Consider the following 55,445-nt stretch of genomic DNA (forward strand, 5'->3'; position numbering starts at 1 on the left):
ATGTGTTACAGTGTAACTGTTATTTATACACCTCGTACAAGTATAATTGAAGTATTTATTTCTTTAATTTGGTCCTCGTTAACGTTTACTTTGAGTTAAGTGAACACTACAGTTTCTTTTGTTAAAATAAAATTTTATTGTCATACAATAACGTGCAAATAACGTACTGTTGTTTTCCAAAGAACAGATATAGTTAAAGTTTTTAACTTTTATAAAAGTTATTTACTTCATAATAACAAAATTAAAACTAAATAAAATATAATTATTCAGTCCTTATGAAAAAGATGAAATACTTACAGTCACGAAATCGTGGAGCGATCGGGTTGATTGGAGGGTTGTGGAGCTTTACTTTTCGCTACTACACAACCTTTAACCATACCGACAATTATTGTAGATCTCATTTTTAGAAGGTCTGGTTCTATTTTTTCTCCGAGCAAAATACGAAAATTTTATATAATCGTAGAAATATGTTTATTTAAACGAAAAGTTTACAACTGAACACACGTCAGTTTGGTGTCAACTACAGATTTTTTTTAAATATATAGGTGTAATAGTATAATATACTTAATAAATTATTTTAAAATGGGATGTGATCCAGAGATCATAAAGCGTCAACCAACTATTTGATACATTTTGAGGACATATAACTATCACATTCTCTGTAGAATAATGGTAAACGAGCATCCAGTTTTAAACAATAAATTCCTTCATCCTTGGCGATTGCTTCGGAAATCATGGTCTTCCCACAGCCATGAGGTCCATGAAACAATATTCATAAACATAGGTATAATAAAATTGAAAATTGAACTAATAAATATTCAATCAAAAATATACCTTTTGGCGAGTTTGCTATTATGTTTTTTCATGTGCTGGAATTATCAAATTTTTTCTTATATCATCTTGTTATGGGCTACGAGATATCTATAAGATATCTACGAGATTACAAGGCTAAGTTAGTATGACCATGCCTCGTGTCAAGGGTAATGCGGATGCTACTATGACCATGACACGTGTCGGGATAGTAAGCGCACCAATAATTATAGTGCACTAATGATGCATTTGAGATGTTATTGCACATTCTCACATTTCTCAAAAAAAACCAAAGCTATCAACAACTGAGCACTTTCACGTCACTCAGCCACTTATTTATTTGTTACATGTATATTGTTTATATGCAATAAAAACATATTACGTTATTAAGTTTAACTTTCATTCAAATTAACCATTTGGATTCAAATCTGATACTGGCACGCAACAATCTATAACATGGCTAAGTCCTCCAATTTTCTCATAGGAAACAGAAATTTCCATTGAATCGACCAAGTTGCTGGCAATCATCAATTCACGCAGTGGCGGAACTATACTATCTTATATCATCTATAACATGGCTAAGTCCTCCAATTTTCTCATAGGAAACAGAAATTTCCATCGAATCGACCAAAATGCTGGCAATCATCAACTCACGCAGTGGCGGAACTACATACGATTGATGACGTGGTTTTTCGCGGGCCTCATCGCTAAAGGGTCTTTCCAGCAAAATTCTGTACTGTTTAAAAAAAATTTCAGTTCAAGTAAATAAAATCATTGAATATTGAAATAATTTAGAGAGTACTCATAACTGAACGTGTATACGGATTATCCGATGACAACACGATGCTATTTGATATTCAGACTACTATTAGTAATTAATGTGAATAATAATAGATATTATTAGATATTATACGAGTGTCTAATATTATTATGTTTAGATAGTATGTCTTATCGCAGGCATACGACGACGATACGCCTTAACTCGAATATTAGAGCACATAATAATATCTAGTATACTAAAGAGTATATTTTGTAGAATACTGGGGGTTTCCCTATGCTATGTTTTAATATTAAAAAAAACAACCATAAATAATTTTTTCCATTTCATTCCAACGATTTAATGAGACAGTCGTATTACTAGGTGTTTACTCCGTTTACGGTAAGTAGTTATAAATTTATTTTGTACTGATACACAATATTAAATTGTGATTCGTATATAATCATTGTTGGTCATTGGTGTACGTAAACACTAGAATTAAACAATTTGATATTAAAACTAATGGCTTTGAACATTTTCCATTACGTCTCAACGAAGTATAATATATAAATATTTATGACGTCTTAAACAAAATATTATTTGATTATAATTTAGGCAGCTACGTATTTTAAATAAAATTAAATAACTTTATAATTTTTAAAATTTTTTTCTAAAAAATACATTAATTTTATTAAATATATTTTGTAGTCCTAAATCAACAATTTTATGATTATACCATGTACGCAAATCATCACGTTACATTATATTGTTGTGGACAAGATTGCTACTTCTTATAATATTATACATTTTAATATTTTACTCATATTTTCAGTGGCTTCTTTTTGAACATTTTTCCTTGAATCAAATTTATTATTTTTATACTATACCTACCCTTAAACAATGTTTTTCTCTGCATTCTAACAGTGAATTTACAGGTTGTTACTTTAGTGATTAAATAATGGGTATTTTATATTTTCATTGGTATATACAATTAATCATAGAAGACTTGTATTACCCTTATACCAGTTATACCTCATAGTTATATCCTCATATAAAATTGTCCGCCCATTAATATTTTTGTGAATCAAGTGATTCAAATATACCTAACTCTTTCGAGGCACCACTGCATATTTTTATTATGTTATTTGTTATATTACTCATAAACTCATATAACCACAAAATAGCCTTATGCATTATTGTTTTTATCTGCTGAGGCAATATTGATTTATAAAATATAATATAATTTAATAAATATAGAAATAAAAATAAATTGTTTTAAGTATTATATTATTATAATTTTAGTGTTGTACAATTTGAAATTAAAAATTTTATCTAATAATGAACGATCCAAAGAAAAGGTTTGAAAGTGGAGCGAGTAAACGAAAATGTAAAGCAGAGGAAGAGAGAAAAACTAAATTGTTACCGTCTATTTCAAAGTTTTTTACCAAAAAGCTCGAAATTGAAAATCCTAGTCCTTGTCTTTCGAATTCATTTTCTGTACAAGATATTCCATTAACTCCCTCACCGTCTTCTCCCGTCAGTATTATCTTACATGAATTACCATCCAGTCCATTGTCTTCTTCAGTCACCACTATTGCAAATGAAACATCATCTTGTTACTCACCTTTATTGACCAACGAAATTTTAGAGGAAATACCATCCAGCTCCTTATCTTTTTCTCCAAATGGCAATATTTCAAATTTAGATTTTTTCACTAAGCTTTCAACATTACCAAATCCTACTGATATTGGCCATTTTAACCATTTAACGTTATCGGACGAGTTGAAAAAGTTCATAGTTGAATACGGACAATGCCAACCCAAAGGACCATTTTATAGGTATTCAGATTCTTCAAATAATCGTGTGTCTAATTTAACGTTCAATGAAAAATATTATTATACTGGGTTATCAGTGTCAGGTGGAAAGACGATTAGACAATGGTTATGTTATTCAATTATTCGTCAAGTAGCATATTGCCAGCCATGTACTTTGTTCGGGAATCGATTAAAAAACAAACAAGCACCATGGATTGATGGTTTTTATGATTGGGATCACATAACAATTCCTATTAACCAGTTCTACATTTCATCTTGTGTCGTGTAATGCTTATAATATGTATTCTAAAAATGTAAGTATTGACAGTCAATTAAAAAAACAAAACGATTCTGAAGCTGAATATTGGACCGCAGTTTTATCACGTATAATAGATGTAACTATTACACTAGGTGGCCAAAATTTGTCTTTCAGAAGTCACAGAGAAGTTGCAGACTTAAATAATCCTGGAAATGTTATGGCTATAATAAAACTTCTAGCTAAATATGACCCAATATTGGCTACACTTCTAGAAAAACCAAAGGGAAGAATAAAGTATCTTAGCCCTCAAATTCAAAATCAAATAATTACATTAGTTGAAAGCGGAATAAAAAAAATATAATATCTGATATTTCTTCTGCTCCATTTTTTCCTTAATTCTAGATTCAACACAAGATGTTAGCAAGGTTGACCAAGTTTCAACGATATATCGGTACGTACATATAGAAAAAGATGAACTCGGGATTCCTAAAGGTATTGAAATAAAAGAAGATTTCATTGGATTTTCTGAAGTAGGAGGTACGGGTGAAGCAATGGAAGAGCAGACTATTGAAATATTTAAAGAGAATGGTCTTGATATTGATAAACTCAGAGGAATTGGATTAGACGGTGTAGCAAGTATGAGTGGCAAACATAATGGTTTCCAGGCTCGACTTCGGAAACGACAAAAGAAAGCCAAATATGATCACTGTGCGTCGCATAATTAAAACTTGGTGGTAAACGATTCTGTTAAAAATATTCCGGAAATTAGACAGTTTTTTGAGATGTTAGAATCTTTGTATTTTTTTTTTGGAAACAGTATTCTTCGATGGGCTAAGTTGAAAAAAGAAAGCAGTGATATGTCTAGGTCGCTTAAAAGGCTGTGCCCTATACGATGGTCGTCTAGAGTTGATTGTTTAATATCACTTAATCATATGTACCCAGACGTTATGAAAGTTTTAAACAATATTACGTTGACTGGGCGTAACAAGGATGAACAAAACGATGCCTTCACACTCAAAAAATATTTCGAAAGCTATGAAACAATTATTGTAATCCTTTTGATGTGTAAAATATTGTCAAACATTAATTTAGCATCCAAAATACTTCAATCACCCGGAGCTGATATAGGAAAGGCTGTTGATTTGATACAAAACACAATAGAAAATATTGGGAAAATCCGTGATAACTTTAAAATTTTGATAGAGGAAGCAAATTGTACAAACTCGAGTTTTCTTGTAAACGATTGAGGAAAGTAAAAATAATAATACACATACACAAGGACGCGGTCGTATAATATATATTATTTACAGGATATAGTGTTATACTTATACATTATAACTTTTTAATCCATCAAAATATGTTTATATATATTATATACTATTATAGTATTATACATATTCGTATACCCATTCAAAAAAATATTGACTGGGAGCTAGAGACCAATTGTCCGTTTACCATTTTTGTCTGCCATAATACATTGCACAAGAAAAAGGTAGGGTTATACGGTAAGCTGGTTGGTTGAATTAATATAATTTACATATCATTGATGTAATATTATTTGAAAAATATTAAAAATGCATTTGCACAATTTTTTTGTCATAATAACTTCTAATGAAAATAATAAAATAGGTACTTAAGAAATATTATAATAATCAATAAATTTTATTTAATAAATTTTTGATTATACTAAGAATATGTATAGATTGTAGATTACATCAAATAAATAATAATACAAAAAAAAAACATAAAAAAAATACATTTTAAACAAATTAACCTAACAATATATTAGGTCATTTTTGGCTGGCAGTTAATTGATTTTTTGGTTCTATTTCTTAAAACAGATCTGTATTAATATTACTTGAAAGCTTGGTACATAATATTATAAATAATATTGCTTACACTTTCATTTTTTCGGTTCAATTATTTTTTCGGAGATTGTATGTTTTGGTTATCTTTTTATAAAAATAACAGTAATAAGATTATTTCATTGCTAAATTCTTAGGATCATTTTTAGACACAAATCGGATTTAGGGTTGGAACACATTAAGAATTGAAAAGAATCAAATTAATGAAGTGTAGGATTATAATCATATATAAAAAGGTTAAGATTAGAAATGTATGCAATTGTTAAAAATATATTTTTTTACCTGTACAATTTTCCTCCTTTTTTTTTGGGAAACACGATCTAGGGAAAAAATTGTTATTAAATAATTATTAGAAAAAAATATATGAAAAACTTCTTTTTCACTTTCATCTTCCTTCTCAGGTCTTTGTACAAGCAAAATATTATTGGCACTCTCAAGGTCCTCTACATTTTCCGAGCTATTGAAATACATAAGAGTATAAATAATAATATCAAAAAAGTGTATATAATATAGAAATCATTTTTTAAAATTATTACCCAGAAGGTGAATCATGCCTGGTGTCTTTCATAAAATTCTCATTAGATTTATTTATCCAGGGAAAAAAATTTAAATCAAATAACTATAAAAAAAGTATATGAAAAACTTCTTACTTCTTCACTTTCATCTTTCTTCTCAGGTCTTTGTACAAGCATAATATTATTGGCACTCTCAAGGTCCTCTACATTTTCCGAGCTACTGAAATACATTAGAGTATAAATAATAATATCAAAAAAGTGTATATAATATAGAAATCATTTTTTCAAATTATTACCCAGAAGGTGAATCATCCCTGGTGTCTTGCATACAATTCTCATAAAATTTATTTATCTAGGGAAAACATTTAAATCAAATAAATAGAAATTATAAAAAAATGTATATGAAAAACTTCATACATTTTCTTCTTCTTCATCATCGTCACTAGAATATATTATACCATAAGCCGCTCTTTCAGCCTTTCTTCTTCTTATTTTTGATATTTCATCATCATCACTATCAACAATTGTTGGATACTTCCAAGAGGTGTCAGATCTTGGGCTTAGATTCGAAGAAAAATCATTGTCACTGTCTGAATCTCCGTCTTCGCAAGGTTTCGAACTTCCTTCACGCATGGGAAATTTCTGTCTCTTAATCTACAAACCAATAAATTTATGAAAGTTATATTTGTTTAGTAAGTTTGTATATTTTGACCATAGTAATACCATTGTCCTTTTTGGTGTCTTTTTCTTTTTTATTTCCCCGTCAGATGGGTTTCTGACTCCGGTGGCAAGAATATTTTCAATTATATTTATCGTATATTTGCACGGATTAAATGTATTATCATAGTTGAAAACATCAACCCAATCATTATATTGAATTTTATAATTTGGGTAAGCAAATTTCAAGCCACAAGGTCTTTTTTTGAACCCAGTAACTGGATTTGGGAACAGGACCTAGTAAAGAACATTTGAATATTTAATTCAAAATATATTGTATATAAATAATTAAAACAAAATACATTTACTCTGTTTATTGTGTGTTTTGAGCGTAACCACGCATCTATAGTTTTCTTTACTTCTTTTTGGACTCAGTTGGTACCAAATATAACATCAGAAATGCAGTTAACTAGTTTTGATCTTTGGCGATCTAATTCGTTTAAATATTTTGTTATATCAGTAGAATCAATTGTAGTAATTTCTTTTTTTAGATGTCTTGATGCATATTCATGTACTATGGTAGCAACTATTTTTTTGAAATGCATAGAATTTTTCTTGGACGAGATTTGTTCCTCTTGTGTTAAAATTCTACCTGGATTAGCTGCCGCCATGATCCTGACAAAATTAAAAATGATTTCGATGATATTATGACCTAGTACCATTTCCATAACTTAATCAACATTATTTATTAATTGTATATTTATTAATTTTTCATTATAGTAAACTAGTAGGCTTTCGTGTTAACGTGTTTCTCTAGTTGGTTAGACCTAGAGTTGACCATCTACAATTAATACCACTATAAAATAATATCGGTTATCGGAGACTTGATGCTGAACAGAAAATAAAAATGCGTTTTTTTAGAAACGAAATTGCAGTATGAAATATATTGAATTACAATATGTTGTAAAATAATATGTCGTATGCCGTATTATAGAACGTATTTGAGTTATTATAAACTAAAATATATGAGAAAATGATTGGGATCCCGACTAGCATTCTAATATTTTTATTATTTAGTATAGGTACTTACAGAAGTCGCCGTGTCTTGAATGCTGCAAAGCAAATGAAATGGCGTTTGTTTAGACATTGGAGGTTAATACGAATACGAAATGGCAGTGTGAAATATATTGAATTACTAAATATCGTATAATAATATATAGTACGTTGTGTATGCCGTATTATAAAAAGTTAAATCGATAAAAACTACCTCAAACAGTGTTACCACAAATAGGGAATATAAGGATTTATATTATCTGCAATTCCAGATCCCTCGAATAAGCACAAATGTGTGACGTTACATTGTCTATTGATAACACCGACGGTTCAAAACATAGACATAATAGAATGGACTGCGCTTTCCTATGTTCACAACACGGGAATCAGTCAGCCTACATTGAGCGAGAGAGATAGACACAGATTTGTGAGCATTCATGGAATACAAATTAAATTTCATGGAATAAACAGTAAAGCGGAAATATTTAAAGTAGACTTAATTCAGAATCATAGGCATTAGGCATAGACCTATTTACAAAGTTTGTTAATAGGTCTATGGCATTAGGCATTATTAGGGCAGATGACTCGTAGCATATTTGCATCAGTCATCAGGGGCGTAATTAAGGGGAAGATTAGGGGGATAGGATCCCCCAACATTTTTTTTGACTGATAACATTTGATGAAAGTAATGGTTAACTATACCATTCAAATTCAAACTATACTCTCATTCCAAAGCAAACAATTTTGTTTACCTTGATTAATAAATTGTAGTTTAAAATATATACCTATAATTAATTAGATGTATTATGCTGAGTTGTTGCAGATCACAGATTTGTCAGATTTAATTAAATTAATTATACTTGTATTTCTGGTTCTTAAAATAAGACATGCGGGTTTTTATCGTGAACATATTCGCGCCAATGCACAATAGATTCCTGAATAGTGATTAGTGAACCATACTTTTTTCTATAAATAATTTTCTTTGATTATATAATATTAGCCGTATGCGAGTTCGTATTTAATCGTTTATACTTAATTGTCACCGTCAGTTTGTCTTTGTCACTAGAAGCCAGTTAGTTAATACCAAACAGTAAATCTTAATAATTGTTATAGGTACACATTATTAATATGAAATATTTTTATTATTGTTCCTTTTTATTATTCAAACGTGAAGTTATACTATGGACAAAAAAGGGAAAACACTCGCTTTTTATTTTGTCAAAAAAAAAAAAAACAATTCATGTAATAAAATTATAATTAATGATTATACCAAGGTAAGAATGACTAAATGATACTCAATAATTTTTTTTCTAATTTCTTGAATGTGATTATTACTTATTAGATTAATAATTAAATCCAATAATTGATTAGGAACTTGAGATTCTTATTTATATTTATTTTTTTAAATTTGAAATAAACATACGTATGTGATTATATTATTATACAAACAACATAATAGGTATTACCAGAGGTATTACAATTCAAACTTAAATAATCCAAATTACAAACTTAATAGAACAAAATACTTAACATATTATTCAGAATAAGGTATAAACAAAATCATTAACAATATAGTACAGGTATTTGACCCAAAGTCCATAAAACAAAATGCTTACAATATTATTGGAAATAAACAATAAAAAAAACTTATATTATTATATTATTCACAAAACAATAAAAACTTATGTAGACACTTAAAAATAATAATTTCTTACTGACCTTTGAAGTGAATAGTTTTAGTTAGATGAGATCGAATTCTTTCAGTAGGTTGACTAAGAGTTTTATTGTGATGATGCAAGCGTAATGTAAAATATGTCTTAAAAATTAATGTAACTATAAACTATTTGTAATAGGTGATTGTCTAAGGGAGACTGATCAAGTATATGTAACGAAAGACTTGAAAATAAGGTAGATATCTGAATTTTCGATGAAGCTTTTATTGTTAAATAAGAAATTATATCTTTCTTACATTTAATTTCATTTTGGTGGTTTTTAAAAATTGTTTCTGATAATTTACATAGCTTTACAACATCTGTTGAAGGTTTAATTAGGCCACCTTGATTTTTTATATTCAACAAAAAATTATTTGATGAATCACTCAAAGGTGCTTTTACACATTCATTACAATTTATTTTAGTTTTTAGTTTTTTCACAACAGGCTATACATATATTCCACTATATCCGTGACACACATATCAATTTTGTCAACATCAAAATTATTTAAAACATTTTTAAGGCCGTTCTTTATGTCATCAAAATTATTATCTACATCATCACTTTCACCATCTTCATAACAAAGTATGCCTATAAATGAATTAGGTTTTTGTTTTATCTTGGTTGAACCGATTGATAGTATTGGTGTTAGATCTATATTCATACAATTAGCACCTTCAGAGCAAGTCATGATTTCTGTATGTATTATTAATCGTTTGTAAGCAGCTTCGAATTGAGCAGCAGTAGGATTGTTAGAAAATCCACCCCTAGCCCTCCCTGCGGAGAAAAACATCTCCAAGTGATCTTGTGAGAGCTTATAAGTAAGCAAGTACTCCAAGTGACCATCTTCAAACATATCTGCCTGATTTAAGATATGAGATATACTTCTTAAACATAGTATAAGTCCAACAAATCCTGTTTTTCGTGAAGACTGAACCAAAGGTATTAATTTATTTTGTTTAACATCTTTACACTTCAAATTTTGCAAATATGATATTGACGATTGTATAAAAGTTTGAATATTTGTATTATCGGAAAGTTTTAATGGCTTTTTATATTCTGCTTTACTTAGGTAATTTCGGGTGTTTAAAAAATCAAAAATGTTGTTGATATTGATACAGAAAGAGATAGTTGCAGCACAGTTGTTAAAATCTATAAGTTTTAAATTATTTTTACAGTAGGTCATTGCATCAACCACACTTTGGCTAAATGTCTGTGCAGCTAACCTCACCTTCATCTTTTCTTTAAAATAATTGATGTGTCTGTTTCTAATTTTTGTAGCAAAATGGAGCCCAAGACCATCTTGTATTGCTACAAGTTTTTCAAAATATTGCCATTTTATTGGGTTTTCATTTTCATCGTATAACTGTTTCCAGTCCCCAAGAGCATTTCTGCATAACTTCAGCATGTGAGCTGCATCTAAGAATATATGCACATTATCATTGTTGACTGGATGTTTGAAAAATGTAGAATCTGAATCAGCTGAAAGGTTTGCACCTAAACAGCGAGCCATTGAGAAGTTTGCAGCAGTTCCATCAAATGTGAGTGTTCTAATAGAAGCACCAGTATCATTAAGTTTGGTCAAACACATATTAACTAAATTTGCCTTTTCTAGGGCAGACATTCCATTGATTAGAAAATAGGCAACAGGAACTTTCCAACGTGAATTTATAGCCACTACTATAAATACTAGCTCTTCTTTTGCCTTTGGTAAGCCATCAAAGTCTTCTGTATCTAAACCTAAATTAACATACCCTTGAATTCTATCATTATTGAAATGTAAATCTTCTTTAATAAACATTTCATCCATTAATAATGCACATATTAATTTTTTTCCTTTGGTTTTCATCAATTCATCAACCTTAATTTTTATGGCGTTTATAGACTCTGCTGTAAAACCCGGTTTGCCATCAATTGAAGAATACCAACCTCTTAATGTACTCGGATGAGGCAAAATTTTGAAAGTTTTACGTAAATACTCGTAGGCTGCTGGTGAATAAAAATTTAATGTCAGGGCAAAGGAACGGATTTCTGGAGGAATAGTTCTTGAAGTTTTCAGTTTTAATTGTCTCATTAATATTTGAAACTCTACACTAGGGACAGTTTCCTAAAAATAAATAAACAAAACCAGACTCAAGTATGTAATTATATTGTATATTTAACACAAAATAATATAGTATAATATATGATATAATAATATGTATTATACTGATAAAAAAGTCTAATATTATAGACATTTTTATTATTTATAATATATAATAGATATTTATTTTTTATATTATTATTGTTTTGTTTGTTGGATAATGTGAGACACGAGTATTCTTAAATTGTAACATTATACATACATATAGTCTAATACAATTGAAAATATCGTAAAAAAAGCCACATTTTTCCTTTAATAATGAAATAATTTAAAGTCTAGTTTTTTCAATTTTTAAATACACTTAAAGACCATAATATTTTGAAATGTTTTGTACCACTTGTCTTAAGGATTGTGCTATAGCAATACAAACTTCAAAGTTAACAGTATCTTATGGCGATAAAATCTTCTATTTGTATCTAAATAAAAATTCAAACTTATTTTACAATTTATTGAATAAGTTTGAATTTTGATTTAGATACATACAGAAGATTTTATCGCCATAAGATAATCCATAAGTGGTACAAAATATCTAAAATTTAGATTAGAAAATAGGTTGAGCATATTTGGTGAATTCCCCTATATAATTAATGATAAGAACCCACCTTAAGCATTGTAAAGCAATTATCCGATATTTTATTTTTATCCTTCAAATGCTCAATTAACTCTTCAATATTTTTTATTTTATTTCTTAAATATAAGTTATCATTTCTCAATATTTTATTTTTCCTTTTTAATATTTTAACTTTGTCTTGGCTGGCTATCCAATATTTTTTTCGGCTACTTGGTGTTGTTATTTCCGATTCAGATTTAAAGTCCCCAAAAACACATTTTCTTTTTCTAAAAAAAAAAAAAAAATTATTTATTTGATCATATAGAATTCTACATTTCATACTATTATAATATTATTTACCTCGGTCTTTTAACAGGTGTCAATAGTAAGTCTTGACTAACCATATTATTTACATCTAAATCAACAACTTCAATTTCATTTTCAGAAGCTATCAAAGAAGTACCAGCTGTTAAAGAAGTACCAGCTACAAATAATAAACAAAATAATTTTTAAAATTACTATAGGTAATATTATTTGTTGACATTATGAAGTACATAATTTATGATTTACTGTTTACATAATATGAAATCATCTAATGAACGGAAACTAATTTTAATTTTATAAACTTACATGCATTTTCATAATCTTCATTTAAATTAATGCCAAAAGTAACACAGGTTGGAAAAATACTTGGTACTGATGATTTTTTTAAAATTTGTTTGGTCCCAGCAATGTTTAAAGTATAATCTGTTTGTGCAAAATGATTACCACATATAACAGTATTTACAGATTTATACTTAAACTTAGGATCAAAGTCTTGTATAATGTTAATCCACTTCTTAAGATCTAAAGTTTCCTTGGGAAATCTATGAAAAATATGTATAATAAATAAAATTATTTTTCTAATTTTTGTCTTTAGTAATGATACAGCATACAGTGCCGACACTAGATACTTTGGACCATAAAGCAACTATTATTTGGGAAGACCCTCTACAAAATCCATTTGTAAACAGACATTGTTAAACATTTGAGACCTCATTAATCTCATAATAGTTATAAATTTAAATGCAACTGAAAATATCTTGGGTACCTGTGAAATCTTGGACCTCCTTTTACAACTCTGGTTTTACACCCAACCACACAACAAGTATTAACCATAGTTATTTGTTTAATGTTTTTTATGAATAACAATTTTTGGAAACCCAGGAACTATAAATTTACTGTCTAGTTAAGTAGTCTGTATTAACTTTTAAGTAGAAACTAGAAAGCTAATAGTTAAGTAATATTTTAAAAAGTATTTTGATAAGAATGCTATCATTCTGTTATCATGGTGGAAAAATGGTTTTATCACAATGTTGGCTGAAGTTATCTCTCTCTAACCGCAGTCCATTCTATTATGTCTATGGTTCAAAACAAACTGTTATCACGGTTCATTCCATAAGAAATACATGGGTCGAAAAACTTGTTTGAAAAAAATTGGTTTTAAACTTCTACCTTAAACAACTACTGTGTCCTCTACTAACCTGTCTGGGAAAACAGCTCAGCTACGCACATGAGGAAAATTCAAATTTTCCAAAATAAAAATCACTATAAGTTTGTAAAAAAAACTTTTTTTTCAGGTGCTGTGGTTTTTATGAAAAATAATTTTTGAGAGCACTTGGTCTTATTACAAATAGTATTGGTATTGATTACACGTCTATTGACTCGGTGTATATGCAACTGAAAAATGATTGCCGGCAGCAAGGTAATGTTTCATTATTCTACTTAGGTACCTAAAATATAGTTATTTTTATTTTTTTTTTTTACTTAAGGTACATTAAACAGTGAGATTCCAAGTGGGAAACAAATGGTGATGATAGCATGCAGATTAAGGGGTTACAACCTTATAATGGTTAAAAAGTAAAAATGTGATGTATTCCATAGAGTGTCGCTAAAAGTCACACCAGAATTGCTAAACTATGCATTAGATACACAAAATAATTCTGATGTTAAATTTTAACAATAAACTAAAATAACACTGTAAAAATATTATTTAACTAGTTAAGTCTTTGATTCTATTTATATCTGTGATTGAAAATACACAGTTATATGATTATAAATAATATATTTATTTATAATATGTTATATACTTTGCTCATTTACACTTTATGTTGTTGATATTGAGAGGCTCTATTTTCGTGTCGTTTTATCATTTTTTTAATGTATATAAAAAAATTTTTGATAACTTTATAAGATATTTTTGCATGCTAAGAAACTATTCTACACGACACATAGATACCTAGTAGTATGTAAAAAAAAAAAAAATGTTTTGTCAAGATGCAATTAAAAAATTGATAATTGTTTCTAATAGAAAATGAAAAAAATATATTTACAGAATAACCACAAGGCAGTACCTTAAATCATGTTTAAATTACTTTTCATTAAAGAATGCCCGGTTTAATTTAATTTTTAGTAGCTAGTCTTGTTACAATAACTTGTAAAATATTTGCTTCTGCCTCAGCAGCAGCAGAAGCAGCTTTAGCTTTATGCTTTTCAGCCCTGGCTATTGCTGCTTCTGCCGCTGCTGAAGCAGCTTTTGCTTTTGCAGCTGCTGCAGTTGCCGCATCTTGTGTAGTGGCTGCTGCTGCTGGCTTAAACCAGCCGTTAGCATTCTTGTGGCCCCTTCTTGAGCAATATGGACATTCTAGAAAAACAAAAGAATTGAAATTAAAACTTATCCATGATAAAATGTTAATTGGTTTTTTAATACAATTGTAGATGGCCTACATTTCTGCAAAGGGGCATTTAAAATAAGATGTTATAATATACGAAGAGTAATTTAACTAGATAATAAAATAACATCTGACTAACTGTTTAAATTATAATAAGCATGAAATATAAAATCAATAATTTTAGGTGAAAGTAAAACAAAGTGAACGTATAGAGTTTAAGTACAAATGAAAATGTTGAATATATTATTTTGCTATAAACAGTGATAGGTATTATTACTTTATAAGGTAATTATAAAGACGTTATAAAAAAAGTTTATGGTTATGAGTTCTAACCAATAAAGTACTTAAGAAGTGAAATAAATAAGTAACTAAGTTTAAAGAAATGTATATACATACTACATAGTCATTATTAATGTGGTGTATTACTTTAATTAGTTTAATATGTGTAAGGTTTGATACACCTGGATATAACATTTATGTAGAAAGAACTCAACTATAAAAACTAATTAGTAGGTAATAACTATACTTACTGTTTCTGTTGTACTGGCCATTGCGGCCTCCACGACCTCCACGACCACGGCCCTTTCTTCCGCCTCCGCCACCGTTTCCATAGTTATATAATTTATAGTGGACATCTAAACATAAATACAAATAGTTAAATTATAGGTATAAAGTGTATAAGTATTAAATGAGACAAAGTTATTTTAACCTTTTGGCAGACGCTAGTCATACTTTATACAACAAAATGCTTTTCATACATATTTAATTAATGAAAGATAAATAAATAAATTCGATTTTTATGTACCAAAATACTCAAAAAATTATTCTGTTTTGGAATATGAAATTAAAAATCTATGTTGTCATTCAAAAAAGTAAAAAACTTAAAAAATTCTAAGGATAAAAAATATTAAAAAATATAATTTTTTTTAAAAAAATTATGTTTTTTTAACAATTTGAAACTATGTAAAAAAATATTTTCAAAAACATGAATACTTTTGGAAATAATGAGTGTTTTACGCTTAATCAATCATCCTGTATATTTAAAGACATATTGTTTAAATTAAAAAAAAGTCGGCAAGTGGGTACCGCTGTGCTGTACATTAGGGGGTGGGGTTCACCTCGGACTAGGGTAGGTTAAATTTGAATGCAATGATAGGTAAAATCATTGTATACGAAAAACGATTCTGAACGGAGATGATTTGTCCGTCTAGGATAAATTATATTTAAATATTGCCATACTTTCTAATTTGAAACAAATATTTTATTTTTCAATTAGGACGCATTTGTAAAAGGCATGGTTAATCAATTTTTCTAAAAACATTGCATGTAGTTATCATAATTCATAATACCTTATATTATCATGGATATGTTTGAGGATAAATCGTTATCGTTACGCGATTTCATAAAAAATTAAAACTCAAACGTTCAAAACATTTTTCCTATAATGACGCTTCAAATTTTCTCTATAGCTTTTTGAAGCAAAACTTATGGAAAACTTAGTGTTGGATTTTTTCCGACACTTCAAAAAATAAATTCGCATAAAAACCGATAAATTTCAGTGGTCTATAAATAACTCAAAAAAAGTCAACATTTTTTGAAAATTTAACTGTATATAGATAACACTAACATAAATAATATTTGGTGAAAATTTCAAGTATTTACAGTGATTAGTTTTTATGGTTAAGTATATAGTTTCTTTTAAAAAGAAGAATGTGAACGTGAGCCTAAATGTGGCTATTCAAAAATAATAATTGATTATTATGTAATACAATTATTAAATGTATTTAAAATTGAACTTGGGAATAAAGATAAGTAAAATATAAAATATATAAAATATTAGAGGTAGTCATCAATATTGTACTTACATTTATGTTGTGTTTAAACTTAAAGGTCTGACGACTGACGACCGTACTGCTGGATCGCAAAATACAGAATGACACGGCCACCGGGTGGCGGCTATCGGCTCTATTTCAATATTTTCAACGGCTATGCGGCAAAATACATTTTTAGCGCTTTGCCTCAGACGAGTATGACGTATCCTAGCGGCGAACGTTCGCACTCAATTTTGACAAATTCCCGAGTTCATGACCCGTATAAATGTGGTTTAATTTAATTTGCTAGCTGTTTTTAAATTATTTTACCGATTTCCGGCCGTCGCTTATTACTTGTAAATTAATAATTATATCATGGCCTTATAATAGGTTATATACAGTGTTTGGATTAAATAAGTATTTTTTTATCTAGATAAAGATAAAGATGATGCAACTCAAAAGTATCTAAATAGAGATGAAAGATGACAAAACTCATATTCATCTAGATAAAGGGATAAAAAAAAGATAATTTTTTTTAATAATTTTAAAATAGGTGTACCATAATCTGACTTAACAATATAGTTTTTAGATTCTGAACGGAGTGATGAATGTATTGATTTTACAATGATGTGTGTTTTTTTTTTGTGTCTGTCGACAACATTTGGAGCAGTAAAAATGCTTCGATTTTTGACTTCAGCCCCTCTTTGAAAAGGAAATTAAATGTAGTTGGTACTTTGGGGGGTCAAAAGTTAAAAATTTTCAATATTTTTTAAATGAATCGGGAAAAACCCTAAAAAGATGAGGGAAAAACGGGATTTTTTACGTAAAACCAGTTTTCGTCAAAATCGAATTTTTTATTTTGATATAACTCAAAAACTAATCGATTTAAATACTTGAAATTTTCACACTTTAACTTTAGGCATTTTGTATAATAAATAGAACGCGTTTGGATTTATTAGTATATCCATAGGCGTGTTTACGGCGGCAGCCTAGGGTGCCTGGGCTGCCCCTACAATTTTAGACAGTCGCAGGTCAACCGAGTTTTAAGCCAGATATGGGTTACAACTTTTATTTAAAAAAAAAAAATTCTTTTACCTATGCATTATTATAATAAATTACTGTTTACTTATTAAGATATGTTCGTCAAAATAAAACCTATCTTTATTTTGTTAATAACATGTATTGTCGAAGTGATTTCCTGACTTCAAAAAACCTAATAGATACTTTAAAGACTTAAGACAGAGGATGGCACAGTTCGCAACTGTTATTGTAAATTATTGTTGTTTTAATTTGTAGCTAGGTGGTGTAATTCTGGGCTATATAGATGAATAATATATCTAGAGTTAAATTTAAACTTTAAAGGTACTGAAAATACTGTAGAGTATTAATTGAAAATAGATATTAGTACAGACATTTTTTTAGATTACATAAATATTTGATTGAGATGGGGATTTAAAAAAATACGGCCTTTGGTGTACAGGGAGGATTTTTTTGGTTCATTATGGTAGCGCCATCCATTACTCATGCCTATGAGTATATTCCGAGTTCTTAGGTGTAATTATTGGCTTATAATTTTAATAAAAGTCCTAAATAGGTAATAAGGTAATTAATATATTATTATACATTTATAAAATAATGCATAGAGTCTAGTTTGAAGACTAGTTGAAATGATAATTTTTTTTAATTTTTTAATTTTTAGTTAGTTAATTTTCTAATTAACTTAATAACCAATAATTCATATGTTATAAATTAAAATATTAATAACTCATATCTATTTAAAAATTATAAACTATAAATTAATAAATATCTTTCATATCTTTGTATTATAAAATGAAATGTGTATATGGGGGTGTGGATACGTGGAGTACAACAAGGTATAGGTAGGTATCAGAATTGAATCTACTCAATAATATAGTTAAGTATACAAAATTGCGTATATACCATAGACATAGAGTAAGAATAAACATAACCATTATTTTTGTTTTTAGATATTTTAAATGCAATAAGTATAAGACACAGTCACATTTTTATCCATGAGTGGTAAAATGATAATTAGATGTAACTATTGTGATTTGTGATAGTAAAATCACGTAATATAAAATCCAAACAACTATAATAGATAATATCCGCAATGAATTAAATCAATGGGTCGCAGCGAAAATACAATTTTGAAAAATGGTAATAGGAAAAAATGTCCAAGGAAAAAAGAACAAGGAAAAAAAGATAACGGAAAAAAGAAAATTTTTTTTAAAATTGGGATATATAAAAAAGAATAAATATAGTAATTGATTATGAAGTTTAAAAATGATTATTTATTTACATTTACACTAAAAATATATCAAATTATTATTATTAATCATTTATCAATTAATGATAATATCATTATAATTTTACAGGAGTCAGAATAAATAAATATTAGAGTAAATAGTATACAAATATATTGTACATAAATATATCAATATAATATTTAAAAATATACTGTTATGGGCTACGAGATATCTATAAGATATCTACGAGACTACAAGGCTAAGTTAGTATGACCATGCCTCGTGTCAAGGGTAATGCGGATGCTACTATGACCATGACACGTGTCGGGATAGTAAGCGCACCAATAATTACAGTACACTAATGATGCATTTGAGATGTTATTGCACATTCTCAAATTCGTGTCCGAATTTGCAACAACAACAACAAGGACACCTGGTTTTACCCAGAAGGCGAAAACACGACGTAAACAAGAGACGCACCACAATATATAAGGGAGCCCGAAGACCAGCAACGGCAGATGTACCAAAGCTATCAACAACAGAGCACTTTCACGTCACTCAGCCACTTATTTAATTTGTTACATGTATTTTGTTTGTATGCAATAAAACATATTACGTTATTAAGTTTAACTTTCATTCAAATTAACCATTTGGATTCAAATCTGATACTGGCACGCAACAATTTGGCGCAGTCGGTAGGATTCCCTTTTCAAGGAGGCAAACTGTCAAACGCTACCATCAACAAGGAAGATTGTGCACTCTTCCTCGTTGATAACTCCAGAAGAGAAGACCATTCAATTCAACGTTGCAGAAAGTATCAGACAGGATGACAACATCAACGAACGTCGCATTATTGTGAGTGAATAGTTAATTAAATTATTACACGGATATATGTTACAAAAATATAAAACCTAAGAAATATCATTTAAGTAACTGAATATATTTAAGTAGGTCGTAAAAAAACTATTTAGGAATTTTTTTTTTTGATTATTAAAGGGCAATTGATTTATTTGAATTATTATTGAGAAATATTGAGTTATTATATTATTATTGAGGGCATATTGAGTTATTTGAGTTATTATTGAATTATTTATATTATTTTGAGGGCATATTGTTGAATTATTGAGATTATTATTGAGAATTATTATTGAGGGCATATTGTTGAATTTTTGAGATTATTATTGAGAATTATTTTTGAGGGCATATTGTTGAATTATTGGGATTATTATTGAGAATTATTAAAGGGCATATATTATTGAGATTTATTATTGAGTTATATTATTATAGTTGATTGTAAAACGTATCAAATGAGTGTGAAAGCAATTTATGGAGAACACAGGTACATCTCCTTTGGAAGTAGCTAATCCATCGAATAAGACGTCTTTAGAAACTCCAGATTTGAGTTTAGAAGTATTAAATAAAACCCAACAGTTGATTGATTTGGGAAGCCCTAGTAGAAGCCCTAGCCCTAGTAAAAGCCCTAGCCCTATTGAAAGCCCTAAAGAACGCCCTAGTTTATTTAGAAACTCAAGTGAACGCCAGAGCGCGAAAATAAAACACAGCTTAGAGAGAAGTTTAAGTTTAGACAATAAAAAGGTTACACGTAGCAAGGTTACGGACGATTTTGAACATACTGAGTTAACGTTCGGGAGAAAACCGCGTGTAAAGAAAATGGTTACCATAAAATTAGAGGAAGCATTTAAGCTTATACCTATGTGTACGGGAGAAGACGATATCTATCCGTTCATAAATGCATGTGATATGGCAGTAAATTTGGTTGAAGAAAAATGCGCACCGACTTTAGTTAAATATATAACAACTAGGTTATCCGGTAGAGCATTAGAAATGATAAAATATAAAAATGTTGCTAAATGGGTATACATTAAGAGTTATTTATCGGATGCTTTTGAAGATACGACAACTGCTTCAAGTTTGCAGATACAATTAAATTCCATTAAGATGCGTCATGGTGAAGACGTCAATGATTATTGTCATAGAGTAGAAAAATTGTATTATAAATTATGTAATGCGTGTACACTTAATATTTTTATAAAAGGATTAATAAGTCCTATAAGAACAATTGTAAAGGCACGAAATCCTAAAACATTAGAGGTAGCTAAGCAATTGGCAAAAGCAGAAGAAGTAGAATATAATTCAGAAAGAGAAAATAACGGATACAGGAACGATTTTAATAAAGGCAATTATAATGCTTCACGACAAAATAATAATAATTTCCAACGTGTGAATAATACAAGAAATAATAATACGAATAGTCGTAATAGGAATTTCCAACCAAATAACTTTAGTAAACCGAGTTATCAAGGACGGACAAATAATTACACTCAGCAAAATAATTTTAATAGACCACCTATTAAATGCTATAACTGTAATGGTAATCACTATGCAGCTCAATGTAGAAATAAACCTGCAAGTAATAATAATCGTCCATCTAATCGGAATAGTTTTACTCAACCACCAACAAATTATAACGCACGCGCAACCACATGTGCATATTGTAACGAAGTGGCCATGATATAAGTGCATGTTATAAAAAACGTAATAATGAAAGTAGGAACCACAATTCGGGAAACGTGAACGTGTCGGGCGAGGACCGTGGTACTCGTTCGATAAACCAATAATCGGGGAGGAAATGCACAATGTTACCACATCGTCGCTGCTTTAGAAAACAATCACATAACATGTATATCACCTGCGAGCAAAACAAACGAGTTAAATTTATTAATAGATACAGGTAGTCAGGTAAATATACTTAAAATAAATTGTTTACAAGGACAACTAAATATAGATGAAACACAAAAAATTAATTTAAGAGGCATTCATAAGGAGTTAATACAAACAATAGACAAGATAAAAATACCAGTTATAATAAATAACAAGAATATAGACATAGAATTTTATGTAGTGGGAATGTTATTTCCTATACCCAGGACGGTATATTAGGACATGAATTTTTACTAAAAAACAAGTAATGGTGGACGTAGCCAAAAATAGGTTAATTATTCAAGATGATGAAGCAACTTTGCACGAAGAACATTGCGGTTCTGTTGTTTTTAAATTGCAACCACGTACGGAAACCGTCGTAGAAATAGCAATAGCTGATCCAGTCGTGGAAAGTAAAAGTATATACATACACAAACAACAAATTACAAATGACGTATATTGCAGTAGTACGGTGTCTACTGTGAATAAAGGGAAAGCAATAGTTAGTATGTTGAATATATCTGAGGAGATAAAAGACATAGATGTAACCGATATAAATAAGATAAATTATGATAGTGAATATGAGATATATACGGTAGAAACAAAAAATAATTATAATAACGCGTTTGAGACAAATAATAAGAACCGATCATATGGATGAGAATGAGAAAAAATCTATTTATAAAATATGCGAGAAGTATAATAACATATTTCATATGGAAGGGGACATGCTAACCTTCACCAACGCGGGAACTCATATAATAAGATTAAAAAACGACCAACCGCCTATATACCGAAGACCTTATAGACTTCCTCATGCACAACAAGATGAGATAAATACGCAAATTAAGAAACTTGAGGATAACGATATTATTGAAAGTTCAAGGAGTCCTTGGAACTCTCCTCTTTTACTGGTGCGAAAGAAAATTGACAATTCAGGTAAACAAAAGTTTAGAATAGTGGTAGACTTTAGAGCATTAAATGAAGTCACCATAAATGAATTCCATCCTCTGCCTAATATTACAGAAATATTGGACCAGTTAGGACAATGTCAATTATTTTCTGTTCTCGATCTTTCTAGTGGGTTTTATCAAATCAAATTAGAAAAAGAATCACGAGAATTAACAGCCTTTTCAACCAATCAAGGTCATTGGCATTTTAAACGCATGATTCAAGGCATGAAAACTAGTCTTGGAACTTTTCAAAGAGTTATGAACTCAGCTTTAGCTGGTTTAATAGGAATAAAATGTTTAGTTTATTTAGACGACATAATTGTTTACGGGAAAAATTTGTATGATCATAATGAGAAGTTAGTAGAAGTATTTGAGCGATTACAAATTAACAATTTGAAGTTACAACCAGATAAATGTGAATTTTTAAAACATGAATGTGTATATTTGGGACACGTAATATCAGAAAATGGAATTAAACCTGATGAAAAGAAAGTGAAATCTGTGTTAGAATTTCCAAAACCAACTAATGTAAAAGATATAAAATCATTTTTAGGTTTAAGTGGGTATTATAGGAAATTTATAAATTCATATAGTGCAATTGCGAAACCTTTAACAAATCTTTTAAAGAAAGACATTCAATTTTTATGGAGTGATGAATGTCAAAAATCATTCGATAAATTGAAATCAGCTTTATGTTCTGAACCAATACTTAAATATCCAGACTTCACTAAGACTTTCATATTAACTACGGACGCGAGTAATAAAGCACTAGGGGCAATATTATCTCAGGGAGAAATAGGTCAAGACTTACCAATCTCTTATGCGTCACGCACGTTGAATAAAAGTGAAAATAATTATTCCACAACCGAGTTAGAATGTCTAGCTATAATTTTTGGGGTAAAACAGTTTAGACCATATTTATATGGAAGGAAATTTATAATACTTAGTGATCATCGCCCTTTGACGTGGCTTTTCAACTTAAAAAATCCATTATCAAAGTTAGCACGTTGTCGAATACAACTTGAAGAATATGATTATGAGATACGATATAAACCTGGGGTGCAAAATTCTAACGTAGATGCGTTAAGTCGTATGTATTCGATACAAGAAATTAAAAACGAGTCGTACGAGGAATTTCTTGGGAAAATGGAAACACAGTTAATTACTAATAGCAATGTAAAAGAAGCTATAGGTACACTTTTGGAGTCGCCAGTAGAGTATCATATAGTGACAGAAATAGCGAAGCAATATAATTTAACATCAGGAATAAATTACGAAATAAAACGTAAGTTTGGAATTACTTCATTTTTACCAGTTAGTAAAGTGATAGGCGATACGCCGTATGTAGTACAGAATGACCGGTATATAATATTTCTAGTAACGAAAAATAAAGATCGTCAGAGGTCAACGTACGAGAATATGTATATAGCATTAGTGAACTTGAAACAGTTTTGTGAGGAAAATAATTTAGACAAAATAGCAATGAATAAACTAGGTATGAATGATGATTTACAGTGGGAAAAAGTAACGTCAATGTTAAGATACATATTTCGTAACACTAAGATCGAAATTATGGTATGTGCGAACGTAGAATATACGGAAGAAGAGAAAGTAACTATATTAAAGCAGTTTCACGATTCTAAACTAGGAGGTCATTTAGGTGTTAATAAAACTATTAAACGTATACAGAAGCAATTTAGATGGAAGGGTATGAAAGATGATGTTAAAAAGTACGTAAAAAATTGTACATCGTGTCAAGTAAATAAAATTTCAAATCGGCATGTAAAGCAACCAATGGCTATTACATCAACAAGTTCAAAACCATTTGAAAAAATATTTTTAGATATTGTAGGTCCATTACCAACGACCTTGTCTAGTAATAATTATATTTTAACAATGCAAGATGACTTATCTAAATACACGCTAGGAGTGCCAATACCTAATCATCAGGCAAACACGGTCGCGGAAGCTTTTGTTATACATTTCGTGTGTGTACATGGAATACCGGGAACGATATTGACAGATCAGGGAACGGATTTCCTTAGCAAAACATTTACGGAAGTTTGCAAACTGTTAAAAATAAATAAAGTTAATACTAGTCCTTTTAGACCACAGACAAATGGAGGTCTCGAAAGATCACATAGAACTTTGGCCGAGTACTTAAGACATTATGTGGATAAGAATTTAAATAATTGGGATCATTTGTTGCCATATGCATTTTTTGTATATAATTCAACGGTACATACATCAACTAATTTTCAACCATACGCGTTAGTGTATGGGCGTACGTTAGAAATACCAATTAAATTAAAATCCGAGCCAGAGCCACAATATAATTATGATGATTATTTATATGATTTGAAACAGAGTATGCAAGTGTCGCATAAATTAGCGAGAGAGAAGTAATAGAACACAAAGTAAAAAGTAAGGACCGATATGACAAAAATGAGAATCCTGTAAATATACACGTGAAAGATTTAGTACTTTTAAAAGATAACGCACATAAAAACAAACTTAATTTACTATGGTTAGGACCATATGAAGTAATTGAAGTAATAGGAGATGAAAATATAGTTATACAACGTGGCCGACGAGGCATTACCGTACATAAAAATAATGTAAAACGGTATTATAATGATAAAGCAAATGATTAATTAAAATATATAGTATAAATGAATAGATTAAGGGAGTTTGTAAAAAAAAAAAATAATAATTAATGATATGTAATAAACTAACAAACCATATAACTAATGTTATTAAGTAGTACTATAATGAAGATATAATTTTACTTTTAGATTGGTGATGATGGTTGGACTTAACAGTGCTAATGAAATAAATTCATCGGAATATTATACATATGTACCCTATGAACAATCCAAGGTTTTTTATTATGAAAATTTAGGCCCCACTAAGGTGATAGGAGCAGAGTATAAACTGGTTACGTATTTTTCACTTAAGGAATATAATACAAAGTACGACTTATTAGGTTTGAAAATGAAAAATATAACAAATATATGCACTGACAAACGTCATATAGATTTGTGTGGGAAATATCAAATAGTAATAACTGATTTATATGATGAAATAACTAATCAAAAAGAACGATTGTATATGTCATTAGGAGGTAGAGTTAATCAAACCGATGTATATCAAGAAAATAAACGGTACAAAAGGGGATTAATAAACTTTGTGGGTAACGCAATGTATACATTATTTGGTGTATGTGATGATAAATGTGCAAAGAAAACTAGAGAAGCAATCAAACAAACAGAAGAAACAGGAGCTAATATTTTACATATAGTGAAATCGCAAACAACGGTAGTAAAAACAGCAGTTAAAAAGATTGCTAGTTCACTAAATCAAACAGAGGCACTATATAAAGAATATCAACTAAAGAACAAAAATTACATGAGAGAATGATGCAATTACAGAATGTAACTGATGACGTATTAGATTTATTAATGGCTGACGAAGTCCATAATCTATACACTATAAAACTAATCAGTATGCGTATGAAACCTCAACGTTGGAACAGATAATAACAGCTGCAAGAGAGGGGTTAATACATCCAAGTCTTATGACACCACAAGAACTTGCATCAACATTGAAAACAGCAGAACGAACAATTAAAAAACAATATGCCATACCTATGGGAACAGAAGCGTCAGAATTAAGTGAATTTTTAAAAATAACAAAAATAAGCGTATACTATGAAAATGAACAATTGGTATTTATTACAAGAATACCATTGGTTGTCGACATAGAACTTTCATTATATAATATAATACCTTTACCAATAAAATTTATTGAAGATGGAGTTGACTCATGGTATATGTCCACAAATACATATACTTACGTTGCAATAACTAAGGATAGAAAACAATTTACTACCTACACGGAAAAAGAGATAGAAGATTGCATTGAAACAGCAATATACAGAATATGCAAGGCTACACAGCCAATGTTAGATAACAATGATAATACACCATGTGAAATGCAAATATTTAAAGCACCGGATGCATTTCAAACGGGATGTACTATCAACAAATTTTCATTACTTAGAAACATTTACCACAGAATTCTTAATAAAAACACATGGATACATGCTGGAGATAATACTTTGACAATAAGTTGCACAGATTTACCCGAATCTTTTGTTCAAGAAGTTAAGGTTTCAGGTGCAATAACTATATTAGACATAAATTGTCAAGTATTCACACGTGACGCAGTGTTGACTCCTATAGAGGATATTTCGAGTACAAATTATAAAGATTTTGTACCTAATACTAAAATACAAAATATATTTAATAAAATACCTGAACATATACATAAATATAAATTGAGCGATGTATGGAATAATACATCAAAAATACAATTAACAGATCTGCACAGTGTGTCAAAATCACTTGATGAGATTCAGCAAATGATAGACGAAGAAGTTATTAGAGAACAAAGTCAAAAACACCAGTTCATACATTCAAATCTTTTGTATGTTACAATAATTTTGGCTATACTATCTATTATATTAATAATAGCCATATACATACTATTAAAATGTAGATACGTTATCAATCGCCAAGTAATTGATATACCAAGAAGATTGGCTAACTATAGATCACAAATACGAAATGTAAGAAGGGGAAATTTTGCTTCAGAAATATATGATGAAGTACCATTTAGCGCACCATCATCACCACGTTAATTTTAAAATATTAATATTAATAATTCATTATTATTCGTAAAAAAAAAAATAATAATAATAAATAATAACAAATAATATAAAAATAAGTATAATATAATAATCAATAAATATAATATATTTAATCATATCATCATAAAAAAAAAAAAAAAACGATATGAAAACTTAATAAAGCATTTTAAAATATTAATATTAATTTTATACCTATGTGTAGATTCAGTTATTCAGTTATTTAATTTAGTATATGGGTAGAACGTAACGTTCGTGTGTAATATTAATTAATTATTCACAAATTTATTTTATTATTTTAATTGTATTATTCAAGGTGAAGGAGATTCAAATATTTAAAAATATATATATTAATAATATATACTGTACTAACATACTTTATATTGTATTCTTGATTTATTTAAAATTTGATATAACTAATATTATTATTAAGTTACCAATGTAAAACTGAATTTGTAAGTGTAACTGAGTGCATTTAAGAAAATTGTAAAGATTTCTGTCTTGCAGACATAAACCTTTTTTTTTGTGGGGAGGTGTTATGGGCTACGAGATATCTATAAGATATCTACGAGACTACAAGGCTAAGTTAGTATGACCATGCCTCGTGTCAAGGGTAATGCGGATGCTACTATGACCATGACACGTGTCGGGATAGTAAGCGCACCAATAATTACAGTACACTAATGATGCATTTGAGATGTTATTGCACATTCTCAAATTCGTGTCCGAATTTGCAACAACAACAACAAGGACACCTGGTTTTACCCAGAAGGCGAAAACACGACGTAAACAAGAGACGCACCACAATATATAAGGGAGCCCGAAGACCAGCAACGGCAGATGTACCAAAGCTATCAACAACAGAGCACTTTCACGTCACTCAGCCACTTATTTAATTTGTTACATGTATTTTGTTTGTATGCAATAAAACATATTACGTTATTAAGTTTAACTTTCATTCAAATTAACCATTTGGATTCAAATCTGATACTGGCACGCAACAATACATTTTTTTTGAATATTGTTTATGAGCATTTTTAAATACCATATTACTAAATTTATTATGCACCTAGGTAAATTAATATTTTTTGAAATGTATACCAAAATATAGCGCAAATGTCTATGCATTATATTAAAAAATAATTTTTTTTTATATTGATTAGAACTAAAATTATTTTCAGAGTGTTAGATCTTCGTGGGACACTCTGTATTTAAAATTTTTAAAAATCGTTCTTTTTTCCGTGTTTTTTCCCCTTGTTCTTTTTTCCGTGTTTTTTCCCCTTGTTCTTTTTTTCCGTGTTCTTTTTTACTTGTTCTTTTTTCCCGAGATATATAACAACTAATGGATATACCTACAATAAATCATTTATAGATATCCAATTGATATATACTTAATGAATATCCGTAAAATGTTCAGTGAAATTAATATATTTATTAGATTATTATGTTATTATTATTAGAATATAAATTGGAAAATTGTGTATACCTATCTAAATATCTAAATAAATCTTTATTTGACAATGAAAAAAATTATAGAAAAAATTATGCAGTTTAGAAAATATAAATACAGGTCAAAGGTACATATATAATCAGATTCATTTCATAAACTTAACAACTATAAGATAATAATAGTAATATACCAATATGCAATAGAATATGAACTTGAACTCGGCTTTTCGGTTTCATTATGCAAGTATAAACTGTGGGAGTGCGTTTTTATGTGAGATTAATCATACCTATAGTCTATTCAGAATAAGAAACACAATCGGCGGCGACTTGTTTTCGTCGACGGTGGTCAGATTACACCCGTTTGTCTATCCCTATCAAAGACACTATCTGTAAGCTGCCCGTATATAGTAACCACGCCCATGCTCAGTAGTCGACCGCCGACTGTGTTTCTTATTCTGAATAAACTATAGTATCTAGTACATTACAGAATAATAGGCGGTGGAATAGGTTATCGATAGGGAATTTCATGTGGATTTCATTTAAATGGTTAGTTTAATGAATATTCAAGTAGTTATACATTATTCGTTCGAAAAATTGTAAAAATTTAAAATAACGGCACAATTTACTTTATCAATAATCATGATTTGTTAAATTCTGATAATAAATTACTAAATGTAGCAGTGGTTTTCGAAGGTTATCAATATTATCATAAATGCTTATCACAGTGTCGAACTGACCCCACCCGGCAGCTGAATTACTGTCGGCTTAAATCAAGATCTATAAAGTAGAGGTTAGCCAGTTATCATGATGTTTTCTGATTGGGTGTTGCGTGTGTGACGTATACGCTAGACCACAATAAAGCGGTATTCATAAAATGCAAATGTAAAAATGTAATTTTATAGGAATAATATATACGTAACAATCATGTATTATTTAAAAAAAAATTTTTATACTTTATTTTATTCCTAAATAGTTTATTTAGGATATAGACATTATAGTTAATTAATTAATTAATTACTAAATTATTAAGACTTGATGATTTGAAATAATTTAATATCTAAATATACCTATCAGAAGTATTAAAATAAACAATATTATAACATTTATTAAAAAGATTGAACAAGCATTGATTTGGTTTTATAATAAAATAATTGTTCTATTATTAAAAATCAACGATTTTTTACACAACAATTTATTTGAATGATACTTAGAAACAACAGAGTAGTAGTAATAAAAACTTTTAATTTAATACTTATATGTATCTAATTATTATTCATTATTAGTTTTTTTTTTTTTTTAAATTAAATTTATATTTTCTGAATTCCACAATGTATATAATATTCTTAGAAATATATTTATTTTAAATGTTGGATTAGAAGATAGGTATTTAGGTTTTTAATAAAAATTGTGACAAATAGTTGTAATAACTAATGATTAGAAAATAAAAAGCATGACTAAAAATAAAAATAAATATTTAAAGCAAAACAAATCTTTATTTAACAACTTTTTTCAGTTTTTTGGATAACTTCCTTTTTTCTAAAGATTTTCTTCTATTTTGATTTTCAAACTTTATTCTTATGAATATTCTTTGTAAGATGTATGTCTTTACAACCTTACACATTTCTTGGTTTTGACAGTCCAAACGTCTAAATATCATTTGAGTTAATCTTGAACAAATGTTTTTTGATTTAAAAATAGATTGTTTGCATAAAAGCCGACATAACATTTTTTCTATCACTCTTACCATATCCAACCACTTAGAGGAAGGAATTGTAAGACCACCAAAGGACAAATGACTAAGCCATGTCGGAATTTGTGTTTGATTATGATCTTCATGTTGAATTTTAGCAAGGAGATCAGGAAAATCTTTTTTATATTTTCTTGCCACCCAACCTGCAAGATATTCTACCCCATCTTCTTCAACTATGTTAATAATTTTATTAGATGATGTTAATGATGCTAATTCAGTATCTTCTTCAATGTTATATAAATCATAATTTATTGACTTTGGATCTGATTCAATGTCCGTGGGTACTTTGGCGGTTTTGACAACTTCAGCAATAATATATTCATCAGGTTCAACTTCATAAGTATTACAATTACTGACTATTACTCCAGGATTTTTGCCTAAAATAATCATTCGAAGACGATGTAGAACATCTAGAGGTGTGGGATGATCGTTTAGGCCACCACGACTTCTTAATTGAGAAAATAAGCTCTCTAATGAATCTTGATTCAAGCGATGTGTTAAGATAAACTTAATATCATACTTTTCTTTTAGATATATGTACAAACATTGTAAGGACTTACACGATATTATAACACCTTTCTGAAATGTTTGAAGGCCAGATATTTTGTTCTTTGCGTTTGGGCATTTCATTGTAGAAAATACATTAATAATTTCATTAAGAATTTCATTTTGCTGTTGTAACTCAACACCATATGGCTTTTTATTTGGCAATGCAGTATTTAGTACATAAGAATTCATTATATTAAACCAATTATTGATCAACAAAATAAAATTACCAGTATCTTGAGCTACTTTTTTATCCTTAGAATTCTCTCCTGGTGTGTAATGACAAAGAGCAGTACCAACTTTTCTTGACATTAACTGTGCTGCAGTTTTGACATTTTGTCGCTGAGTACCTCTTACAGTTAAATGTTGATCACTAAGCTGATGGATAGAACTGACTTCTGTATTGGACATTTCTAATAACTTTTTCACAGGAATTTTGGATATAATATTATTATTTTCTAAAATGAATCCAGTGTCAAGAAACCAATTTCTAATGAGCTTGAGCAGATGTGGAGTATCAGCAAACATAAAGATTTTTTCATCTGTGATAGGATGTTTGAATTCAGTATTTTCAATAGATATTTCTAACTCACGCCATAATCCAATATTGGCTCCACCGCAATCATGTACACAGGCAACTGTTGTGTATCCAGCATTATATACTTCAGTTATAATTTGTAATAACAGATCTTTGGTTATTTTCTGGTCAAATGCAACATATATTGGTTGTTTCCATTTACCAAATAGTCCGCGGGCCATAACTACTTGTAACTGGCTATGAGGACCAATAACTTCATCACTCTTTCGATCATACTCATAAGTTGAAGCAATTTTCATTTCATCAAATTGAATGACGCAAAGAGTATTTCTTTTTGACATACTATTAGAAGCTACTTTCATAAGATTTAGTACATCCTTCAGAAGGCCATGTCTTAAATCAATTTTTGAAGCCCAGGATCGAAGTGTAGATAATCCAGGCAAAGGGAAATTCATACTTTGTCGAACATACTTATATCCCCGTACACCTAAATATCTTAAAGTAAATGCTTGGGAAATATCATTTAAGCTCCACTTTACCTTTTTTTTTTCAAGTATATATCCATCTGATTTTGAGAAAATATTCCAGAAAGGCTTTCACGTACCTTGTTTTCTATTTCTTTAGATTTCTTTTCTTTTAATGATTCAATTTTTTTAACCAAACCTTTTGTTTCTGATTTAGATACTTTCAACTGAGCCTCAGTTAATAAAAGTTTTTCTTTTAAAGCTGCGACTTGATTTGTTGACCTTGTTAAATTTTCCTTAACTAGATTATAACTGTGTTCAGTTTCAATAGGAATTGTATCCTGGTATTCGCTAATTGAAACATTAGACATTGATGGTTGTTCATGGCAAATAATATTCTCAGTTTCCTAAAAATAAAAATTAATAGCAATGCTTAAATAAGCAATTCAACTTAAAATCTAAGTTTATGAATTATGCAGAAATTATGATTAATTTATTTCATATATCATTTGTTGAAATAAAAAAATATATATATGATAAAATGATAAAATATAAATAGTAATATGGAAAATGTATGTTTTTAAAACAAATGTATTTACAAATAAATAAATTAATAATAACAAATACATTTTTATATGAATATGCATAATATTATGATTTAGTTTAACATGATTAGCAATTAGCATAAATAATAAATAGATTTGTATATCTTCATGAGCTGGTGAATAGAGTAAATAGCGGGTTTGAATAAATCATGCAGCAAACTAGCAAACAGCAGACATGAGCAGGCAAGCAAGCATAGAGCCAAGCATCATTGTAAGAGTGAGATATATAAAATAAAATTACCTTATTAGAATCAGAGTGTTTTTTGTACTTCTCAATAGTGTCTATTATGAAATAAGTTGTCATTATTTTTATTATTCAACTAGTATAGTACCTACGACCAGTGCCGGATTAACCTACAAGCAAAATAAGCACTGCTTAAGGCCCTTGAAAAAATTCGGCCCGTATTTTTTTTTCTATTAAAAAAATTTAAAATCTGTAGATTTGCACATTAAGTCGATGGTCACACTAGACCCGGCAATTGGGCATTGGCTCAATATTTTACCAAATTATTAGACCGTTTATTGGGGACAAAATTCGGCTGACATAAATGGTCAGACTAAATCCAGATTTCAATTAAATTCACCAAAATTATATAGTTTATACACACGTTTATTTCTATACAGCAAAATATTTCGTTTTTATCCGTTATCGGCCATATATTGTAGACGGGTACACTACTAATACAGGTATACTAATAACTAATAAGTAATAACAGCAATAGCTATTAGCAACTACCTTTATTATCTGTGGAAATTATACATTTATACAACACTTTACTATTACCAAAGAACAAACCTTTTACACAATACAATACAATTTATTATAACATGTTTAAATTTATGATTCTTTATCGACGCGACCACATTTAATGTTTGACGATGGAGACTATCACAGTCGTTGGTGAACATTAGAACATGTAGAAGAGGAGAGACAAGTGAACAGTTGCAATGATGACAGTGACTAATTTTATAATAAATAAACATATATTTTAGTATACAACAATAATTTAAAAAAGTGTTTGACATAATTATTATTTATATTCATAAATACAATTTTAAAAAATGAAATTTCTTTTAATTTGTAGTTTACACCTTTTTTTACTCCTTATGACCAATTAGGCCCGTCTGATTTATTTGCTTAAGGCCTGTGAAACACTTAATCCGGCACTGGTCATAACATTATATAAATAAAATTGAGTATATATTTCATAATCGAGGGTTATAAATAATAACAAGCCGGCGGAGCCGGGTTTTAGCCGCTAGTATTAAATATTTTAAATTTGTTTTTGTAGAGTCGTTATTGAAATTTAGTGTTAAGCGAGCAAGTCTATTAACACCCAGATGCAAGTCATTGTATACAGATATTGTTTTATTTAATAAATAATTTCGTTGTATGAAACAAAGATGTCTGAACTTCAAAAGTCGACTTACAGCTGCTGAAAAAATGTCTGATAGTTTAATAAATTCAAAACTGACTAGTCACATGATTACAACTGCAGCTATTTTTACACTGATAATAGTACTTAATTATTTACACTCGAAGAAAAGCTATTGAGTTTGTCATTGTATAAAAGAGGGGCCAAATCTTATAACACTTTATCCAAATTATTTACACTTCCTTGTCGAAAAACATTATCAAATCTGCTATCTAAAATTCCTACAGAAACTGGAATCGATAATACTTTAATCAAGATATTAAAGAAAAGCCTCCAAAATTTATCGGATCGTCAAAAATATTGTGTAATAGTTTTTGATGAAGTGAGTCTTGAAGCTGGATTACAGTATAACGACTCTAATGGTTCAATTACAGGATTTGAAGATAATGGAATGTCAAGGACTCAGAATTTTGCTGATCATTCCTTAGTTTTTATGATAAGAGGAGTAGTAAAAAAATTCAAGCAACCTAAATCCTACACTTTTTGTAAAAGTACGACTAGCTATGATTTAGCTAATCAAATAAAAACGTCTAAAAAGCTGTCCATAATACTGGTATGAAAATTGTTGCAACTGCTTGTGACCAGGGTGTAACTAATACGGCAGCGATAAATATTCTGAAGAACGATATCAAAGCAGAATATATAAAAAAAAAACCTAACTTACAAAGATGAATTTTATGAAGTTACTGTAGGGGCCGAATGTTTGAGAGTGATTCATTTATATGATCCTCCCCATCTTTTCAAATACATTAGGAATAACATGCTAAATAAAAATGTTGTATTAACCATACATGATCAGCAAAAAGAAACCAGGTCTGTACAAGATGTTTCACCAGAAGATTTTTATTGGTACACACAATCAAGGATTTGCAAATACTGTAAAAGATATGTTTGATATTTTGTTCGGTTTTCCCCCAAAATCACAAATTGTAAGTGATTTGGTAAGCAGCTGGATATATGTCCTACATCCGCTTGTAAATGTAAGTATCAAAAATAATTAATAACATACTTTTTTTCAATTAATTTTTTTTTAACTAAATATATTTTGTTCAAGGCAAATTTTTCTGATGAAGCAAAGCAACAGCTTAAACCTTTCAATTTTACTGTGAATAACTTTCATCCTTATAGTATGAAAAGTGATGGTTGGTATCTTACTAATTTAGGGCATGCGTTTTCCATAGATGAACAAACCCTCAAAGACATGGATTATGTTTTTAACTAGTTCAATTTCCCCGTTTATCTTACGTCAAGAGAAACCAGTGGATTAAATCCATGCATACGACTTATAAGCGAGAACTATGCGGAGGCGCCTCCTTCAAGGAGACGTCGCAGGATATATGACGATAATTTATACGTCCAAAATCACTGGATCACATTCCAGTGACTCCAGACGACAAAATGGTACCTTCCGAAAATGATATGTTGGAAAACGCCTGTGCTAACGATTCACAAGGATCTATGTTTGTGGTAAGGGAAGGTTAAAGGGAATATTCTCACAAGGGTGACCCATACTTAGCAGGATACATAACAAAGATAGAGGGTGATGATATTTTCATAAAATTTTCATTTGGAAGATTTGAGAGTTACGAATATAAATAAATATCACAAAGATTCACTACTGTCATATTATACAACAATTCCCAAATGGCAAATTTTTCACCTATAAAACTAGTTATAATAACTTTTAACTTTTTATTTTAAATGTTTTAATTTTAATCATTAATATATTTTTTACATAATATCCATATTTTATTTTAAGGTTTAAATAATCAAATTAAATTTTATATTACCATTATCTAGTATTAAATTAAAATCATTCAGCTTAACTACAACTAGATACCGAATAACAACAATTTGCGATAAAGAAGAATTTTAGAAAGTAGTTAAAAGTAAACAGCTCATGGTTATAGACTTTTATGTGAAATGGTGTAGGGTATTTAAAGTTGTACTTCCTCTAATAATAAAAGTAATGAATGAACATTAAAATAAAATTCATGTTATGAAAGTTGACGTTAAAGACAATAATGAAATTGCCATGGAGTATGGTACCCCACTCAACAACATTATATTATGATTTATCTAAAAGGTAGGTAGGTAAACTAGGTCAAAATTGTGGCATTAAAATAAAGTTTTAAATTCCTAATACCAAATTTATAATTATTTCTATGATTTATACTTTTTGTCAAATAATAAATATTGTTATTTAATTATGTTTTAAAAAAATTTATAATTTTCAATAAATAATATTAAAAAATAGATAACTGAGTGTGATTATTTTTTAATATTGAATTATTCCATAAGTATATAAAAAATATACTCAGTAAGATTTATGAAACTTTTATAGTCTTCGCCTCTCAGCATAATTAAAAATTAAAAATTCTTTTGTTTATTTTGCTTAATGGTTTTTATTCAGATGATAACTATGCTGTTAATGACAATTAATTAAAAAATAAATGTAGTTAAACACTAGAAAGGATAACTAAAGTGCATGTTATCCCAAATAGAAAACACAAGTAACATTGCATTCAATACATTACCCGAGTAGCAATTCAAGTGCAGAGATGGTTAAAATATCATTGAAACGTAAGTGTTGAACTCCGTGCAAATGTGGTTCAGGGCACCGTGTTTTATCAATTTGAATACCGATTTTTTATATGCATAACACTGTGATCGATTGGTGAGGAGGTCAGTGCTATAACCGTGTTTTAGCTAGAAATTAACTTAATCCGTATCGTGCACCATTAGTGAAAATATCGGTGTAAGTAAGTGGACTATTCTTTATAATATTTCTTTTAATTTATAATTTTTAAACTTGACCTAACCATTATGTAAATTCTCCTAAATTTTTTATTGTTTTAGTTTAACCTAGATATAATTGTTCTTACATTATCCATATTTTTGTTTTTAATGAATATAAATTATAAGGAAATTGAATTATACACCCACAACTCACAAGATATACAATGATTTAATTATGTAGTTATAATATTACTCATAATTATTAGATTCTGAACGAAGTGATGAATGTATTGATTTTACAATGGTGTGTGTTTTTTTTTTGTTTTTGTGTCTGTGTACAGCATAACTATACTCTGTCTCAAAGTAGAATACACCGGGCGGCCGACCGGTTTTTGTTCGGCGCTGCGCATCTGCTCCCCACCATTTTGCGCGCTAGGTGGTCTACGGTGTGGTCCACATATCAATTAAACAACCGTAACACAAAATATTTTACGGCTGTCTGCGATTGACTACGTCTCGCTCTGCACGTCATATGCATTAACCGTAACTTGATTTGTATTTTTTATATTTTTGCCGTATATAATTTTTTTTTTTTTGAGTATATTTACGCCATGGACAACAGAGTTTCAGATTTTACATCACCAGGAAAGAAAAATAAGAGAGGAAGGGTAAAGAAATTATTATGAAATATTATAATTTAATATTTAATTCATTTTTTTTATCTTAATTGTAATTTTTAATGTTAAATGTTGATTGCTTAATATCATAATATATACGTTATATTAATACAAACATTAATTTCTTACGAGGATATTACTCATTTTTATTTTTCAACTAATAGTATACTATGCTTAAACACATTTTTTCTGCTTAGTGGGTTTGTTCTAAGCAGAAGGAAATGATTGTCAACCTTTACAAAAGCAAGGTCAAAGCGAACCCAAACTTAACAATACGTGAAGCCCGGACAATCATTTCAAAAGAATTGGGGATTGGAGAGAAAACCATATCCAATACATTGAAAGAATACCGTGACACTAAAACCGTCAGTTCACCAAATAAAGAACGGATCCATAAAAATGTGATTTCGAAGACGGATGATTTTGATAAACATGCCATTAGGAGAAAAATTCACAATTTATGGATAAATCGTGAGTTACCTACGCTTGACAAAATACTTTCGGTCGTCAACGAAGATGAAAGTCTACCATCTTTTTCCCGTGCGACATTATATCGACTTTTAAAATCAATGGATTTCGTTTACACCAAAAGAGGACGAAACAGTGCGCTTTTAGACTCCAATGAACTTATTCTTTGGCGGAGGAGATATTTGCGAAGTATCAAAAATTATCGTTTGGAAGGTCGTCCAATTTACTATCTAGACGAAACGTGGGTTAATGCTGGAGACGTCAATACTTACGTGTGGGTCGACAAAACTGTCCAGTCGAGTCAACATGCGTTTTCCCAGGGGCTTTCAACTGGTCCAGTAAATCCGAGTGGTAAGGGGAAACGATTAATAATTGTTCATATTGGCTCTGAAGATGGTTTCGTTCCCGGAGGATTATTGTCGTTCGAGTCGAAAAAAAACACTAGTGACTACCATGACGAAATGAATGGGCAAAGTTTCCGTGATTGGTTACTATGTGTTTTGCCGAAATTAAAAGATAACGCGGTAATCGTCATGGATAACGCCCCTTACCATTCGGTAAAATTAGAGAAATGTCCAACAACAAATTGGAGGAAAGCGAACATTATTGAATGGCTTCAAAACAAAGGGGAGGTAATCGATAGCACTATGATTATACCAGAATTGTTGGATATTGTGAAACGACTAAAACCAAAGTACGACAAATACGAAATCGATGAACTAGTTTCACAACACAATAAAACAGTGCTACGATTACCTCCATACCACTGTGAACTTAATCCTATTGAAATAGCTTGGTCGGTAATCAAAAACCACGTAAAATCGAATAATAAGACTTTCAAGCTTAAAGATGTGCAAAATCTCTTGATTGAAGGCGTAAATAAAGTTACTGAAGAAATGTGGAGAAATTTCATAAGGCACACTGAAAATGAAGAGGACAAATTTTGGAACATCGATATGATTGTGGACGAGTTAATGGCCGAGAGACAAGATTTAGTTATGACGATCGGCCAGAGCGATGACGACGATAATAATTCATTTTCTGATTTGGATTAACTGTGTATAATAACTGTATATTTTGTTTATTTATATGTGACGAAGATGTTATTCAGATTTATTTTTTTATATAACGTATAATTTTTTAAGACTTTTCTGATTAATCATGTGACTATAAATGTAAATAAAACATCTATTTTTTGAAGCATAATTTTATGTGGACGTATATTTAAAATGAATTGCACTACAAATGTTTAATACAAATGTAATAAATTAATAATTATGAAATTTCATATTTGTACTGCTATGTACACTGCATTCGGTGTTTCCTGGCCGTTTCGTATTGCCGTCGGAAGTTGTCGGCAATTCGGTATACGTCGGCTGTCGATTTCGCCGCATAGTGGGGGGAATTCGGTCAACGAGCTTCCACGACCGTCAGTCGCGATGCGCGAAACCGGTGTATTCTACTTTGAGACAGAGTATAGTCGAAATAATGCTCCAATTTCAAACAATGGGGGTGGTTTCCGATGTAAAAGTGAATATCCTTTTTGCTATTTTATATTTCATAGTAAGTTCATAATACTTTAATTATTTATTCTATTTTAGACTGATGCGGTTTGGAACCAAAAAAAAAGCTGAGGCATGGTCTGAAATAACCAGTCTCTATAATATACAACAAACTTCAGGAATCAGAATTGATACACAGCTAAAGAATCTTTATGATACTCTCAAAAGAGATGCTAGGTAGGAGAAAAGTAATGATAAGGTAAAAAAATGTATATTTTTTTGCATTTATCATATCAAAAACGCTGTTACAAGATTTAAGTTCAGATTGTATAACGATTCTATAAATATTCGAAATAGATTGCAGTTTAAATATTTAAAATAAAATATGTGTACATCATTGAATAAATATAAATATTTTTTAATTGTAATCGAAATATTTAATACTGATTAATATACATTTAACTAAAAATATTTAGTAAATAAATAAATATATGTATGTTGTGTGGGTATTGTTCCGCCACTGCATGAGTTGATGATTGCTAGCAAATTGGTCGATTCAATGGAAATTTCTGTTTCCTATGAGAAAATTGGAGGACTTAGCCATGTTATAGATGATATAAGATAGTATAGTTCCGCCACTGCGTGAGTTGATGATTGCCAGCAACTTGGTCGATTCAATGGAAATTTCTGTTTCCTATGAGAAAATTGGAGGACTTAGCCATGTTATAGATTGTTGCGTGCCAGTATCAGATTTGAATCCAAATGGTTAATTTGAATGAAAGTTAAACTTAATAACGTAATATGTTTTTATTGCATATAAACAATATACATGTAACAAATAAATAAGTGGCTGAGTGACGTGAAAGTGCTCAGTTGTTGATAGCTTTGGTTTTTTTTGAGAAATGTGAGAATGTGCAATAACATCTCAAATGCATCATTAGTGCACTATAATATTGGTGCGCTTACTATCCCGACACGTGTCATGGTCATAGTAGCATCCGCATTACCCTTGACACGAGGCATGGTCATACTAAACTTAGCCTTGTAATCTCGTAGATATCTTATAGATATCTCGTAGCCCAAAAGATGATATAAGAAAAAATTTGATAATTCAGCACATGAAAAAACATAATAGCAAACTCGCCAAAAGGTATATTTTTGATTGAATATTTATTAGTTCAATTTTCAATTTTATTATACCTATGTTTATGAATATTGTTTCATGGACCTCATGGCTGTGGGAAGACCATGATTTCCGAAGCAATCGCAAGGATGAAGGAATTTATTGTAAAAACTGGATGCTCGTTTACCATTATTCTACAGAGAATGTGATAGTTATATGTCCTCAAAATGTATCAAATAGTTGGTTGACGCTTTATGATCTCTGGATCACATCCCATTTTAAAATAATTATTAAGTATATTATACTATTACACCTATATATTTAAAAAATCTGTAGTTGACCCCAAACTGACGTGTGTTCAGTTGTAAATTTTCGTTTAAATAAACATATTTCTACGATTATATAAAATTTTCGTATTTTGCTCGGAGAAAAAATAGAACCGACCTTCTAAAAATGAGATCTACAATAATTGTCGGTATGGTTAAAGGTTGTGTAGTAGCGAAAAGTAAAGCTCCACAACCTCCAATCAACCCGATCGCTCCACGATTTCGTGACTGTAAGTATTTCATCTTTTTCATAAGGACTGAATAATATATTTTATTTAGTTTTAATTTTGTTATTATGAAGTAAATAACTTTATAAAAGTTAAAAACTTTAACTATATCTGTTCTTTGGAAAACAACAGTACGTTATTTGCACGTTATTGTATGACAATAAAATTTTATTTAACAAAAGAAACTGTAGTGTTCACTTAACTCAAAGTAAACGTTAACGAGGACCAAATTAAAGAAATAAATACTTCAATTATACTTGTACGAGGTGTATAAATAACAGTTACACTGTAACACATACATAATGTTTACGATGGTTTCCGTCAAATTACCCGGTACCTACCTATTGGTAATAATAATAATATTTTATGTCATGACGCTCGTATATTTTAAAGTTGTACTGAGCGAAAAATACAGCTATTGCAGGTAGGTACCTAGTTGACAAGCATATTTAACATGACGTGACAAACTATTCACAATATCAATCGACAGTTGTGGACCGATAATGATTAATTGACATTTTTAAACGTCAGTGGCGTCCAAAAACAAAATAACACAGCATTAATGCATCGACCGTAATTTTTTTGTTTATCGTACATATATTCCAACAATAATAATTGGTCTATCAATCGTCTATCGTCGTGCACGACGGTCGTAAATTAGTACGCATTTTGCGACAATAGTCATTCTGGGTACCCAAAAAAAAATCGTCAGGTATACAGCAACGTCACAGAGAATGCTGTCGACAAATTTTAATGTTCATTTTACCACAAACGAATTTATTTCTAAAACACGTGAATAACGAAGATGGTCAACGAGTGCTCCGTAAAAATGCATGTTATTGCAGTAACAGCATTGACTTTGCTCATCGACAGCGTCGGAACAAGCACGTAATGAAACTAACCACTAATATCGGTCAATGATAAATGTACAATAACCGCAGCCGACGATACATGGAGTGTGAAACTGTGAACGTTTCGACAGAATGCGCATCGACGACACTAGCGCTGCGGCCGATACGTGGATAAAAACCGATTTTGTTTTTTCGTATCAAATACGAAATCTTATTGTACATATTTTGCACATCTCATAATATGTTTTTATTACAATACTAGAAATTTCTCGATTTATGTAATCGTAATTATTGTAATTGTTGCAATAATTGTAATCGTTTGGTACGATTCTTTATTATTACTATGTTTCGGTGCTTATGTAACTAATAATTAAATAAGAAAACGATTATTCATAAATAAGGTCAAGATGTTTTGTTTTTTTTTTACTTTGGGTGTTTTAAATTAACTTTTATTTTAAAATAATTGTTTTTTGTTGTTTTTAATGTGTAAGGATGTAGGAACAAAAATACAAAAGTACAATTACTGTAATTTTATGATTATAACTATTAGGATATTTAAATAAATATACAAAATAAAAAGGTAATAAAAATTATTTGAATTTATGTCATAGGTACAACAAAACAAAATTGGATAAAAAAATAAGTGTATTTAAAGCACCTAAATTAATATATATATATTTATATATCTTAACATTATTTATGAATTATGATTATCTTTTTGCTATTTAATTATTTGTTACATATTATGATATTTAGAATACAGAGCTTAGAGCTATACCTATAAAAGATAAAATGCTCACAGAAAGGTGTTATGTGTGAGAATTGAATTTTGAAGAGAATGATGTTCTACTTTTTGACGAGACTATCTTAAATAATAGATTAGTCAATAAAATTTAAAGCAGGAGCAGTTCCATCTACAATTCCGAACTTCCCACTTTATTTAAATAGGGAGACTGGGTACAATTGTAACAATTGTCATGAAATGATTTATTTCAACTAGAATACCTGATGATATTATAATACCACATCAGTTTTTTTTAATTATAAAAAACACAATGAAAGACTACCTCGTAAAAATCAAGAACAGGTTGTTTGTAATACCGGGTCTAAAAGTGAAGGGTGTTGCGTGCCAGTATCAGATTTAAATTCAGATGGTTATTTTGAACGAAAGTTAAACTCAATAACGAAATATGTCTTTATTGCGTATAAATGAAATACATGTAACAAACAAACTAAGTGGCCTAGTGTCGTGTAAGTGCTCAGTTGTTGATAGCTTTGGTACATCTGCCATTGCTGGTCTTTGGGCTTCCTTATATATTGTGGCGTGTCTCTTGTTTGCGTCGAGTCGTAGCCTTCTGGATGAAACCAGGTGTCCTTGTAGTTGTTGCAAATTCGGACCCGGATTTGATAATGTGCAATAACACTAATTATTATTATACAAAAATGCGTTTTCGAAGACTAGGTAACCACACTCATAATTGCATTCTTATTGCAATATAAAAATTGGTGCCCTTACTAAAATATTTCAGCCGATCCGTATTTTAGCCGAAAAATAATGGATTGGACAAGTATATTAGCAGAACAGTATTTTAGCCGATAAATATTTCATCCGACCGTATTTTAGCCGACAAGTATTTTGCACGAACCGTATCTGAGCCGACACATATTTTGTACGAACCGTATTTAAGCCCAAGATCTATAAAGTAGAGGTTAACCAGTTATGGGAAAGGAGCCGTAATTGTAGTGCGGGGAAATTATATCTGTGACGTAGGCAATAGACCTCCACCGAGCTTATCACTTATCAGTTTATTCGGTTATCGTTAAGTTAAAATTTCCGATATTTAACTTCAAATGTCTATAACAAAAATTGTACCTATGTATTTCACATAAGTATTATACATTTTAGTTCTATCTATAATGCCTGGTACCATGTGTGCTGTAGCATGCTGCAAGAATAGCTTAAAAACAACAAAAAGCTGTCAAAAGATATATCCTATCACACCTTTCCCAAATAAATGAAACAGAGAGCTTTAAAAAATTGGATTTTGAGAACGAAACGAGCGGACAAATTAATCCTATGTCATCTCATATTGTTCAGCACTTTAATGCTGACGACTTCGAAAGAAATTTGCAAGCTGAAATGTTGAACTTAAAAGTAAAAGGCAATTAAAAAAAACTGGTAAGAAATAGATTAGTATATTATACTTAACCTCAGACCTCTTATATAATATATACTATATAGGTACCTAATCATGTTGTGTTAATATTATTTAATAGTAATAATTATATAATAATACTATTGTATATTTTCATATTGTAAGATAATAAGTTACCAACTTTTAGTATTTTTGACCTAAATTCATATCATATAAATATTATTGTAATTATATTTTTGAAAATGTCATAACTTTTTAATTATGAATATAATATTCAAATTAAAATTACCTAAAAGTAGTAGGTACCTATATCCGTATAAAAAGATTTTCATAAATATAAAATTTGTACCTACAAAATATTTAATGAATTATTATTTGTTTTAATATAGCTGTTCCATCTTTAAAAACTGTTGGCAAATGATAAATCCCCACCTATTAGTTCTGCAAATCGTCTGAAAAGACTTCAAAAAAGACATTTTCGAACAGTGGCTGAGGATATGATTATTGAAACCAAAAGGTAGTTTATGGTGACCAATTCAATTCCATATTTTGTGACAAATCAACGGAATAAAAAACCACTCATAATAAAAACCTCCTTTTTCTAAATGTATAATGATATTGATTTTTATATTTAATTCGAAAAACAATTAAATAGTAGACTTCATCTACTTAGACCCTTACTAAGATCTAACACCAACATTCAAAACAAAATCCTTATATACAAATGCCTCCTCCGACCCTTATGGACCTACGGCATCATACTATGGGGCCCAACCAAAAAATCAAATGCATACACGATCCAAGCATTCCAATCAATTTGCCTACGTATCATTGCCAAAGCTCCATGGTACGTAATGAATAAATTACTACACGATGATCTCCAAATCAAAACTGTCCAAGAAACAGCCACCAATTTCTATAAAAGATTTCATGGGAAACTCCTCATGAACCACAACCACCTCATCTCTCAACTGGTCGTAGGCAGTGCCGGATTAAGTGTTTCACGGGCCTTAAGCAAATAAATCAGACGGGCCTAATTGGTCATAAGGAGTAAAAAAAGGTGTAAACTACAAATTAAAAGAAATTTCATTTTTTAAAATTGTATTTATGAATATAAATAATAATTATGTCAAACACTTTTTTAAATTATTGTTGTATACTAAAATATATGTTTATTTATTATAAAATTAGTCACTGTCATCATTGCAACTGTTCACTTGTCTCTCCTCTTCTACATGTTCTAATGTTCACCAACGACTGTGATAGTCTCCATCGTCAAACATTAAATGTGGTCGCGTCGATAAAGAATCATAAATTTAAACATGTTATAATAAAATTGTATTGTATTGTGTAAAAGGTTGTTCTTTGGTAATAGTAAAGTGTTGTATAAATGTATAATTTCCACAGATAATAAGGGTAGTTGCTAATAGCTATTGCTGTTATTACTTATTAGTTATTAGTTATACTATTAGTAGGTACCCGTCTACAATATATGGCCGATACGGATAAAAACGAAATATTTGTGTATAGAATTAAACGTGTGTATAAACTATATAATTTTGGTGAATTTAATTGAAATCTGGAGTTAGTCTGACATTTATGTCAGCCCGAATTTTGTCCCCAATAACGGTCTAATAATTTGGTAAAATATTGAGCCAATGCCCAATTGCCGGGTCTATGTGACCATCGACTTAATGTGCAAATCTACAGATTTTAAATTTTTTTAATAGAAAAAAAAATACGGGCCGAATTTTTTCAAGGGCCTTAAGCAGTGCTTATTTTGCTTGTAGGTTAATCCGGCACTGGTTATGACGTGTTCCTAGACAACAGTTTAATAATATTACATTCAATAATTACTATAACTGGATCTCTATAAAAATTATATTAACGTACCGGGTGAACTAGGTAATGGAAAAGCCTGTATTTTGTAATTACAATATATTTCAGTTGTGCATGACATACATTTAGTATAAAGTTAGCAATAAGAACAAATTTGCAAACCTTTAGTTTAGTTGAATTGATTAATATTCCCACTTTTCACTAGTCAACAGCTCTGAAGACATACTGCATCGCAATCATCTTATCCCTATGAATATAAAAAAAAAAAAAAAAGTAATTAAAAAACTATTGCTGTTCAATGTTACTATATTAATTTTACATACTAGAAATAGTGTAGATATAGCATGTGGACGCCGTAACATGTTTTCCACACAACATATCAGCTGGTAGTTTGTAATCAAATTGCAAACCTAAGAGTGTAACAATAAAAATAGCTAATTTATACTACGAAACACAATTGACTTGGTATGCGTTATGTATTGTACACTGTTTTGTTAACCAATGAATTTGCTAACTATTTTGTGGGCCACTATGGAAATTGTGTTCAATCATGGGCATACTGCCATCGAATTCATGCTGGAGTTAATACGAACATGCATATAGAACGAATGCATCGGACATTGAAGCATATTTACTTACAGGGGAAAAAGGCGAAACGCCTTGATAAGTCTTTGTATGCTTTAATGAAGTTTATTCGAGATCGTTCTATTGACAGATTAATTGTGATTCATAAAGGAAAAAATCACATAAAAAATAAAAGAATTGCGTAAGAGGCACAAACACAGCCTAGAAATGTCACATGAAATGGTTATGAAAGCGACAGAAGATAGTTGGGACATTGTGTCCGAAAAATATAGTGAAATGTATGGAGTACGTAACAGACTTAAAACTTTCTGTGATTGTCAAATACAATGCCAGGATTGTCTCTCTTGCATTCATTGTTATACATGCTCTTGTATAGATAGTGCAATTAAGTTTAATATGTGCAAACATATTCCTTTAGTTGCCAGATTTCAATATAACCATGAAAATAATGGAACGTCAACAAATTGTTTAGCTGTGGACAATCACATGCATAACGTGCCTAACAGTAACACAGAAGATGAGCATGACAATGAAACTTCCAATATTGTATGTCAATTAAATAATTCAACCATTACAAGAAAAAACCTTCATTAGAATTGGAAAAAAGGAAGGTATACAAGAGTCATTCAAGAAAATGTTGAATGAAATATCAACCATTGAAGAATTAAATGTATTGAAAAAATCTTTTTTACCTATAATACCAACTTAACAGCATAAGAAACAAGTGAAATACAACAAACTTAAAAAGTAAAAATTCTCAGGACATCACACAACAAATAAAAAAATCTTCCCGACAACGCCGTTTCTACTCAACCAAGAAAACAAGAAAAACATTAGAAAAGGTATTAGAAACACCAAGCAGATCGAAACAAAATCAAATCAGTGCATCATTAATACTCAAAAATATACTGCTTAATGATTCTTACCAATTTATTTTATATATTTTTGTTTATTAACGACTTATTAATCATTATTTTATTTATGCATGACTATTTATTATGATTTGACGAAGAATTGCTTTTATATAATATTTTTTGTTTATTACAAACTTATTATTAATTATTATTTTCTTTTGCATATTGATATCAAATCATATTACACTTATACCCTAGAACAATATAGAAAAGCTTATACTTGTGCTGTTTCTCCTTCTTCATCTCTATTCGAGATGGTGTCTATAGATAGATTAATTGTGATCTATCAAGCTAAGATCACATAAAAATAAAAATAAAAGAACATGCATAAAAGTCACATCTTCTCCACATCGTGGAAATGTGGAATTAAAATAATAAATAATAAATAATAATTATAAGTCTGTTATCAAATTGTGTTTTTTCTAATGATAGTGATAACTGATAATAAAATCTGTGATAGCTGATAATAATGATAATAAAATCCGCCATTTTGATTCCATTCGGTTCTCTGTCCCTAGACGCTTGTTAGCTTTGGTACCCCAACTTCACACGCGTTATTTTATAGGTTATTAATCAAAACTTAAAAATTATTTACACTAATCACTAATCAGTATTACGATTTATATAGTACTAATACTGATATATATATATATATAGTATTATCTATTAAATTTTGACGCATGCACTCTCTTACGTGTGGTTAAGGTTACCACCTCAATCGGTCTATACTTGTGATACATAATTGACGGATCATAAGGTAAAATTTAATAATTATTTTTAATTTTTATTGGGACATAAATTAAACATTTAAATTAGGTTTTCATGTCTATCAGAAAAATACAACTTCATAAAGTTTAGGTGAAAAATAAAGAAAAATTTGGCTTATATTTATTATCTAATCTGTGGGTTATATATAAAAAAAAAAAAAATTGCCAAAAAAATAATGCCCTCGTAACCAATCGAAACGTCACGAGTAAAGATCATCGGTTACAACTTTTCGACTGACGAATGGTATTCTTATTGATATTTAACCGTTGGAAAACTTCCATCAATCCTAAAACCGAATTAATGAGGTGAATTTTTCGATATTTTGAATCGTCAAAACATCATTTTGCGAAGCTTTTTAAAAATAAATAAAACCATAGGTTTATGACAAATGTTAAATGAAAATACTTAGCACATATTCTTCTATCAGAATAAAATATTTTCATAAATTTTAGGTAAAAAATGAAGGAAAAATATGCTTACGTTCAAAACCGATAACACCCGCTAAAACGATGCAAATATACTAAATAATTTGTGTTTAATACGTGAATTTCTGGAAATATATTTGTACCTAAGCTATGTTTTCTATATTAAACGATTCGGCGTGTAATTATCTATTATGATAGTATATATATATACTATATAGTACTGATAGTACTAGTACTTAATTGTTAGTTTGAGACTTTTATTATTTTTATTTTTCTATTTATATATTTAATATGTACATGGTTTCTTTAAAACATTTACTTTGTTATTTTTTTTTATAATTATAAATTTGTTTACCTACCGATGTAAGGAGGTAATAAATTTGATTTTATTGATTTACATACCTGCTAGATACTTAATAATCATAATTTTGAATTAATTATTTTAAATGTACTTACCTTTGTAGCGATAATACTTTACAACACCCACTTAACGAGTTTTTGTTTGTTTACCTATTTATATTATTATTTATGTTAGTATTTGTAATTTTTATTGTTTCAACTAATAACAATCACTACATAGGTTATATTATGTGCAACTACAATATATTTCAAAGTTAGATACATATTTTTGTTCAGATGCCATACCTGTAGATATTTGTAAGTGTATTTCTAAACAGAATAAAAGCTAATTAAGAAGTTGCCAACAATCTAGAGAACTTAAACTTAATTTGTCCTATAATTTTAGTGGGTTCCAATAGTTAATGACGACACTGCTAGTAACTTTAACAATAGTGCCAATAACTACATTTTTGATATTTTTATAGATAACGATTATTGTAAAAAAGTACATTATTCCTATACTAATTTTGTTAACAACTTAAGAAAAATAAAAAATAAATTTAAATTAGGTCAAAGATATTAATTATTGAAACCATGGTTAAACACAATGATATAGAAAAATTTGAAAGTGAAATTTCCTTAAAGTGCCAATAACTGCATGCTTTACCCTAATACCGTTTACATATTTTGTTAATCAAATGAATGTACACGAATACTTAAAAGAAACATAACAATAATAATACATAGGTGGTTATAAAATAAATTGTTTTTTTTTTTTATTTTTAAGTAGGTAATCATATTTATTTATTGGATCTAAATGTGTATTGCAGTATTGCAGGAGGCTTTGACTCGAACGATAATATTATGGTTTTTATTTTGAAGTAGGTACCTAATTATATACAAATAAATAATGTTAATAATAATGTTACAACAATTTTATTAAATATACAAATAATATATTTTCAAAAATCAAAGTTAATTCAATCAATGAATATTGATTATATGATATTGGTTCTAAATGACAATTGATTACCTGGAAGAAGCGGCTACAACAATATGTAACCAGGCCTTGGCGGCAAATTGGACATGTAGTAATAACCATGATGATAACCTAATCTGATAATTTCCCTACGACCATAGCAAATAGGGCAACGATATGACCTGGATGGACAATCATCCATCACTGATTCCCTTGTTGTCTAAAACGGAATAAGATATTTTACATTAGTTCAGGAAGTATTACAACATATCATTTTTTTTTTAAATATTTATTATTTATTTTTACAACTACATTTCATAGTCAAAAAGACAATAAGAAAAATTCTTTTTTTTAAATTAATTGTTCATAGTTTTAGAAGTTTTGTATTTTATATCAATATAAGTTTTTGAGAGCTTTATTTGTAACATCGAGGTCATTGATATTATACGAACAAGTGTCATGTTCTCTTATCTCTTAAACTTTGGTTATCCATATTTCTGCTAGATCTTTTATATTTTTCCAAATTGTATTTTTGTTTCCTAGAACATCAAAAATAGAAAATTTAAATATTAGAAAGCTCAAATGAATATTAGTATATTATATAGATATTTATGTTTTTATTAAAACCACAAAAATATTGTTATATCAACTACCTTTAAGCAAAGCTTGTGTTGGTAGTAAAGTGTTACATGTTACAAACTTAAATTATGTTTATATTACAGTAGCATATTAATTAATGCAATTTCATTAAATATTATTAAATTAATTAAATATAAATAAGAATGAATTTCTTAAAATATATTTATAATATTAGGTACAGTCATATATATTATATTATATCAATAGGTTAAAAGTGTTAAGTGGGGTAAGTATTCAGTGTATGTATTAAATAAATAAATCACATTTCTAAGGAAAGGAGTAACTACCCTTAGCTTTTAAAAAAAAGGAAGAAATTCCAATACCTATAGGCATAAAGCAAATTGAAATAGATTATTTCTACTTTTTAAATAAATCATTTTTTGTAACAATGTATCAGTTTTTTTAAAATTTAAAAAATTAGTTGATTTTTTTTTTTTAAATCTTCTGCTTTTTATGAGTTATAATATGTTTTAAGCAAATAAATATTTGTGATTAGTTTGTGATTATAACCTGTATGAAAGTATTTTATATTTTTAGTATGAATGAATAGAATATGTATAACATGTTGACATTTTCATTCATGTCAATTTATTCATAACTTGATTCGTAATACTTAACCAAGACTGTATTACACAAAATCAGAAAAGTATTCTGTTTCTGATCAAATTTAATAAAAGTTGTTAAAATATTTAATAAATATTATAATACTACAGCAGTGTTTTAGCTCAGTGGTATTTAATAGAACTGGGCTAACCGATACCCGAAATTATTATCAGCCGATATTGGTATTTTCGGATTATTGAGTATCGGGGTTTTTTTTCGAACCGATAACAAAACCAATATTTATTATTTGAATAATTAATAATTATCCTTGCGGAAACTTAATTTAGTTTTAAAAAAATATAGTACCGTATTTGAGGGTAAATAAAAACAGGTTTACACCTTTCAGGTGTTATATCTCAGGATGTAAAATATGTACAATGCTGTGAATTATATCAAAATTTGGGCTTCACCGTGTACTACATGATAGCAATTTCAATGAAGCATTTTTGGAGGTAAAACAATTTTTGGTCTTATCAATTTTATATCGGCGATTACTATGGAAGTAAAAAATTTTCAATTGAATTCGATTCTTTATAACAACTAATTTAATACATCAACAAATAACAATAATAGTGTTGGCACGCGTTCAGCCTTCTATAATTTTAATAGGGATGACTTTCACGGCTCAGAGAATAGGCAATTTAATATTTATAACAAATACTTGCGTCGATGACAATTAATTTTTATTGTACAATATAATAATAGTATATAGCTATAGTTGCAATTAATAAGAAAACATAATAAAGGATGGTATAGTTATAATTAACATAATAACGATTATAGAGTTATAACATAATATAAAATTATATAGCCTATGTGGCAGAATAATAAAAATGATAAAATACAACTATAAAAACTAATAATAATATAATTAAACCCTTAAGGCCCGTCGGCCATTATAACAACTCACCTGTGGTACGTTAAATAGCGGATTTAATCCCACGCGACTCGTGCCGGGGACGTAATAACAAAATAACATTAAACAATTGCAATCCACGCTAACCTAGCCATTTAGCCGTACCACGAAGAAGTACAACAGAATATAATGAGATATAATGCTTGCATCTGCGCATAAAAAAACTACAAACCACGCTAAACCGGAGCAGAAAAAGTTAGCGAGAACAATGATAATGGCGAGTATGTTCACCCTAGAACAAGGAAAAAACTTAAAGCAAATACAAGAATAATACAGGAACGATACACACCAGAGCAAGAAGAACAATTTTAGCTTGGAAACGTGGTTCTTTTTGGCTCAACAAGCCAAAGAAAAAGAATGAATAACCGACAAAAATATGAAAGAATCGTCGATCACTCGTGAAAAGAACAACAGTGCCACCTGTACAACAATACAAAAAACAAGAGAATAATAAGACAATTCACAGTGTAGGTGACACAAAAAGACGGAAAGAATTTGCAGTAGGACAAAGCAACAAGAACATAAAACTCAATATGACTGAACAACAACCACTGCTATTTTGCCATATTGGCATAAATAAATAGTTATACTTAGATTGTTATTATTGGTCAATGAAACTTATTTCGAAATGTTGTTTCTATTCACCCACAATTACGGTATCTGCTTTTTAACTTTATTTTGTATTGGTTTATGGAAATAGAATATCGGATCGGTTATATAAATCGGAATAACGGATATCAGAAAAGAATATTATCGACCCAGCTCTAGTAAATAATTTATTGTGTCCGACTACATTTTCATGCCACCACCTAGACTACAGTGTGTCGGCCTTTAGAATGGAGTGAATTTTAGATAATAAATTATACTGTGTAATGTATACTCACAATAAAAATTCAGTGATGTCCATGCTTCAAGACTTCCATGGTGCTACTGACAGAAGAGCCAAATAATATAGTAGACGAACACGCACAGACTATGCGCATGACTCATATACTAAATGCTAACCTCAAAATAAGTAAGCACCACCCCAAACAGTCACCCAATATATCTACAGCTGTTTCTTTTAGTATAATTTTTTGTTTTAGGATTTTAGGTATGTTTGACGCTTACCTGGTGGAGGTTGATTGTAGATCGTCCTCGCAGGTGTATGGTCGGCGTCTGTTGAGCTGTAACCGTTGTCGATAATGTACTGGTGACGGAGATGATGATCGGTCGATCTCCGTGGTCGGACGAAGGCTGGCGTATCCAACATGGTACGATTGTCGGTCGTCATTCTTACGTTCTTACAACACGGGCGATCATAACACCGTGTTAGTTAACATCGCGTGTCGCGTGTCGCAGACCGCGATCGCCGGCGGTTCGTCCGGCGCGACTTGTCTTACCGTGCCGCCTAGCCTTTGGGGCGTTGGTGGGAGAGATAACTAAGTCGTATCCAAGGTTTTTAGATTATATAATATAATAATATAATATAATCTAAAAACCTTGAGTCGTATCGTCGTAAGCCGTGGTGGTGGTTGATAAGGTGCCGACCGGTCGTTGCGGTGCCTGTACTTAGTACTGGCGACCGTTGCGTACCGTTTCATGGGGCGTAATAGAGATAAAAGTTAACGTATCACATATATAATAATTATAAATTAACTGAAAATACTGAAGCATAAAAATTGTGTCGTTTTAAATATTAAAAATATTATATTGTGTTTCATGTTCTTTCTGGAGTAATGCCTGTTGTTCATTATCCTTACATTGTTTTATTTGTGTTATTAAAGTATCACATGTCTTACATGTATCAAGTTTTGGTTTTTTAAATTTATAGCCAGTTTTATTAAAGACATCTTTAAACAAATCATATGACCCACATTTATTATCATTTTTTTCTTTTTTATATTGTTCATACATTTTTTTAATATTTAAATGACATTGGAGATAAAATTTATTTGTGTGCCTACGAGAATAGTGGCTCTGGTATTTGGGATACTTTTCAATATGATTTCTCATATCTATTTTTTCTTGAACCATTTTGTTATGTGGTTCATGTCGGCCACGGTTATCAGTATGATGCAATGTACCAGAATCACTCATTTTCATTTGCTGTATAATTAAATCAATTTTACCTCGACTTATTCCATACACACTTTGAAACATCTTTTTACATACTTTTATATATTGGTTTTCAATTAATATCAAATATGTAGCAGTTATAAGACGATTATGATTTATTCCATGTTTACCTCTTCCTAATCTTGTTGTTTTTTTGTCAGACAAAGTTATTCCACTAGATAAGATTTGATACTGAACATTTTTTTCCAATTTATAAAAACCTTCAAAAATTAATTTTTGTATCTCTGGAGAACAAACAACATCACATTTTTTACGACAGCAGTTAACTAATTCCTTAAATTTATTTTGAGGAATTATCACTCCTCTACGATTAATACACTCTTGTCCATGATCTCTTAAATATTTTTGTTCAATTCTATTTTTCTTTTTTGTCAGATCATGAATGTCAATTTCATAGATACTCTCAGAATCAGGGCCATTATTGTTTTCTTTTGTACCAAAAAATAAAAATATATATAATTAAAAAAAATATTTACTTTTAAATTAGTTGAATATAACTATATAATATATGTACCTAAGTTAGCTGATACAGTAGGTTGTTCTTCACAAATTAACATATTATTGTCATCAGGGATGTTTATTTCATAGTTACTCTCAATATTAGGACCATTATTGCTTTCTTTTGGTACAAAAAAAAAAAAAAAATATAATAATTAAATAATAATTAAAGAAAAGTATTTACTTTTAAATTAGTTAATTATATGTTAATTAGTTGAATATAACTATATAATATATGTACCTAAGTTAGCTGATACAGTAGGTTGTTCTTCACAAATTAACATATTATTGTCATCAGGGATGTTTATTTCATAGTTACTCTCAATATTAGGACCATTATTGCTTTCTTTTGGTACAAAAAAAAAAAAAAATATAATAATTAAATAATAATTAAAGAAAAGTATTTACTTTTAAATTAGTTAATTATATGTGTGTACCTAAGTTGAAAACAGCAGGTTGTTCTTCACAAATAAATATATTATTGTCATCAGGGATGTTTATTTCATAGATACTCTCAATATAAGGATCATTATTGCTTTCTTTTGGTACAAAAAAAAAAAAATTTAAATTAAATAATAATTTAAAAAAAAAAATTAGTTAAATATAATTATACCAATGTGTGTACTTAAGTTAGAAACAGCAGGTTGTTCTTCACAAA

The 55,445-nt window shown here is 29.4% G+C and overlaps 1 protein-coding gene across 1 annotated transcript; it reads left to right on the forward strand.

Moving 5' to 3' along the window:
• The first annotated feature begins 35,493 nt into the window (after positions 1-35,493).
• Positions 35,494-39,034, forward strand: LOC126552451 (uncharacterized). Its single transcript, XM_050207147.1, has 2 exons — positions 35,494-35,562; positions 37,709-39,034. The coding sequence occupies exons 1-2, from the start codon at positions 35,494-35,496 to the stop codon at positions 39,032-39,034; spliced, it is 1,395 nt and encodes a 464-aa protein (XP_050063104.1).
• The last annotated feature ends 16,411 nt before the right edge of the window (positions 39,035-55,445 follow it).

The sequence above is a fragment of the Aphis gossypii genome, chromosome X (genome assembly GCF_020184175.1).
Source record: "Aphis gossypii isolate Hap1 chromosome X, ASM2018417v2, whole genome shotgun sequence".
Taxonomy (NCBI): domain Eukaryota; kingdom Metazoa; phylum Arthropoda; class Insecta; order Hemiptera; family Aphididae; genus Aphis; species Aphis gossypii.

Excerpts from the sequence above, each read along its gene's own strand:
- LOC126552451 (XM_050207147.1), top strand. The coding sequence starts at position 35,494 with ATGGTACCTTCCGAAAATGATATGTTGGAAAACGCCTGTGCTAACGAT. Across the intron at positions 35,563-37,708 it reads CACAAGGATCTATGTTTGTG|TGGGTTTGTTCTAAGCAGAA; the intron begins GTAAGGGAAGGT and ends TTTTCTGCTTAG.